At 35.6% G+C, this 72,089-nt stretch overlaps 1 protein-coding gene across 2 annotated transcripts; it reads right to left on the bottom strand.

Annotated features, from left to right (window-relative positions):
• Nucleotides 1–19,148: 19,148 nt before the first annotated feature.
• LOC131154013 (IAA-alanine resistance protein 1) lies at nt 19,149–62,182 on the bottom strand. 2 transcript variants are annotated; one of them, XM_058106464.1, is made up of 11 exons: nt 61,479–62,182; nt 58,868–58,945; nt 58,706–58,755; nt 51,577–51,628; nt 50,714–50,833; nt 29,218–29,498; nt 28,664–28,819; nt 28,311–28,418; nt 20,146–20,247; nt 20,009–20,053; nt 19,149–19,839 (listed from the first exon to the last, which is right to left on the bottom strand). In XM_058106464.1, exons 1-11 carry the CDS (start codon nt 61,825–61,827, stop codon nt 19,684–19,686), a joined length of 1,497 nt encoding a protein of 498 aa, XP_057962447.1. In that variant the 5' UTR covers nt 61,828–62,182; the 3' UTR covers nt 19,149–19,683. The 2 variants fall into 2 exon arrangements, with proteins under 2 accessions (XP_057962447.1, XP_057962448.1); XM_058106465.1 differs by lacking the exons at nt 19,149–19,839; nt 20,009–20,053; nt 20,146–20,247 and adding an exon at nt 20,639–21,265 and having other exon boundaries at nt 61,479–62,176.
• Between the last annotated feature and the right edge of the window lie 9,907 nt (nt 62,183–72,089).

Raw genomic sequence — 72,089 nt, 5'->3', positions numbered from 1 at the left:
AGATTCTGATTGATTATCGAAAGAGGCTTTTGGAAAAATTGGAGATTTGCTAACAAACAAAGAATACGAATTCGAATTGGCTACATGAGTAATGCATAGTGAGAAATTAGGTGAAATTGGTTTTCTAGAAGTTTTCACCATCAGTAATTTGATAAGCGGCATCCAGTTTGAAATTCTCTTGAATAGTTTATTTAAAGTAGCTTTGTATAAATTTCGCAATCTAAAATTATTAATTTTTCTAAATAAAATCAAGGTTATTATAAATTCGATACTTGGTAAAATTAAGACATCAATCCCTGAGAATGATCTACACATCATTATATTCTAAAACTACGATAGTGTGCACTTGTAGTTTGCACCGATCACATGCAGAGATTATTACAGACCAATATAAATTATTACATACCCAAATATAATAAATGCATTTACAAATGAAGCATAAGCAAGTCTTCTTCTTTTGCCCTTCATTTTCCCTTTGAATATGTCGGAGTATGATCTTTAAGACTTTCAGGCTTCCATCAATCCTTTTTCATGTGTATGTACTGAATTAATGACTTATTTAAGTACTAGGTATACACATTAGAAATATGCAATTTTTCATAATCAAAACCAGAGATCGAACTCAAAAAGTCAACAACATCCCCTCTGGTACGCTAGCTCGAATTCCTACATCTGATGCACACACACCCCCTTCAATGCGCCAGCTTGGATTCCTACATCTGATGCATGACATCCCCTCTAATGCACTAATTGGGATTCCTACATCCAGTGCACGACATCCCCTCTGATGTGCTAACTCAGAATCCTACATCCACAACAAACTGTCATAGAGATTCGAGTCGTTGTACCCACGTGGTTCGAATTTCTGCATCCAAAGCATGCCATTCCACACCTTTCGTGATTCCTACATCCGAAACTAATCACTAACTCCTGCTAACTACTAACTTCCATTACTAAAAAAAAAAAAAAACCTTATGCAACATTCCCACTACACCCTGTTCATCCTTCTCACATTAACATAAGTAACACCCGATTGACCAAAGTTGCGGCTTGTTTAAAATTGGTGTCTTCTATATTTGCAAACTCATTGCCTTATATGACATAGGAAAATTCCTATCATCATATTGAAGAAACGAAGCCTACAAAGAGGGGCAGCTGTGGACACCCCAATTTTAACCAAACCCCCCCTAAGAAAGCCTGGTATGATAAAACTGATCTTGAATACTGATTAAAACTCTTTGCCTTAAAATTGAGACCCCGAGTACCCCGTAATTGAGTCCTTTTGTTTTAGTTAAGTACCTTGAATTTCAAAACAATGAGAAGTTGAATTTTAAAAACAATTTCTCGAGTTTATAAATAGGTTCATAGATTAAGTTGTTTTGATTTTAATAACTTTCCCTTAGACTAAGTCCTTTTAAATTAGAGTTCTTTAGCTTTGCTTAAAAACTAATTTCCAAAGTTAGTTTCCTTTCAATAGGTTGACCAATCCACGTAGCAATCAGTCCTAGCTAAGATAGGTTTAAAATTCCAATTTATTCTATTTATTAGGTTTTTAAATATTTGGAGTCCTGTTACCACGTTGGATTTAGATGCTTTAATTTTTTTCAAGATTTGTGGAGTTTAGTTAAGTCACGTAAAACCTTTGAATTAAGTATTGAGTTGGGTTTTCTGGTTTCAAGTTTTAATTTTGAAATCAAGGGTTTCGGTAGGATTTAAAATCAATTTTAACAAAATCAGGGAACTGTTTATGCTACTAGGTCAATTTGAGCGTCAGAATAAAAAAAAAAATTGCATACATCATTTATTCAAAAAGAAAACACATGTGTACACATGCACACGTAGGTGTTTAAACATGCAAAGGAAAAGTGTTTACAAAAGGAAAAGTTGTATAAGTTACTAGAAAGCTGCATAGGGGTACATACAGAGTATACAAAAAATAAAGTGAAATACTAAGCACGGGGAAATGAAAATGAAAGTGTACAAACAGCGGTCCCGGGTGTACATCACAATAATAGCAAAACTAAAATTACAAAAAATAAAAATAAAATAGCTGATGCCAAGCCTTCCTATCCCATCATGCCATCTGGACCTCTTGGTTCACCTGCACACGAAAAAGAGCAACAAAGCAGGCAGTTAGCAATAGAAATTCAAAAATAAAAAGAAAATAAAATCACATAGGAATAAGATATTCCCTGCCAGCGCAAGGAATAAGTTGGGGAAATTGGTTGGTGGGGGATTTTTGGCACCAATTGAACTCCCTATAAATAGGGAGTCTCACTGTAGAAAAATACGGACAATTCTGAGCACAGACACACTCTGTGAGAATTGATAGAAAGAGAGAGCAACTGGGAGGAGAAAGGAAAATCTGCCAAAATACAGAAAGCAGAGAAGGAGAGGAAGAGAGAGGCAAAGGGGGAGCTCCACCCAAATTGTAGAAAGCAGAAGGTAGAGGAGCTGAATTCAAAAGCTGATTCAGAACCAACCCAACAAATAGATACAGAGAGGAGGAAGAACAAAGAGGAAGGAGAAAAGAGGAGGGTAACAATTCAAACACACTATTTCTGATTTCATTCAATTCATGTGTTTATTAGTAATTAAGAGTGTATGAGTGCAGGTATCCCTTTTCTCTCTCAGGTTTTGAACCTAAGTGAAAGTTAAGGAGTTGTCCTAAGAGGAGGTGAATTGGATTATTAAAATTTTTTTAATTCCTTTCGTGAATTCTTAACCTCTTGTTAATCTAGAAATCACACAACCAAACCTTATTTGGACAATCAATCCTCAAACAAATACTTCAATGCAACACAAACAAAATTGGCTTATAATCATAAGTCCGGCAAGAAATTAATTAAGTTATAAACCTTTATAACTAAGTGTAAGTATGGTAACTTGAACACTCTGTAGATTTTCAGAAATTCTTCCAACAATTCAATTCAACCAAAATGATCAAAACAAAATACACAAGTTAGATTGATTCCAGCAATGCTTTCAAGATTTAGCACTTTAATAACTCAAAGTAATCAATCACAAATTATTCAATCAAGATATGAAAACTAGCTCTTATACAAGTTTCAGCTTTTGTAGCCCTGTATATATGAATTAGATTCAAGCCCTATAGAGAATGAAATTGGTTTTTAAAGATGATAAGCAATATAACATCCACACACTTCCCAAAATTCAGATTTCAAATAAACCTTTAGTTAATAGGTTTTGGGTGTTGACCAATCAACGTACTCCCTTATGGTTTCCACAATTCATATTGATCAACCAACGTACTTCCTTTTGGTTTCCACAAGTCCCAAAAATAAATTAATCTTTAGTTTATTTAAAATGCAATCCACGTATTTTTTATGATTAGGAAATTTAAATCATTCACGCAGTTGATATATACTCGAAATTAAAGAGAATAGGGAAAGAGAGTGACACCACGTTTTTTATGAGGTTTAGCTTATCCCCAGCCTACGTGTCCTCTCCTTTGGCCAATACCACCAAAGGATTCCACTATATTGTTCCTTTTTGGGTGAAACAAACATTTTACAAGTGATACCCCACTCTCAAACACTCCATAAGTAGGCTAGAGCAACGCCTCTCCAAGTGATACCCCACACTTGGTCACTCCTTCAATAGGCTAGAGCAACGCCTCTCCAAGCGATACCCCACACTCGATCAACAATCCAACAACCTGAAATTGTCAAGAAATAAAAAACAATAGATGCATACAATGAAACTCTCATAAAGAGCAGATTAGTACAAATTCAATCACTATGTACTTCAATAATTAAATACCAATATAAAATACAATGAAGCTCAAGAGAATTTATCACCGAGTCCCTTCTAGATGAGAATTAGCAACTCAAAACTTAGAAGTAGGATGGATCAGCACTTCAGAAATTCAGCAATTTAGTTCTGCAAAGTGTTGAGCAAGAGAGAGCAGCAAGATATCTTTCGGCTAACAAATAGATTTCTTAATTTTTTTTTTCTTGGATTGGTGTATAATTTGATTTTCAAAACCATGTATTTACAAACTTCTAAAAGTGATTTTGTATTGCCCAAGTTTACTTAGAGTATTTCCCAAGTTTTCATTAATTTTGGGGCACAAGAAACCTTTATTTTAAATTTAAAACATTTAAAAATTATAGTTGTTAATAGTGTTTAGACGACTAAACTGAGGGTTCAGCCTTCTGAGGGTATTCTGCCTATTCTGTATCTCAACAAAAATCTTCAGTTGACTAAACTAATTCTTCAGTCTTCTAAAGAAATTCTTCAGACATTTGAAGTAAAACTTCAGTCGTCTGAGGGTGCATCTTCAGACTTCTGAGGGTACACCTCAGTCGTCTGGGCAGACCAACTTTAGAATTTTCATTTTTGGTTTCAAAAAATCTTTTTTACTCTCTTACTTTGATTTCTTATAAAACATTCTCTGGGTTTTGAAATAGGGTCTCTAAGTCCATAATTAACCCTAGAAGAGCTTGCATTATATTTCCATAAGATATTTAAATATGAAATACTTACATAAAGACTTCTTATGACTTTTGACATTCTAAACACTTAGGTCTTCATGTTTGTCTTTCTTTGAGCTCCATCTTGTCTTCAAGCTTTAATATTCTTTAAGCTCTTTAGCAAGTCCTCTTTCACATCCATGATATCATGATCTTCAAGCTTTACTAGGACATCTTTGAATGCATGTCTTGACTCTTTAAGCTTCATTTGATCATCTTTCTTTGAAGTATAAGCTTTGAATGATCCTTATGAGCATTTGAATTTGTATTCACATACTTGAGTCATGAAATATCATCACTTAACCAAATATATTAAGTTCATTTTATTTGTTATCATCAAAACAAGATTTTAAGCCTTATAAGGCCACAATCTCCCCCTTTTTTATGATGACAAATAAGGAACAAAAAATTGAGTGAGCCTTAAAAAGGCTCCCCATTTCAATAAGCATCATCTTAACAATATTTGTAATATCAAGATCAAGTTCAATATTAATTCTAATATCATGCTCATATATCAATAATCATATCATTCACATCATTCAAGATCAAATACCAATATATCATCTTAAGTATGCAGTATCATGCTTAATTTTTACCCAAAATTTCTCCCCCTTTTGACATCAATCAAAAAGAGTAAGATATCAAGAAAATGCATAAATGCTAAGGCATTGAGAAACCATAATCAAAAATTTGCATTCATCATGCATGAAAATATAGACAACAAGATCCAAAGTAGCATGAGAAAATACAACAGATTGTACATCATAATTTTCAATGATTGCCATCATAATAACATTATTTAATAAGTCTAACTCCCCCTGAATGAAATGCATCTCATATTCAATAAATTTAGATTTTCATTTGTAATACCAATTGAAAACTATGTATTCATAAAGATACCAATTGTGTTTTTAAATTAATCATGACATACTCCAAAAAAAATTTATTTTCATGTTAAGTGCTCATGGATACCAATATCAAGAATAGTACTAATACTATTTCAATATCATCTATGTCATAACATGCTTATGTTTATCCATTTGTCAATCATGCAAGAGATATATAAAGTGATTCATCATTTAGAATGTAAACCGATATGATCATGAATTAATCTCATACTCATATATCAATATCATATCAATATCATCACATGCTCATGGATACAAATATGTTGTCATGCTCAAGTATCAATCATCATATTCATAGATACCAATACTAATATCTTATCATACCAAGATTCATGCTTTATAACCATGCTCAATAATTTCATGCTCAAGTTGGCAATGTATAGTGAGCCTTAAGATCATTCATATACGTCAAGTCAATATCATTTCTTTGGCAAAATATAGATATCATATATGTCAGCATAGGAGTATGTAGCATATCAGCATGTCATATAAGCATGGAGCATATTATTGCATTGTGCTATAATTTTGTTCAAATTGTTTCTCATGTTTCTTAAATATTTTTCATTCTACCTCTCATTTTGCTCAAATATCTTTTCTTAATCAAAGTTCTTATGCAATAAGCTCAATTTTGCTTCAAATTTTCTTTCTTTTGATTTCATTTCATATTGCTTTCCAAATCTTAGAAAGTTAAGCCTTGTACAAATCATCCTATGATTTTGGCCAACAATGCCATTTTTTGTATTTGTTATAATTATTATAGTTATCAATAAGCTCTTAAAGTCATCTATGAGATTTTTAATTTCAACTAGTTTAATATCCTTGATTTGGATTAAGTAGTTTTCTTAATTTCTAAGGGGAATAACTAATCCAAATATCTTTGATGTCATTGGTTTATGAATTAGTCTTTCATCTTGGTACCCATACATTCTTGGGTCCAGATGGTTTAACAAGAGATGTTTCTTTTACTTTCCAAACTTGTTTAACTTTCACATCTTTCCTCTTTAATGGGTATTCAAACTTTATATGTCCTTTCTTTTAACATAGGTAGCATATAGTGTGAGTATAGGCATTATAAGAGTTGCTGGCATAGTCTTTGGATGCTTTTGCAAAGTACCCCATATAGAAGTTCTTTCTCCTTGTATTTTCCACTCCATTGAAACCTATGCCCTCTTTATTTAAAAACATTCTTTGTGCACCTATCATTCTTTTCCTCTTGTGAAATTGTAAATTATTTTTGCTTGATCTTCAATTTTTCCTTTAAGATAATTGATTTCTATGTCTTGAGTATTTTTATCCTTTTCTTGCACCTTTTCTTGGTTTTGAGACACCTTGCTGATTTTACTTTCTAATTCAGAAATATCTATATATTTCTTATGATTCTGAGATCTTAGGTCTTCTAGTTCTTTTATAACCTTCTCATTCTTGCTTTCTAGTTTATTGATTTTTAACTCTTTTTCTCTTTCAGCAAGTTTTAGAGATTTTGGCTCTTTCATAACACCTTCATTCTTGTTTTTCAATGATGTGTATCGTTTAGTCACATTAACTAAGATCTTATGAACCTTGAATAATCCATTTTCAGGTTCTTCATAAGAAGGCATACTTTCATCATCAAATTCATTAGATGACTCACTGCAGGAATCATTAATTGATTTGGATGAGGAGCTTTCCTCATCATCCCATGCCATATAGCAAGCAACCTCATGGTCACTTGATTCACTTTCTAAACTGCCAAAATTTATATTATCCCATATAGTGGTCTTCATTGCCTTTTTCTTTTTCTTTTCAGAATCTTTCTTAAGTTTTGGACAATCTGGTTTTAGGTGTCCAACTTTCTTGCAATTATAGCATGTAGATAGTTCTTTCTTTGTTTCTTTCTTCTTAGTTTCTTCCTTATATGAACTTGAGTTTTGGATTTTTCTTTTGAACTTATTCTTCCTTCTTAGTAACCTTGCAAGTTTCTTAGATATGAAAGCTAGTTCTTCTTCTTCATCTTCATTGCTAGAGTTTTCTTTTGATGCTTTAAAGGCTACTGATTGTTGGGCTTTAGATTTACCACTTCTTTCATTCATGGCCATCTCATAGGCGAGAAGAGATCTTATGAGTTTATTTAAGGATGTATTTTTAAGATTTCTTCCTTTCGTTATAGCTGTGGCTTTTGGTTCCCATATTGGAGGAAGTCCTCTAAGGATTTTCCAGATCATCTCATAAGTGGAGTATGTTTTTCCTAAGGCATTTAATGAGTTTATTATGTGTGTGAAGTTTCATCTAGGTTCATCTTTAAAGTCTCATACTCGCTTGTGAGCATGTCAATTCTACTATCTCTAACATTTATAGTACCTTCATAAGTTACTTCTAGTTTATCCCATATTTCTTTAGCTGATTTACATGTCATGACCCTATTAAACTCATTTATATCAAAAGCACGATGTAATGCATTCATAGCACTTAAGTTTACTTATAACATCTTATGGTCATTTTCAGTCATGTCTTTTTCTTCTTTGGGTACTTCTTTTCCATCTACAAGTTTTGTAGGAATTCAGTCACCATGTGTGACAGCCTTCTAAGCCTTCCAATCCATTGTTTGAAGATAGATTCTCATACATCGTTTCCAAAATGTGTAATTCAAACCACAAAAGATGGGAGGCCTAGTTGAGGATTGACCCTCTCCAAAGGGAGCTACTCCTATATATGTTATCTAGATCTTTATATAGCTACTAGTTAGGATTTTCTACAACCCCACTCTGTTACCAATTGAAAATTAAGGGGTTGTCCCAAGAGGGGGGATGAATTGGATTATTAAAATTTATTTTAATTCCTTTCGTGAATTCTTAACCTCTTGTTAATCTAGAAACCACACAACCAAACCTTATCTAGACAATCAATCCACAAACCAATACTTCAACACAACACAAAAAAAAATGGTTTATAATCACAAGTTCAACGGAAAATTAATTCAGTTATAAACTTTTATAACCAAGTGTAAGTATGGTAACTTGAATACTTTGTAGATTTTTAGATATTCTTCCAACAATTCAATTCAACCAAAATGATCAAAACAAAATACACAAGTTAGATTGATTCCAACAATGCTTTCAAGATTCAGCACTTTAATAACTCAAAGTAATCAATCACAAAATATTCAATCAAGACATGAAAACCAGCTCTTATACAAGTTTCAGTTTTTGTAGCCCTGTATATATGAATTTGATTCAAGCCCTGTAGAGAATGAAGTTAGTCTTTCAAGATGATAAGCAATATAACATCCATACTCTTCCCAACATTCATATTTCAAATAAACCTTCAGTTAATAGGTTTTGGGTGTTGACCAATCAACATACTCCTTTATGGTTTCCACAATTAATATTGATCAACCAATGTACTTCCTTTTAGTTTCTGCAAGTTCTAAAAACAAATTAATCTTTAGTTTATTTAAAATCCAATCCAGGTAGTTTTTATGATTAGGAAATTTAAATCATCCACACAGTTGATATATACTGGAAATTAAAGAGAATAGGGAAAGAGAGTGACACCACATTTTTTATGAGATTCAGCTTATCCCCAGCCTACGTCCTCGCCATTGGCCAATACCACCAAAGGATTCCACTATACCGTTCCTTTCCAGGTAGAAAAAAATTTTGACAAGTGATACCCCACGCTCAAAAACTCCTTAAGTAAGCTAGCGCAAAGCCTCTCCAAGTGATACCCCACACTCGGTCACTCCTTCAATAGGCTAGAGCAACGCCTTCCAAGTGATACTCCACCCTCAGTCAATGATCCAACAACCTGGAATCATCAAGAAACAAGAAACAATAGTTGCGTACAATGACACTCTCACAAAGAGCTGATTAGTAAAAATTCAATCACTATGTACTTCAATAATTAAATACCAATATGAAATACAATGAACCTTATCATCGAGTTCCTACTAGATGAGAATTAGCAACTCAAAATTTAGAAGTAGGATGGATCAGCACTTCAGAAATTTAGCAATTCAGTTGTGCAAAGTGTTAAGCAAGAGAGAGTAGCAAGATAGCTTTCAGCTAACAAACATATTTTTCAATTCTTTTGTTCTTGGATTGGTGTATAATTTGATTTGCAAAATCATGTATTTGTAGGCTTCTAAAAGTGATTACATGTTGCCTGAGTTTACTTAGTGTATTTCCCAAGTTTTCATTAATTTTGGGGCACAAGAAACTTTTATTTGAAATTTAAAACATTTAAAAATTGTAGTTGTTAACAGTGTTCGGACGACTGAACTATCGGGTTCAGTCTTTTGATGTTCCTTAAAGTACTGAAAATTATAGTCTGGACACAGGGTCAGATGACTAAACTTTAGGTTCAGTCTTTTGAAGTCTCAGCTCAGACGACTGAACTGAGGGTTTAGTATTCTGAGGGTGTTCTTCCTGTTCTGTGTTTCAACAAATAAATTTTCAATTAACTGAACTACTTCTTCAGTCTTTTAAAGAAATTCTTCAGGCATCTGAAGTAAAACTTCAGTCATCCGAGGGTACATCTTCAGACTTCTGAGGGTACAACTCAGTCGTCTAGGCAGACCAAGTTCAGAATTTTCGTTTTTGGTTTCAAAAAATCCTTTTTGCTCTCTTACTTTGATTTCTTATAAAATATTTTCCAGGTTTTGAAATAAGGTCTCTAAGTCCATAATTAACCCTAGAAGAGCTTGCATCATATTTCCATAAGATATTTAAATACGAAGTACTTACATAAAGACTTCTTATGACTTTTGACATTCTAAACACTTAAGTATTCATGTTTGTCTTTCTTTGAGCTCCATCTTGTCTTCAACCTTTAATATTCTTTAAGCTTTTTAGCAATTCCTCTTTAATATCCATGCTCTCGTGATTTTCAAGCTTTATTAGGACATTTTTGAATCCATGCCTTGACTCTTTAAGCTTCATTTGATCATCTTTCTTTGAAGTATAAGCTTTGAATGATCCTTATGAGCATTTGACTTTGTATTCACATACTTAAGTCCTGAAATATCATCACTTAACCAAATATGTTAAGTTCATCATATTTGTTATCATCAAAACAAGATTTTAAGTCTTGTAAGGCCAACACTAAGATTAGACCCTAACCGTGGATTCGAACCCGAACTCGGGTTTGGATCTATTCACACTCACCTTCCCGAACCACAGACTCTGACCATTCGTCAAGTTTGAACAACATGAATTGAGCCCATTTAAAGAACCACCAAGCCCGTTTTGTTTTAAAAAGGTAACCGGACCAAGCCTATTTGAAGAAGCCCCAAGCCCATTTTAAAAAATGACCTAGCCCACTCTGTTTAAAAAAAAAAAAAAAATGAACCCAGACCCGTTTTAAAGTCTAGCCTAGCCCACTCAGTTTAAAAAATGAGCCCACTGACCTATTTTAAAACCATATCGTAGCCCAATTTTTAAACCAAAGCCTATGTTTCAAGAAGATAACCCAAAGCCCATTTGTCCTTTTCAAAACCCCGGGCCTCCATTTTTTTAAAAAAAAAATTAGCCCGCTTGTTTTCAAAATGTAAACCCAAACCCAAGTTTCAAAAGAGAACCCCAAAGCCCAGTTTTGTTTTAAAATACCCCCGGCCCAAATCATGCTTTTAAACAAGGCCCAATCCACTTTTAAAACACCCCCAACCTCGAGCCTGTTTTTAAAACCAAACCCACTTCAACTTTTAAAGCACCCCTAGCCCATTCAAATTTCAAACCTGAGGCCTATTCAATTTTTAAATCAACCGGCCCACTTTTGTTTTAACTTAATCATACTCATTCCAGCTCAGCCCCACACGTGACCCACTCGAGTCAAAGCAAGTTCACACTCCTCACTAGGTTGACTTGCACTGTAACACCCTAAACCCTTAATCCCGGGTCCAATATGTTATACCAGATAAAATCCTGCTAATCCACAAATCAAAACATACACAGCGGAAAACATAAACATAATCTCCATAAATATAATACTAGAGTTTACTATTTCTACATATAATCCATATTAACCATTCATCCACCTGTATTCACAAATCCATATACCTCCAAAAACTCAAGCCAAAAGCTAGTATTCACAATCATTCATTTCTCAACAAACTTAAAACATAAAAATATAAAACATAAAATATTTACATCCCCAAAATATTATCAAAAATATACCCTTTCTATTTTTAATCCTCAAAAATGCTAAAAACCCTCGAGCTCTCTAAGCCCAACCTCGAGGATGTCCTAAAAAATAAATAATCATATTTGGGTGAGACACGTCTCAGTAAGGGAAGAAACAATATATTAAAAACAGCATGTGGTTAACATGAGATTTATAGATATCATTTTAATAACATTTGCAAGCATTATCATAACACTGAAATCATTGTCTAAACCTAATCAATCACATGTAAAGATTTAACCTACAAGATTACCCAAGGATAGGGGTGATTACCCGCCCATACAAGTAGCACCCCTCTGCTCTGATACTTAGGCAACCCTCAGGTCACTGCTGAAGCATACCAGGGCACTCACCTTACTTAGTAAGCCCTCAAGTATTAAATTGATCTCATACTCACACAGTTCAAACAAAGGTTTACCAGCAAAGGCCCCAAGGATAAGGAAATCTACCCACCCATACAAGTAGGTTCCCTCTGCCCTAGTATGTTATGCAGCTACTACCACATCTGAAGTTACTAGCGCACGTGCCTTTCTCAACAAGCCCTCGGGCGAAGAGTACGCCTCGCCCAATCACAACATGTTCTACGTGTATAGATACTTCTAATATCGTAATACATTATTCTTTCTATCATTATTCAATGATTCATATCTGTTCATGTTCGTAGCTTAAAAATTGCATTGCATTTCACTTTAACTGACTCTTTCCCATTTTCATCGTTCACATTTCACATTTCATTCCATTGTCATTTCATTCCATTTTCATTTCATCCATTCATACTACAACCGCTCTTTAGCCGTCATCAATTAGTCCATATAGAAATTAGTTAGAATCTGCTAACACAGCTCCTTTTAGCTGTCATCAGTTAGTCTACATAGAAATGCGTTAGAATCTGCTAACATTGCTTTCAGTTGTAATACATTTACATGGTTGCATTTAACATACACAAGCAGCATGATTCATATCATATTTTATTCTCAGTGCATTACTTACTTAACCTACATCTCATACATATAACGTATATTTGCACAAAATTTACATTTACTCATGCCACACAATATAACAGTCAAATTCATACATATTCCTATAAAATAGGCTAACCCACATTTAGCATTTAAATACTAAAAATATAATTTCCATTTCTTACATAATTTCCCATAAAATACTTTTCACTTTCATCAGTTCATTTCCACATATACATATCTAAATAAATGGTCTTAGGCTTAGAAAACATAATTTACATGGTTGACATTTTAATAATCCACACCAAAACATATACATAAATATAACATAATTTATTACCTTTAATTTCATAAAATCTAATTTAATATACAATTTCTCCTTAGCTGAATCCTTGAACTACACCGACAGGAATAACACACAGATGCCCACAGTACTCACCCGAACCCTGGTTCAAAAACCCTAGTTCCATTAAATTAATCCTAAATAAAATACTATTTTAATATTTCCTAGGGCCATAAATTTCGAATAAATAGTTATACCCTCAAATATAACCAATTTGCCTAATTTCCTAAATCTCACTCTCGCTTTGGAGTGGGGCCTAGAAAATCCCAATTGAAAATTTACTCATGACAAAATGACGACAATCGTGACTAGGACCACGTGGTGGTACCCGATCGTCGATTTAGCGGCAGATTTAAAGAGAAATAGAGAAATTAGGGAAAAGTTGTCTTACCCCAGGAATGGTGCCTACGCCGCTCCCACGATAAATTCACTCTAGTAAAAATGTCGGTGGCGGAGTTAGTAATCCAACAGAACCTTCTATTTCCCGATCTGCAGCAAATCCGTCAAGAAATTGAGAGAAAGAGAGAGACGGAGACGGAGCGAGCAGTAGGAGAATTCAGGGGGTGGGGGGGGGGGGCGCTCCTCTTTGTTTTGAAATTGAATAATTCAATCTAGATGCTTCTAAGCATCTAGATTCATATACTAATCTATAATATAATATATTATATTATAATATTATAATATTATACCTTATTATATAAACATATATATATATTATATTATAATATTATAATATTATACCTTATTATATAAATATATATATATATATATATATTCCTTCATCCTTACATACACATATATATATATATATATAAAAACATATAAATATCATATACTTAATTTAATTAATTCAATTAAATAACATTTTATTAATTTATTAATTTGATTAAATAATTAATTAATTAATAAATAATTATTCTAATTTTATTTTTTCTAATTATTTTAATCATTTTTAATTTTCCGGGTTACTACACGCACAAGTCAACCCATGCTCACTCACCCACTAACTCTTTGGGTGAAGACGAGCTGAAACCAAAACCCTAAACCTGCAGCAACACATGAGCAAACAGTATCCCTAATACTCAAATTACCCTCACAAAATTGGAATTGCAAGCAAACATATAGACACACAAACTTGAACATAACCAGACATTCAAAATCCCAAACAATCACAATAGTAAGGACACAAAACAGAAAGGAAGAAACACTTATCTGTTGGGAATGATACATCCCTCTGGGGTGGCCTTCAACCTCACTTGAGTGTCCCGTAAGTGTTTGAAACCTTCAACCTCCTGGAGAAGTTGAAGAAGTCATATGTGAGTCTTAGGGTGTAGGTCTTTGATTTTGGTTATGGAGAGGATTTGAAAAGAGAGGCAACGAGGAGGGTTATAGGCACAGCCTAAGGCTTCGAAGAAACAAATGGAAGAGAGAAGGTGGTAGGGAGCTCTTGAAATCGTAGGGTTTCAAAAGAGCTTCTGAGATAGCAGAAAAGGAAAGAAGAGAAGAGAAGAGAAAGGTTAAAGAAGATGGTGGGCTAGGGTTTTTTTCGAGAAGATGATTCACAAAGAAGAAAATAGTAAAGGGAAAGAGAGAAGGCTTCGAGCGAAATGGGAGATGAAAAAAGTGAGAAAACAAATTTTTAGGGTTTAAGTATGAGAGGCACCGGGGCCGTAGGATTAAGCCATGTGGCACGTCGCTATTGGTGCGATCAAGAAATGCACACAGTCCTCCCCTCACTGTGCGATAAGAGTATCTGGTCAACGCCTAGATCTCGCCACATCAACACTCTTGACATGCCCCCTCATTGCCATTGGATCTCTGATCCCCATCAACAGCTAAGATCCACCCTTATCAGACACCCCTTCGACTCTCGCGCTCTTCCTACATGCCTTGTGACACGTGGCTGCCCCGGACCATCACCATTAATGCTCCCCACGGCTCGCTACAAACCATCCAATCATCCTTCCCTTTGGACACCTGGGATCCTACCATGTTGACATACCATGTGCTGCTCCATTATCCACCATTTGATCTAAATGTCACCAGACAACCCAAATCACCTCCGACAGGAGTCATTATGAAGCCCCGCACGCCCCCTACACGCATCAACACGTAGCGTGCTTGTCCCCCCTCTTTTATTGCCCAGCAGCCTTCCTTGGCAGCCATTGGATTCACGCCTCAATGAACACTCCAGATCATAACACACCAGCCATCCTCACCCGTGTGCGCCCTCCTCTTATAGCACGTCACGTGGCACACTTGTCCCCCCTCCATTAATGCCTGACGCCCTTCCCTAGTAGCCGTTGGATTCACGCCTCAATGAATGCTCTAGATCATAACACACCAACCATCCTCACTAGTGTGCGCCCTCCACTCATGGCACGCCATATGGTGCTTCAGTTTCGACCAAGACCTCAAATTGGTTCCCTTTAAAACCGGTTGAGGTTTAACTCGTTCAACTTCCCCCCTGAATCGGTTTTCACCGGTTCCACTTTCCATTTTCTTATTTATTTGTTTTAATACTTAAAAACTCATTTAAAAATCCTTAAAAAATTCAGAAAAAATCCTAAAAATCAGAAAAAATACAGAAAATTTAGGAAAAATGTTCCAAAAGTGCAGAAAATTCAAAAAAAATCTAAAAAAACATTTTCTGACTCGATTTTCATGGCATTTTGCTTAATTGTCTTTTTTTTTTAAATTTAAGGAAAAATATATAAATTATAGAAAAATACAAAATACTTTTAAAGTTCATTTTCCCAAATTTTTCATCCCCAAAATAAATTCAAAACCTCCAGGACTATTATTCTTCATACTTAGAAAATCCTATAAAAATTTCGAAAATCTTGAGAGTGTATTTTTGTATCCTATTTTCTCAATTTTCCAATTCCGATGATTTTAAAGGGAGGCATGAGCTCTTCGGAGCACGATATGCCCTAACTCTGAGGGAATATCTATATGGTATTTTATTTTGTACATTTTCTTCACACCTTTTAGGGAGTAGAATAAGAAGGCTTATTATATTTGTTTTAGGATAATTTTCAATTAATCAGGTGTCGTTCGTAAGAATGGGCGCGTAGAAGTACTAATACATTCCCTTCGGGTAATCGAACTCCTGAATTCGACTCTGAAAATGTAGACCAATTCTACCCCTAATGGGGTAGTAATCAAGTGTTCTAACCATATTTCAAAAGGTTAGTGGCAACTCTATGCACCATATTTTCCTTGAAAACCATTTTAAAAATCCACCTTTTCCATTTCGGGTACCCCTGAGGCAACACACTTTTCTAGTGTTTCCGCCCTACATAGGAGAACATTGCAACAACCATTAAATGTCAACATAACTCCTGACAAATCATCTTAGGCTGCTACCTTGGCACATGAGTTGCCTTAGCACGTGTCTTGACAATGTCAAGCTAAGCAAGGGAGTGTCACTGAACCACTATAAATAGTTTGTCACTCTAAGCCCCTACTTTTTTGTCACTATATATATATATATTTTATGAGCACGTATCTTATCTCACTCTTGATTGCCTTTGGGCTAATGATTGGTATCTAAGTAAGGTCTAGACTTGCACCTTATGATTTATTCAGAAATAGAATTGAATGAAATTGGTGTTTATAATTTACATTTTTGCTGAATGAACTTTTATTCCACTTTAGTTCCACCTCATTCCATTCAACATGCTAAATATGTTAGTACATCTATGGCATCAATGTTGAACACCAATTTTGAAAAGGAAAAGTGGATAAATGACTACCACTATTTAAAAAATATATATATTACACTTGCTAAAAGGCCTAGACATCTTTAAAATATTGATGTTATTTTTTTGGGCTGCTACATGGCAACCTTATGTTCATCCACTTGGCCCGAGCGAGTTTGGAGTAGGTTTGGACTAGTAGATGGATTTAAATTAGACAAGGTTTATGTTTTATTTGATCAAATTACACATATTTTTTAGGTTAGATTCAGAATATGGTTAGGTGAATGGGTTTTTATCATTGACGAAATTTTTCTTACTTAATCAAACGTATTTTTTGACTAAAATTGGCCTGGCCAATTATGAACACATTTTTAATTTGACAAGAAAACTTGAAAGAACCTTGGAGTTGGTGTATTTAACACAACAAGCATTAGTATTAATATTTCATTTGATAAGAGGGGAAAATGAAAATGAAAAAAGGAAGATATTAAGGAAAAATATTTTTTCTTTATTTATTGGGTAGAAGGGTTTGATTAAAATCTATTTTCCAGTACAGGTATTAAAAAAAAAAAATTGATGGAAATGTTTTAATTTGTTGGTCCTCGTAAGCACCCAAGACAGAGGGTGAATTAGGTGTCTACAAAAATGAATTGGTTCGATAAATTTGATGCAGCTTGTAGCAAACACATAAGCATTATCCCAAAGCAATTATCACAATAAAGCACATCAACTAAATCATGTAAGATCATTCAATGTTAGTACACAATGAAACATAACACATTAAAATCTAAAAAGAGAATGACATTAGTTGTATAGTGGTTCAATCTTTCTAACCTACATCCACTCTTCAAGCTAATCAACTTAAGTTTTCCACTACATCGTCAATGTTTTTATACGAGAGCGTCATTTTCACTCAAGTTAACTTACTTATCCTCTTGATACATCGTCAAAGTAATCAAGTCACAGCACATTACACCTCAATCCACTTTAAAGATACACTCTTAATATTCAAATGTATATATTGATCAAGCTTCTCTATTGATCGAGCCCCCCTTATAGATTCTTCTCGCAAGTACACTTGACAGTGCACAATAGCTGCTGAGAAACATTGAATGCCCAATATTCAATTTTCCATTTGAATAGTCTTTCATATGATTCTATCTGCACGGACTTATCTTTTGAAATTTTTTATAAGATGTGAATTTGTTTGTGTAATTTCAAATCTTGGTTTAATTAACCTGATATCATACTTAATTTGAAATTCTAATGATTAAGTGACAAATTAATAGGTAATTAAGATATTTCTCAAAGATTAAAAATAATCATGATATAAACTAATCAATTGGCTCAAGAACGTTGAATGTATCCAATTTTGAATGAAAATTTATTTATTCACTTTACAATTTGTTGACCTTTTGGATGACTATTTAACTAACAAATTTTATTTTAACTTCATTTGAGATATTTGAATGAGTTGGATAATTAGCATTCATTCAATATATTGTGCGCATAAATAGTGTGACAAAATGCGTGCATAATTTTTATAAAATATGATCATGATTTTTGTTAATTTAGGATAAAAATATTAATGTGCCACTTCTTGCTTAGAAAAAATTAAAAATAAAAAATCACAAAAGTTATATAATTTTTCATTCCATTCTACTCTCAATGCATGTAATTCTCTATATCATTTACCCAATATTGAAATAGGGTACATAGTGTAATGCATATTTTAATACAAACTGTTGGCTTGTATATAAAACTAAAGTGGACAAACCCACTTAGTCCATCAACCTAATTCATTATTTAAACTACGTTACAGCTACATAATCGGTATTATAATTAATTTAGATATCTATGTACGTGATCTAATTATGGGTAGTTCGCTCCACATATTTATGTAATTACATAATTATTTGCAAATATTTGACTTGATTTACCCAAATCAATTAGTATGCATATGTATGTACATAATTAAGCAATTGTTTGATTTAATTATGTTCGTATTTGTGTGGGGTATCTAATTGTAGCATTTTTACACCTTTCGATTAAACTAAATTACATAATTACGTAATATATCACAGCTCAAAAATTAGTGTATATAATTTTATAATTGACATTTTGGTTTATGCTTTTATATATGTACGTAAGTAGTTCAACTTGGTTATTCAAACCAATTAATATGCATATATGTACATAATTACATGATTGATTCGATTTAGATATGTCCGCAATTTTATAGGTACATAATAATAGTATTAGTTGCAACTATCAGCTGATATTAAATTTCATAATTACATAATCAATATTATAAGTCGAAAACCTATATGAACGTAACTAATTGGTTGGTGTCAATTTTTCAAAATAGTTAGTATGCATGCATGCATGTAAATAACTACATATTTAATTAATTTGATTTAAATGTTTGCAATGATATAGATCCGATTAGTTGCAACTATCATTTGAAACTAAATATAATTACATAAAAGATACTATAATTCAAAAATCTATGTACATAATTTTATAATTTATACATATGCTTCGGTTCAAATACGTGTATAACTAAGTACATACACAATTGGTTTGATTGGATTATGCAAATAATTAATATATACCAAACTCATTTTCACCCTACACATCTTAATTGATGCCCACCCATTTAACATGTCTACAGTCTAAGCATAGCAACGCAATTCAACAGAAATCCAAAATTAAGTTAACATCAATCAATCCACATCTCATTAATATAAAAGAAAGACCTATTACGTATGTGAGATTCTTTGTGCATCGTCCATCTGGGAATGTAGTTCATTTTGCACCCTTCTGGTTATGGTCATAGTGCCCAGCGCAAGTTCAGAGATTTGTCAGGCAGCTGGCGCATTTTACCTCTCATCGTCTCCTAAGCCAATCAGTCCTAACCTTGTTTGGTTCCATTTTCTTCATTTCATTTTTTTCCTTTCCCACTTTTGACGTACCAAAAAACAGCAAAACAGAATAGAAATCACAAGAGATAGCTGAGTAGAAAGTGAAGAGGAGGTTGAAACTTATATCATAGCCGTACAACTGCTTTCTTTTTTTCTTTTCCTATTTTTGTTTTTCACTTTGGTGATCCTATTTTCATTCTACGAGGGAAATAGAAAGGGCAACCATCATGCCCAACATTAGTGAGGTTAACTGGACTGCTGTATTTTTCAGTGTTGACGTTTCATTGTTATTCATTTCAGCAAGAACTCCGGCAACCGCAATGTAAATAAATCCACCAGCTGTGAATCCCTGAGGAGAAAAAAATAAATAAATAAAGGAACATGTTAATAGATATCTACCCAAAAGCAAGCAATCAAACAGTTCCCTCTACGCTTCAAAATGATTCTTAGGATAGTTCTCTTAAAACATATGGTGCTCAAAAGGTAAGGGAAGTACACTCGATTAAATGTGGTTTCACCTCAATCAACGACGACTGTCCTTGGACTCGTCCTAAGAGCAAAGCCTGTGGCATCAACAGCAGTTGAAATTTATTATTTATTTTCTAATTTTTAAAGATGAAGTAGGATAGGTTCACCATCAATAGACAACGCTCACCAATGCAGTTCCAGCTAGTGCCACCAGCGCAGAAAGAAAGTTAAAGAAGAGAGCTTTGGGGATGCTAAAACCAGATCTCACCAAAATTCCAAAATCACCAACCTGCAGATAAGATTAAACGAAGCTACAGATTTTAGTGGCTGATTAAAAGAATTCTTTGCCTGTTCCTATTGGTGTTAGTTTTGTCTTTGGTTTTGTTTTGGCTTTTGTTTTTGTTTTTGTTTTTATTTATATACATATATATTTTACTAATCTAAACCTAAAAAATATAAATATTTCTTCATATAATCATATAATGCAAAAAACTGAAAATGAAAAAAACCAATCTGTTCTGAGTTTAGTTCTTGAAAATTCCAGAAAAAGATGGGTTGGGAGAGTAGAAAGAGCAAGCAGAATTAAATGAGCCCAAACAGGAGACATCATGAGTGCTGATGAAGAATGGAAGCCAATCAACCAATACGAGGCTGCTAGCCTGAATGTCAGAGCAAAGGACTTACCTACTAATGCAGTTATCATTCAGCATTTGTCAGTTGACAGCCAAATTAACTTCAGTATGGATCAGGCTAAGTGGTACATCAAACAGGAAGGATGCAAAACCAGTAGGAAGAGAGATGAGGAATAGCTTTGATTAGGTCTAGGCTCAAAAACACAAAGCCAGATGCAAATAAGTAAGAACCAAGAAAAAGACCTTACCTCAACTCTTTTAATAGATCAAACTAGAATTCCTCAAATACCCCTACCTAATAAAATAAATGCCATAACCCTCAAAATAGTAATTGAATAAAGGACAGTGATTTACTAAAGCAAGCAGGCCCACATTTGTTCTTCCACAAACAGTTTGAAGTTTAGGCTGGTCTTTGGTTGCATCAACTCCCCCTCTTGAGAAGGACTTGGCTCTGAATGGAATTCCTCAACACCTGACATAGCAGAGGATCCAGGCGCTCCTCTCTGGCATGGGCAAGAATATTCTGTTGTGGGCAAGAATATTCTGTCATAAGGTTTGTTTCACAATTTAACGAGAACTTTCTCCACTACTTGTCATCCCCAACAATATTAACTCCACAATATCTTCAATCTCATCAATCTCAAAGAGCAGGATTCATAAAATCCCCCAGACAACCTGGAAAATCATGCAAACAAACAACATCAAACACAGGAATCATGTTACAGCCCTTTGGTAGCTCCAACAAATATGCATTAGGACCCTCTCTTCAATACCTAACAAGGGCAACATTTCCGGCAAGTAGTATATAAGTACCCTGTGGACATCTACCCCTGCAAAGAAACACCACTATAGTCTCCAGCAATAAATTCTTTCATCCCCTTGTATAAATCAGCATTTTGTCCACTATGCAAAATTTTCTTTTCTTTCAAAGTATTCTTTACCTCTTCATGCAATTGATGAATGGTATCAATAAGTCTCAGCATCATAAGCAAACCCAAATAGCACTTTCCCACAGTTCAATTTACAGTTCTGTTTTATGCAAACTCTGCCCGTGGTCCAAACAAGTCATGAGCAACACCAAATAGTATTCTATGGTTCAATTTATGGTTCTGTTTTATGCAAACTGATTACGCGTCAAAGTTGCGTAACTAAGTATTTAAATGCATTAATTAAATGTCACTATTTTAATTAAATACTTAATTATGTCCCATATTTTAACTAGTGAGCTCCTTTGATAATTTTAAGATAATTATCCTATTTTTTTCAGAGATTTATGAATATTCATATTTAATTATCGCAGGATAATTTTTCAAAAATTTGAAGAAGTCATGCATTTAATGTCTCGGGCCATGCATGCAATAACAAGGAGACCGGGCCATGCAAAATGATGTAAATTGAGGCGTTGAGTGCAAAAACGAAGCTAATTGGGCGGTTATGGACAGTTTCGACACTATTTCGTAATTTGGACATAACTTTCTTATCCGAGCTCCAATTGAGACGATTCAAGATGCTACGGAATGCTAAGAAAAAGCTCTACAGCTTTCATATTTTGAGTTTTGAGAGATATGTGTTGTAAGAAAGTCAAAATCAGGCTTGAAAGTACAGGGCAGGCCATGTGCTTTTGAATTAAAAGGAAAAACCCATGTGTGAGGCCCATGATGTGACCACGTGGGAAGCCATGGGGGGGGGGGGGGGGGTTTGCTTGTTGGTGTGGAAGGCATTGAATGTAAATTTTGAAAAATCAAAAAGGGTAGGGTTTTTTTAAGGTTATCTTTCTTTTTGTATTTAAGGAGTCTTCTTTTTCTTGCTTTTGGGGCCTTGGGAGGCCAAGCGCAGCAGGGAGGCTTCTCCAATCTCTCTCCTCATGGCTTGCTCTTCTCTCTCTCTCTCTCTCTCTAGCATTTAAATATTTATTTAAGTTCATTGTTAATTTTAGTTTTTTTATTTAAAGTTTGTTGGAATTTCAATAATTGTTGGGTTATTTTCATTATTAAAGTTTGGTTATTTTTTTTATTTAAAATTATTGTTTTGAGCAATTTTTATTGTGCAATGGTTATTTTATCATTTTTTTTAAGTTTATTATTTTAATTGATATTTTTATGATAGAATAATTTGTAATCTCTGTTCAAGGTAGTACTTAAGTTTAATTTATTGTTGAAGTATTGTTTAAGTTATTTTAATATTGAAGTCTGAGTTAATTTATTTCTTTGCTTTGGTTGCATCTATGGTTGGATTCAGTCTAATTTTTGTTTACGTTATTGATTGGGTTAATTTTAATTTTTGAGTTCATGTTTGATTGGTGATTTTAAGGTTGAATGTCTTAGTTGCGTGATAAAGTTTTTGTTTTTTTTTTGCATTTGTCCAAAATCTCAACATAGGTTTTATTTCTTGTCTAAATGGTTAAACATTGGATTATATTCCGCAGTTAATTTTTTTATCGTCTATCTTATTATTTACTATTTCCTGTTTCTTGTCGTTAGTTTGATGCGTGTTAGATTCATAGTTTAGGTGTCGCATTATTTAAATTTCATCACAATCTTTCAAAAATCTCAAGAAACTGAATCTAAACCATGTTCAGTAACCTTTTTACATGAATTTGAAATTAAACTGCATTCCCTAAGAAGACGATCTGGTCCTTGAGCTAATTATTACACGACTGAACTCCTATACTTGGGATAGCTTCTGAGCTGCTCATTTTTAGAGTGAGTCACAAACTCTGCCTGTGACAGATGTTCAATTTTTTTCAATTTCTTGTTTACAAAGAATCTTATCTTAATCTTGATGAAACAAACCAATCTCTTCCTAGTTTGGCTGTCTCTTTGTTGCAAGAGTTCGAAGATGTATTTTCAGAGGAGATACCAAATGGGTTGCCGCCCATTAGAGGCATTGAACATCAAATTGATTTCGTACCTAGAGCCGTTATTCCAGACCGACCAGCCTATAGGAGTAATCTAGAAGAGACAAAGGAGCTTCAAAAGCAAGTTGTAAATTTGATGAGCAAAGGGTATGTGAGAAAGAGCATGAGCCTATGTGTAGTACCAATGCTAAGTGCCAAAGAAGGATGTGACTTGGAGGACTTGTGTTCATTGCAGAGCGGTCATCAATATTACAGTGACGATTCGAGGTTGAATCCTTTTAAGGAGAGGGGCAATGATGAGCACCATGGTGGACCAAGTCTTAAAGATCCCCTGCAAGTTCCAAATGGGCCAATCACAAGGTCAAAAGCTAAGAAGATCAAGGAAGCAATGCAGGGATTGATGCAATCCACTTGGGCCAAATTTGCAAATTTATCAAGCAAGACCCCAACATTCAAGATGAGCTTGAAAGAAGAAGAACTAGCTTTAATCCATGTGATACAAGCTACAGAGGGGGAGGGGGGCAGGGGGGCATAGCCTAGTGGGTTAGTGTAGACAATTTATTTCATTAAGCATAGGCATGTGGGCCTATTTTATATTTCTATGGTTGTAGGCTTTTGGGCCTATTTAATTTATTAGGTGGGCTTCTATTATTAGTTATAGGCGTGTAGTTTAGGGTGTTTTGGGCTTGAGATGTTCAGCCTATGTCTTTGATTGCTGTAGGCCTTAGTTGGCCCAAGGGTTTCATGGAGGGGTTTAAAAACATATTTGTAGCCGCATTCTACACAAGTTGAACGTGAATGAAGTATTCTTCATAGAGAATTTTCAGTTTTCTCTACTTGTTCTTGAATGAACTAAGAACTTATCAAAGGCCAAACCTTTGTGGCGTTCTCACCAAATCTAGGTTCTTGAAACAAGATTTCAACGGGATCTTGACTTGATTCTTGGCATTCTTGGGTAAATTTTCAATTTGTTTGTGGGTTCAAGGGATTCCAATCTCGCGGGTTCACATCAAAGTCCTAGTTAACAATATTCACCTACAAGACAGCTCAAAACATTGCCCAAAATGTGAGTTGTCATCCCTAATTTTCCATTTGTTTGTGGATGAAAAGTAGTAAAACATTTCAACAGCAGTCCTACTTCCTCCACAGTTTTTCAGAAGTAATCTAGAAACTGAGTGTCATGACTAAACATGATAGATTTAGGCACTCCACGCAGTCCAACTACTTCGATGAAGTACAGTCAGCCACCAAAGATGCATCTTCAGTTTTGATGCAAGGAATAAAGCAGGCCAGGCTTGAGGATCTGTCAACCACCACCATTACCAATGGTGAGCAAAAGACTCAGCAAATTAAGAAATATAAACATCAAATATTAAAGGGACAGCAATGGGAGCATAAGGTTTATATCCAAATACAAGATCAAAAGAGTCTTGCCCATAGACCCATTCACAAAAATATTACAACTCTATCACCAGGCAATACCAAGTCCCAAGTGACATGTTTTCTCTCACAATGCACCTAAGGAAATCCCCCAAACAATGATTAACAACCTTCACTAACAACCAAAGTGCGAGTAAAAGAAGAAAACGTCAAGCTATTGACACACAACTCCCGAAGTGTCCTCACCAAAAGAAATTTATAAACTCTGCACCTCTATCGAACACACTGAAGCTAGGCAAACCACGTAGGTTGACAACTTTCTCAAAGAATAACATGGCAACATGTGAGACATCAAATTTCCTACTCCAAGGAATAGAATCTACCCTCAAGGAGAAACTATCAACTACCACAAAAATGTAATCATGACCTCAGGTTCTTTTAAGCAATCCTAGGATAAAGTTAATACTTAAGTCTTTCCAAGGTATGCATGACAAAGGAAGAAATGTATGGAATCCATCGTTTTGTTTCCTATTTTTTCCCTAATGGACAAGTTCTACACAAGAATACTACAAAATATCTCTTTTAGGAGGGCCAATAAAATCCCACAACAGGGGTAAAAGCCTTATCTCTACCTAAATGACCACTTGAATGACTAGTCACCTCCTATCCCAAATTCAAGACAAGTCAAATACTAAACAGACTCTTAAATCCTTCAACATCAACACTCATCACATAAAGGATACTTACTAATAAGCTAAGGCCATGAACAACCTCATTCTCAACACATGAAAGACGTTTGAGAACAAAGGTTGTGTATTCATTGAAGAACTCTACCCACCTAGCATGCCCAGAACTTAATTTCTTCTGTGAACTTAAATGTCATAGTGCCTGGTGCTTAGACTATGGTACAAATTCCTGGGGTAATAAACACACTCTCCAATGGTGGAGGGATCTAAACACAGCATAAAACCTTCTAACATAAGTTTCTATTTCTATTTAGCCTCGGAGATTTACTAACTAAATGATGCTACCACATGTCCATCATACCTAAAGACACGTATACATACCCTAGAGGCATCAGAAGCAACTTCAAAGACTACTAAAATTATGACACCCGAGTACTTCTGTCATTTTCTCCTTAATATCAACAAAAGCCATGATCGGTTCAGATTCCAATGAAACTCTCCCTTCTTAAGATATTTAGGGAGAGGGGCAAGATGGTAGCAAACTCCTAATGAAATGCCCATAGCTAGGGCCATGAAAACTACAGACTTCTAAGACAATCCTAAAGCCCATCCACACTCTATTGGCTTTGATCTTTGCGTAGGTCCTATATCCTGTGAGTGACACTGGACCATGAAAATATACAACTTCTTAAAAGTAAAAATATAACTTGGCTTCTTGTGAGGATCAAAGACCTTATGGTGATGACCTTGATGCTCCTCCCTAGACCTACAATAGATGGAGATATTATTAAAGTAAACCACTGAGAATTTTTCCAATGAATGATAACACAACATATTATCTATGCACATTATTCTTCGAAGTACGAAGTGTAGCATTCAAGAGAAATTGAGATTATGCTACACAAATCCCCTCTCTATGAGGCTTCCCAAATGCCTATTCAACTCAGAACACTTCTTTGGATTCATCCTATAGTGAGGAAGGTTAAGTTAGGAAATTGTGAAGTAGGAACTAAATTTACAACAGGTTGAATGCCTGTCATTGTGGTAGTTAGTCTATAATTTCCACAAAATTAAGATTTCTATCAAAATTCTTGCTTTCCTAGCAATCAATTTTGAGTTTTATAAATTTTTGCAAATTTCTACAAATTATCCAAAAGTTTTCGAAATATCAAAATTTCAGCAGATAAAAGTTTGACTATGGAACAAAATTCCCTTGAAAATGAAATTTTAAATTCAACGCAAAATTGAAATATCGATATTAATAATATATGAATTACTTTTGAAATTTTATGCAAAACTGAACTTTGATTTTTTCTATGGCATTTTTTCAACATTTTACGTCTAAATACTTCTATTAGCATAGTAATTAATATTCAACTAATTAATGAATTTTACTTATAGTTGTTGAGCCTAATGTACCACACATGATGTATCTCTTTTTGTTATATGTTATTTTGAAATTTTTAATGATTATGCCTATTAACATTCTTTTGGAGTTCCATAAAAAAATTCCTCTCTTTACTAGCAATTTCCATCATATTTTAAAAATTGAAAATCGAGATTTAAATTTCTGCACTTTTGAAACCTCAAAATTTTAGTCAAAATCGAAATTGAGAACCTTGTTGCTGAGATTTTCTGTGAATATCACAAGTTTACAACGCGATTTTTTTTCATCCTATTTTCCCTGTACTTCTGCAATTCTGCTCTCATCATTGCAATAAACAGAACAATGAATTTTTATTTTTTTTTTGGGTTGCTGCTACTTCATCTTCCTTGGTTTGTTGCAGCACTATCTTTTGTTCTTCTTTTTTTGTTTTTCTTTTTTTAATTTCTTTTTGTTCAAGGCTTGAACTTCGGATTAAAGGGGGCTCTGCAATGGTAGATGAGATGGTCTAGGATTGGTACTGGACCGGATGGGAACAGATTTGTGGCTGGAACAAAGTTGGTTCTGTTATAAATTTGATGTAGGAGTAGGACAGTGGAGAGAAAGAAAGAAAGAGAAAAAGGGAGAGGAGTAGAAGATAACAGAGAGAGGAACTAGTTAGCGATGAGCCGAGGGGAGGAGAAAGAAGAAAAGAGCACACATGAGGATGAGAGAGAGTCAGATGTAAAGAGAGACTTTGAAAGAGAGATAGACATCACTCATGTGAGACACGGACATAGGCAACTCAATTAATTCAAATCATTAATCTCTTGCATCCATAAGCCTATATTTATGGGCAAGTAGAAACTAAAAAACTCTGAAGGATAAGTAAATCAAAAATTACAAAAATAACTCCAAAGTAATAGCGTATCAAAATAATCCCAACAATAACTAAATATCCTAAAATAAGCTAATGTCCCAAACTAACATTTTGGATTTCAAACCCTCAAATTCATCACACATGTACTCAATAGAGAGAGGGACAACCGCAGGAAAGCATCTATCTCTCCTAACACAACTAGGCTGACATCAGCACAATGACTGATGATATCAGCATGTTGTCTTAAATTTCTGGTATATCAGTTTCCAGTTTGTGATTGTGATTGAGAAGAAGAAAAAGAAGAAACATCAATTCTCTGATATACCATGTAGGCAAAATCAGAGACAGAGAGAGAGAGATGGTCATAAAAAAAGTCAAAACATTCAAATTTTCTCCCCTCAAATGTATTTAAATTAACATACATGGAATTTACATTCCAAATCCTCCCCACCCCTGGTACACTAATAGCTTTTTCACTACAATATTCAAGGAAAAAACCAGAAATAGGTCAAAATTATCAACAAAATGAAGGTTTAAAAACGAAGAATTGTAACCTCTTGAGGAAGCTCATGTGCTAGCAGAAATACAGTTCTGGACCACCCGCCAACAGATCCATAAAGCAAGAAAGCACTTCCTAGTGCCATCCCATCGGTGAAATTGTGCTGCAATATTCATATGAAGTATTTTGATACAATGACAATTACACGGCTAAATCATTGTGTAAAGTAAAAGAACTCAAATTTGTTAATGTAATAATCATAAACCTTTCTTTTCTTTTTTTTGCAAAAAAAAGCACATATGTTATTTATTTAAAAAAAAAACACATACTATTATCTAAAATAGGAACAGAAATGCAAAAGCTTGATTATCAAATTACCAATAATCAATATTACGGAAACAAACTTACAACACCATCAGAGAAAAGGTTGAGATAGCCAAACACAAGACTTGAGGGAGACTGAGCAGCAGGTTCTTTTTCATTCAGGGATTTGGAATTATTGGCGGAATCATTTGCAACATCTAAACCAGGTTTATCATCTCCTCCACCAGCATTTATGTTTCTCTGTAGAAAGCAAGCATGTCTAGTAAGGTTCAGTGAGCAATAGCAATAGTTACATTAAAATCAATCAATGAGCAGCCTTCTATCTTCTTTAGTGCTGACAAAAGAAGTAGGGAGATTAGAGTCTATCTGTCTTCAATATTTGCACTGAAGAACACAAACTTTTTCAAAATTTTCCTTTGACCTTTAATCAAAAAAATGAGTACACATGACACACATAAATTTTTCGATTGCATACATTGTGTGCATGCGGCTAGGCCCAGTCATTTGCTTATACCATATCTTGTTGAAGCACACCTTTGACCTTGGACCGTGCTATGCCACATGTACTAGGGAGATACACCCAACAGCACAGCATAAACATGGGGTGAATTGAACATAACGCAAACTAGTCATATTACCTTCCGAAGAAGTTCATACTGAGTTTTTTTTTCTCCATTTAAAGAATCATCAGATGCTTCATCCAACACTTTTTCTTTAGGTGACATTCCCAATGCACCTCTATTCTCATCATTAAGAGACTCTGCCTCATTACCATGATCATCCTGATCATTCTTCAACCTTTTACCATTTTTATTATGATGATGGTGATGATGACTATGACCCCGCATATTAGTTCCTCCAGATACATCTTCAACATATCTCACAACCTTCTCCACAATTAGAAATAGTACAATTCCAGCTGCAACAATCAATACATCACAATATTAATTCAATTTTTAAAGGAAAAAAAAAAAAACCAACAAAACCACTAATTGAAAAGTGCAGAGAGTAGGTTAATCTTCCCATATCTTGGGGGAGATGACAAGCAAGATGCATAATGCGGGATAAAAAATGAAAGGCTACAACTAGAACATCAAAGTCAAACACATCCAATCTCTTTTACTTGTATATCACCACAAAAATGGAGGATACAAGTACAGCCAAACAGCCAGATGCATGAATTACAGGAATCAAATTGGAATTTTATTGGAAGTTGCAATTTATTTTTAATTAGATTTACTAAGGCATTTTTATTTCAGTTTTTTTATTTAGGAAAATCTTGTCTAGGATTTTTGACTGAACCCCAAGGTTATTAGTCACGGAACATTTGTTTCATGGGCCGAGGATTCACAAGGCTTGACATGTCTAAATTGTATTGGACCACAATGGCTAGGAGAACTATCCTTTCTTATGTTAGGTCTTCCATCAATAAGGAAGAATAAGGACATGAGTGATATTTCTTTTCCTTCTTTTTAAATATTTTTTATACCTAAAAGATGCCTAAGTTTTAGCTAGTTAGTGGGAAGGAACCAGCTAGCCCTCTTACACGGGTTAAGGAACCCCCTAGCTTGACCACCAAACATGGACTATAAAGAGCTTAGCCAAGCCTAGTGTCATGGATTGATCACTTACACCTTGTGAAGGAATGTGCCACACTAGTTGTTGCACACACTCTCAACTAGTCAGACAAAAGTTTACCACAAATACACCACATAAATGTGTTCGCCAGAATGCAGCAAAAAGTGAGCATGAAGTAAACAAAGAAGACATACAGTGAAACAAAGCAATGTAACTCATCTCATTACACCTTCATAGGAATGTATGTTTAGTGAGGGAGGGAAGTTAGTTAAACACAATTACAATAGCAAGTGAGTAATAAAATGAATAGTTGATTAACACCAACCTTTCCTAAAGAGCTCTATGCAAATCTCACTCTAGCATATGTAACATAGGTGAACATAATAGGCAAGCTTGGCTCATGACATTCTCTTCTACTTATGTAGTTGTTGAACTTTGTCCACAAAGGCACAAAACTTATCCAATTCTACCGGTGACTCCCAGCTGATTCTTCATCTCTGAGGCTCTCCTGTTTCACCTTGAACTCTTGTCTCTTTGTTTGCTAGGATCTCTACAAATTCTCTTTGGTTAGCTTGCTTGGACTTTAGTGGTGCTCTAGTTTGACTGGAGCATCACTCAATGTCAACACAGAATAGGCACACTGGTGCACTTCCATTCAACCTGAAGGATTAAACTTGCAAGAGAACCTCCCAACTTTGGCCAAGATGGGGACTGTTTTGGAAAGTAGTCTCTCATCCCAACCTTGTAATAATCTGATTTGTTCTAGATGGAGCTTAACAAGCACCAGCTCTCCTATGTTGAAGTGCATCAGTCTTCTCCTTTGATCCGCCCATTTCTTCATCCACTTGATGGCTTTTCTTCAGGTAGTATTAGGCAATCTCTGCATAATGTCTTCAATCTTTGATGAAGGTGTACACTCTCAAACTCTTTCCTCTTTTATACACTATGTGAGGTAACAACGATTATTGACTGTAACAAGCTTAAGGAGAATCATATTGGTGGCTGAACTCTTTTGAGCATTAATTTAGATTTAGCCGATATCAAGTAGTGGCATCAAATTCTTGTGGTTGGCATTGATGAAATGATTCAAGTACTCCTCTGGCCATCAATCTGCGTCTGTGAGCGATAGCTTGAGAAGATGTCCAGCTACAAGCCAAGAATTTTGAAACCTCTAACCAAAAATTTCTATTGAATTATGAGTTTCAATAACTAATAATATGTTAGGAAACACACAAATACTTCACGATGTGTTTGAAAACAATTGCATTGTCTCTTCTGCTAAGCCATATTGTAGTGCCAATACCAAAGTGTCCTACTTTGAAAAAAATTTTATAAGCACAAGTATAGACCTCATTTCCGCCACTTTGGTAGGTTGCTTATGAATTCAAGTGAGAGACATTTTCCCTTAATATAGTTGGCAGTGGACAGGTCTCCAACATCGCTACAATCTTCTTTCACTTAACCTTGTCTTGTTGGCAAGTGAGACAAGTTCAAGTATTCTCAACCACCTCGACTCATTTCCGCCACTTTGGTAGGTTGCTTATGAATTCAAGTGAGAGACATTTTCCCTTAATATAGTTGGCAGTGGACAGGTCTCCAACATCGCTACAATCTTCTTTCACTTAACCTTGTCTTGTTGGCAAGTGAGACAAGTTCAAGTATTCTCAACCACCTCGACTCATGTGTGGCCGATAGCACACTTGCTTCAACAATGCAAAAGTCTAGAGCCATCCAAGGTGGCCTGCCAACATGGGGTACCATGACACTCCCACAACAAGGTCCCCTTGAGGTCACCAACTCAAGCAGCAAAGAGTCGATTTCATATGTCCTCAATAAACCATCCTATGTCCAGAACTGGTTAGCATTGCCCTTTTCCACCAATTTAATGACTGTCAACACTAGACTCAAATGGCCCATTTTGATTGTCAACATATTTGGTGACCAAAATAAAACCATGAAAAGAAGAACAAAACCATTGATTCCCTCACCATTTTTGTTTAAAAAACGGGTCGCCACTTCATTTTAGTTTCGAAAAGGTAAAACAAAGGAAAATATTTTAAAAGAGATTTAAGTCTGGGCGCACTATCGTGAATAGGGAAGGTAGACCTTTAAGCCTTCTTAGAATAAGGTTCAAAAGCCTAGCACCCTAAAACACCCATTCTAGGAATGGTAACCATACTTACCTTATGTGAGTGTCTATATCTCCCATTTTGAAGTTCATTTTCTAAGGAGAAATATTGAAAAATAGGGAAAAAACCAGGTTGCAGCAGTTGTTGGTTGACCACCTACTGCAACTTTCTCTCTCTTTTTTTTTTTTTTTTTTTTTGTTGTAAAAAAAATTGTTGACCCGTAACCCCTCTTGGAAAGGCTTTCGTAGAATTCTTACAGAGGACTTAACCCCATGGAAACTCTACCACTTTATGCCTTTTCAAAAGCCATAAACATTCACACAACATTAAAAAAGTAAAATGTAGAGAACAGAGGAAAAGAAGTCATGTTTTTCAAAGTTATGGCTAAATCTACAAATGTAGGTTGCCTACATATTCTCCATGAAGGAATAAAGCCACCTATAGTTTATCGAAACATTTTCAAAAATAAGTTTTAGAAAAAATTTTGATGAAATTTTGAAAACCACTTGAAATCACTTGAAACCACTTCTTGTTTGAATTGAAAAACCTTTCATTTTGATTGGAACTTTTTTTCCAATGAATAATTTGTAAAACAGAGATTTAAAATCAAGTTTAAGTTAAGAAAACTCATTTTTCCACCCTCAAGCTAGTTCATTGGTGACTACTTTGAAAAATGATGTTTACTTGTTTGAAAATGAAGAAAATGTGGTTTTTTGGTGGGAGAACCACAAACCTACCTTGAAATCTTGTTTTTTGAAATCATGAAGGTTCCAAAGAACATACAAAAGCGACTTCATGGGTGTTAACTCCATATTTTTTGTTAAGAAATTTGTAAATGTTTCAAGAGAACGTCTTAGAATCTTTTTGAAAATGAAATTTTGGTTTTTTTATGGTAAAGTCATGAAAACCTTTGGAATTTCAGCAATCAGACTCAATCAACACATCTAAAGAGTGTTTAGACTCAAAAACAACATGAAATCCTGAAGAAAATCCAAGAAAATGGCCAAAGAATATAGCCTTAAAAAATTTTTGGTCAACCACGACAACCACCTGCAGAGGCCGATTGACCGTCTTTTATAGCCTAAGGACTATTTTTTTTTTATACAGAAGGGGGCAGTCTACCGTGCCTGCAGACCAATTGGCCGTCTGTCTGCCAATTTGAGAAGAAAAAAGGCAATTTTCAATTTTTTTTGTCAAAATCATTTCACGAAATCTTAAATACTAACACATTCTAACATCCCTAACACACATGATCTACTTAGGGAAATGTTAAAAACAAGCATGAAATAAACTTTAATACCACATTCATGCAAACATGCTTCACATGCAAAATACAAACTAAAACTTGAAAATAAATGAAACAGAAGGGTTAGGAGACTAACCCTATATCACAGAAAACATTGTAGACCAAGTGGAGGGTACACTAATGATTGCACACTCCCCGAAGAAGAAATGAATAAGAATGAGAGAAAAGGGATTCTCTTCAATCTAAATTCAAAGTACCCCTTTTTCTAACCCTCTAAGAATGCACAAACACTTAATATTCCTCTCCTTACCCCCACTTGGATGTGCCCCAAACTTTCTCCCAAAGGATCTATTTATAGACCTTTCATGGGATGGAGGCAATTACCATTGGAATTTAAATTTCAAAAATTCAAATTCAAGCTATCAACCATAAACCACCAATTGTCCAAGTCGTTGCCTAACATGTGGCAGCTCTTAGGACATTTGGCATGCCAAGATACTTCGCAAATCAAATGGAAACAACTCAATTTTTTAAATTTTCAATGGGCCAGTCGATTGCCTGAAGAGATTGGTTGACCGCTATCAGGTGCATCTAATTGAAGAAGGGAAAAGGGGCTAGTCGACTACCAAATTGTGTAGTCTTTTCCTTTGTAGTTTTTGCATAATTTTTCATATGCTCAACTTGGTCTCTTTGTTTTATTGGATAAAAAATTACTACGACAATGATGTCTTGTGTGATTCATTCTTTGATAAAGTTCTATTTAGCGTGCTTCCGCATTGTTGTAGTAACCTTACTTGTCGCCAGGTGCGCTACCATTTAAAGGGCCACAAGATCTATGTTCCTACTCATTGCATTCACGACTTGATTTATTCACCCCACCTTGTGCTCAAAGAAGAAATCAAATTCCATAGGGAATTCTTGCCAAAAAGCCTCCTTAGGAGGTAACTTAGGTCGAGTAATGAAGGGGCTAATTGCCATTCGTCTTCATTGTGAAATTTGACCCAAACAAGTAATGCTGCCATACTTGAAGGCAATGGATCAGCACTAACATTTCCTTCTCTTGAGTTATGTACTTCCATTCAGATTCACTAAGCGCATGGCTCTCATACATAATGAGATGACCCTCTTGTAACAAGACGCCTTTGGGTGCATAGTATGCATACTTCGAATAGGCTTCATGATATCTAAAAGAGCAAGTAACAAATCTTTTACCATGGCCACCTTCAAGTTGTCAAAGGCTCCCTAACACTCTAGCGTCCAATCCCACCCGTGACTTCTTCAACAATTTTATTAACAAGAAGATCCTCCTTGAGTACCCTTCAACAAAATTTGTAATAGTAACTAATGAGACCAATAAAGGACCGCAATTCTTCTACAACCATTGGGATTTTCTAGTCTTAGAAAACCCTCATCTTCTCCAAGTCCATCCTCATTCAATCATGTGGCCAAGGAACATGATATGCTTTTGTGCATAGGAGCATTTCTCCTTCTTCACATGGCTATTCTCCTTTAGCCTAACAAGCACCTTCCATAGATGCTCTTCCAAGAGTTGTATACAACAATGTCGTTGGATATACCACTATCAAGGTAATCATGAAACAATTTATTCATTAGCAAGCACAAGTTGCTAATGCAATAGTCAACCAAAAGTGCATACCAAGAAATCAAAAGCCTTGCACTACATCACTTAAGTAGTCTTTAGTTGATCACCATCTGCTACTCCCACTAGATAGTAGCCTGATTGCATGTCAAGTTTGGTGAAGTAATAGGCATGATTGAGCTGATCAAACAAATCAATAATTACAACAGTTTTCGCACCCAATAACTTTCATAAGTGCACGATAATCCACACAGCCTCACGCTCCCATCATGTTTCTTTTGAAGCAACAATAATGCTTTGGGAGGTATTTTAGAGGGTCCTATGTAGCTTGTTTCCAACAAGTCATCAAGTTGGTTTTGAAGCTTGGTTAGCTAGGGTGGCACCATCTATAATGGCCCTTTAGCAAGAGATTTCACCCCAAGAAACAACTCAATCTCATGCTTAATACCTTGTCATAAAGGCATGTTGTTTAATAAATTATCCATCATCGCAACTTGGAACTCCTCCAACACATCATAGATGGCAATAGGCACCAACTATCGTCCTATGTCTTCATACACCACCAAAGAGACAATATTTGTTGGTTCAACCTCAAACCCTTCTTTGGTTTCATCCTAGAAAGGAACTTCTTGTCATTGCCTTTCTTCTCCATAGATTGAACCATGCAAATGTGATCACCCATTAAGCAAATGGATCCAATGAAAGGCATATGAACCACCTTAGTCTCTTATGAACCCAATCTAAAGTATCACTTAAAAATCATCCATCCATGAATGAAATTTGCACGTCCCTCTTGCAAACCAAGCTTCACAAGCACATGTTTATACTGCTTCCATGCGTTATGGGTATTAATCAAGCTTCAAGTTGAACCTCTGCACTTTTCCTTGCGTGTAATGTTGTGGTTAGCCCTAATGTCAATCATAGCACTTGTACTCTTCCCATTGATCTCCAAATCCACAAACATCAAGCCCTTAGCTTAAGAAACCTTTGGTTCGTTTGCCTACCTCTGCAATGCATTAAGTAATCAGATTACACCCATCCTCAAGGTTTCCTCGTCCTCTTATCCTTGTGACTTATCAATAGTGGAAGCATGCAAAGCATTGAATAATGACTTATGAGGACAATCGGCAACTCAATGAGGCCTCAACATAACAAACACACAATCTTGCTCTTATCACATAATATACTAAGACATGACACAAGCACAGATCCTTTAAAGATGTTCCCTGGTATCAACTCCTCCACTTTTGGATTTGCCCTTCTTGGAAGTCTTTTCTTTGTTTCCACCTAACTAACCACTCTCCTTAGGCATGGAAGGAATTTCTCCAATGTAAGCAATCAAGTGTTACATGGTTTTCTATGTGGTAGCAAGTCTTGAACTTTTGTCTTTTTGTCAATGAAGTACATCCCTTGCCCATAGTTTCAAACCTTAAATTAAAATAGTCTATCCTCAAATATGTCACAAAAATCCAATATCAAAATACAGAGCTACTTCTCTTCACATATTCTCTAACTCTTCTTGTGTGCAAGAGATCTCATTAGTAGTGCCAAGCATTGTACTCAACATTCTCAGGAAAGAATTGGGCCTTAAGCTCTCTTCTCAAGTCTTCCCAAGTCGGCCTTCTAAATTTCATTGTACTTGGTCTACCACCACATCTCAATGTTCCCAGTCCCCACACAAGTACTTTATCACCATGGATAATTTTTCTTCCTCAAATTCAGCCCTAAACACACATAAGTATTGCTCCATCTCAAAAAGACAGTTCTCCAACTTCTAAGCATCATGGGGGAACCATTGAATGCTCATTGTTCAATACTCTCACCCTACGATATTCCACACCTATAGAATTGGTTTTTCCACAACATGAGCAAAAACTTTAAGTTTCACAAGCTCCCCCATCTGATATTGAAAAGATTCTACAATACCACAAAAATCATATGCCAACTCAACTGAATCCTATCGCCTTTGAGACTTTCAAGACAACAACGCATTCCGCAAGTTAGGCCATCACTAAAACCACCTCATTGACATTCTTGACTTGTGAGTCTAGCGCATCAAGTCTCTATGTATTAGTGTGCAATATGGTTCTCCCATTGATGCTTCACATGACGAACATGCAATTTGAAAGCAATTGAATCAGGGTGATCAACTAAGCCTATCCTTATGCCCTAAGCATTGACTTGTGAGGACAATTAGTAACTCTATAAGGGTTTCAACATAAGAAGCACGCAATCTACCCTTACCACCAAATGTGTTTGGAAAACCAAGACTAGGATTCTTCTTTCAAAGTTAAGCATTGGTGCTGGCTCCCCCACTTTTGGGTTTGCGCTTTTAAAAGATTTTCGAGCCACTCTCTTTAGGTATACTTATGAGGGAACCCCCCCCCCCCCCTCTGCAGTCAATTAAGTGCTCTACGGTAGACCGTGTAGTACACAATTGCTGAGCTCTTTGTTGAAGTTCAGCCCATGCCTATGGTTTCAATCCTTTGACGAGTTAGAATAGCTTGTCTTTCTCTGACATGCCCCAATTATCCAACATCAAAGGAAAGAATTCTTTCACATATTCTCTTAATAGACCCATATGCTTGAGAAGTTGCAAGTCGCAATGAGCATTATACTCTACATTGTTAGGAAAGAATTGGCTCCTAAGCATTTTGAATCTTATCGTACTCAATATGCCACCATAGCTTAGAATCTCCTAAAGTACAAAATGCAATCATGGATCTCTTCCAAGCATAGTAACTAAAAGTGCGTCTGTATGAGGCACAGAAAGGCGATGGGGCTAGTGCCTCAATAGGCTTGAGGAGTGGTGACCTATATGAAGCACAAGTAGGCACAGTGAGGCATCTGTAGGCACAAGGTGCAATAAGTCGCATCTTGACAAATCTGACATTTACCCTTATTTTATTTTTATGTTTTATGGAAAGATTTGGCTCTCGTATTTTTTACTTCGAGCCCTGCCATCTTCGAGCCTTCCAACCAACAAGAGAGCCTTCGCCAGAGCCTCTGAACAAGTGAGTGGCTTCGAACCAGAAAATGTCTTCATCTTCGTGAGTTGTCTACACCAAAGCCTTTGACTTCGTAAGCCAAAGCCTTTGCTTCGTTTTTGTGAGCCAAAGCATTCACTTCGTCTTCCTGAGTTGAACAAGCGAGTGGTTTCGAACTAGAAAACACCTTCAACTTCGTGAGTTGTCTATGCCAAAGCCTTTTACTTCGTGAGCCAAAGCCTTTGCTTCGTTTTCGTGAGCCAAAGCATTCACTTCGTCTTCGTGAGTTGTCAAGCTTCTCGAAGTAAGTCATTTGCTTCGTTTTCGTGAGCCAAAGCATTCACTTCGTCTTTGTGAGTTGCCTTCTTCTTCTAGCTCTTGGTCAATTAAATGCAAGTTAATATATACATTTTTTACTAAATTTAATAGTTGTTTTGTTTGGGAATATAGTATACATTTAGTTGCTACTATTGGACTGTGAAGATATTTCAGGTTACCTATGCACTTCTTTTGCATATAGGATAATAGGGCTTAAATCTTAAATGGATTCTGAAAGCTCTCAATTTGCAAAGAAAGATCCTACTTGGTAGTATGCACATTTAGAAGATAAAAAAAAAAATAGAAATAATTTGACTTGCAATTTTTTTGGTAAAGCATAACGAGAGGAATATTTCGAGAAAAACAACATATTGTTGGAGGATTTTGAAATGTTAAAAAGAATGCTCTAAGTGCCTTGCTCATGTTTTTGAGGAGATTAGAGAGTATTTCTTGAAGAAAGATACAAAAAAGGAAAATGAGTTATTGCCGGACTTTAATGACATAGATTGTTATGGTGAAGATGAAGAGGATGAAGTTTAGGAAATTAACCCTTGTGGCAAGAGAGTGTTTAGTAGTGAAGTTGAAGTTCATACCAATCGACCTTGAAGAAACAAAACAAAAGCGGCCTATAGACTTGTTTTTTACTCCTAATCCAAAGAAAGTGGTTCAAGCTAGGAAAGAAGGGAAGATGAAGAAAACATCAATTAATGAGGCATGCAAGAAGGAATTAAGTTAAAAGGCAATGGAAAATTTTTCTAGGTGGGTGTAGGACATTGGAATACTATTTAACGTGGTACGTTTGGAGAGCTTTGCAGTGGTACTTGAGTCGATTGGGCAATATCCTAAAATAACACTTAGCTATCATAAAGTGAAAGCTCCTTTCCTAAAGAAGGAAGTTAGTCAAATGAAAGAGTTGATGAAGGTCCATAGGGGGGAATGGGCAAAATATGGATGCTCGATTATGTGGGGATTCAGTTACTAATAAGGACATAATAAACTTCTTAGTGAACTCTCCAAAGGATCAGTGTTCATCAAGTCTATTGATACTTATGATATTGTCAATAATGCAAATAAAATGTACAAATTACTTTTGAGATGGTGGAGGAAATTGGAGAATCAAATGTGATTCAAGTGGTGACTGATAACGCCTCAAACTATGTTGCAGCAGGTAAGAACTTACTCCTAGAACTACATTCTATAATGTACATATTTTTAATTTTAATATTTTAATGGCTTCTCTCCTTGATTTTTGAATAAGGAGATTGTTTAAAGCAAAGAGGTCACATTCATATTGGGCACCATGTGCTGCCCATTGCCATGATTTGATATTGGAGGATATTGGGAAGATGCCTACAATTCATATAACTTTGAAAAGGGCAATATTTTTGAATGGTTATATTTATAACAGTGTTGGTGTTGTAAACTTGATAAGGTAATTCACATAAGGCAATCCATCCTTCTAAAGGACATTGATGACAGTAATGAGTGGATGATTAGTGGGATGGATGGCGATTTCGATGAGGACAATGAACTTGTGTTTGTAGATGATCTTTTGACATAGGGTGTTATTGCCAAAGCAGTTGAAGTAAATGGCCCCCTGCATCGCACTAGATCAAGAATAAGTATGAATGTGTCATCATCTTCTAAAGGAAAAGCTTCATCTAGAAATGCTAGGTGTCGAGACTACAATTTTGCAACTTGTAGACGAGAATGAGATCCAAGTTGGTAGCGCAAAGGAAACAAAAGTGAAAGAAGATGTTGGGGAAGAAAATTATAATGATGAAGAGGAAGATGATGATATCTTCACAGAATTAGATGATGATGATTGAGGAGAATTTTTAGATTTTAGACTTTGAATCTTTTATTGTACTCTTTTCTTTTGATATTGAGCTATGTTGACGCTTTTGGACCTTGGGCTTCGCAATTTCATTTCCTTTGCAATTTGAAGCTTGAAATCTTGCATGCTTAACTGCCTATGGTGAACTAATTCTTGTTATGCTTGGAACTTGGTACTTGATAGTCATAATTTCTATGCATTTATTGATTGGTATTGAATATTTTTTGGCATTTTAAATTCTAATATTACTGCTAATGTGTTCATAGATCAATTACCCATTTATTATTATGTGTTAGAGTTTTGTTAGTAATAAGTGAGTTAGTAAGGGTATTATGGTCATTCCTCGTGTACTTGGGATTTGGTACTTCCTCCTCCTAATAAGTATGTGGTTGGTTGTCACTGGGTGTACAATGTGAAAGTCAATCCTAATGGTTCTGTGCCTTGTCTGAAGGCCCACCTTGTTGTTAAGGCGCATACTCAGGTGTATGGTTTGGATTATTTAGACACATTCTCCTCAATTTCTAAACTTGCCTCAGTACATTTGTTCATTTCTTTAGCCACCACTTGTCATTGGCCTCTACATCAATTATATGTGAAGAATGTTTTCCTACATGGTGATCTTCATGAGGAGGTATATATGGAGCAACCCCCTAGGTTTGTTCTCGGGGGGAGTCAAGCTTAGTATGTGGGCTCAAGAAGTCATTGTATGAATTAAAACAATCTCCAAGAGCATGGTTTGGCTGTTTTAGTGTTATATTACTTCAGTTTGGCCTTCATCGATGTGTAGTAGATCACTCTATATTTTATTGTCACTCCACCAGGTAGTATTTTGCTTATTGTATGTGTGGATAACATTGTGATCACTAGTGATGATAATTGTGGCATCTAAGACCAAAAGCTTTTTCTACAGAGTAAGTTTCAGACCAAAGACTTGGGACCATTGAAGTACTTCTTGGGTATAGAAGTATCGAGATCTCGTGCGGAAATTGTCTTGTCACAAAGGAATTATGTTCTTTATCTTTAGATGAGACGGGGTCGTTGGGAACCAAACTTGTTGATGCACCCATGGATCCCAATAGTAAGTTAAAGCTAGATATGGGTTATTTGTTGCCTAACCCAGGTCGGCACTGGAGACATCTTGGAAAGTTGAATTATCTCGGAGTCACTCAACCAAATATATCCTTCACAATAAGTGTTGTGAGTCACTTTCTTGATTCCCCAAGAACAAGTCACTAGGATGTAGTAATTCGCATTTTGAGATATCTCAAAGGTGTACCAGGGAGAGGTCTCTAATATCAAGATCGGGGTCACGCTCATATTCAGGGATGTACAGATGTAGATTGGACTGAATCACCTTCTGATTGAAGATCCACAACCGGGTATTGTATCTTTGTCAGTGATAATTTGGTGTCTTGGAAAAGTAAGAAACAAACTGTTGTTGCCAAGTCGAGTGCTAAATCAGAGTATAGGGCTATGCCACACACGACATGTGAACTTGTTTGGCCGAAGAACATGTTGAAAGAACTAGGTTTTCCACATTCTCAGCCTATGGAGTTTATGTGTGATAATCGAGTTGCTATCCATATTGCCTCCAACCCTGTGTTCCATGAACGAACAAAGCACATTAAAGTTGATTTTCATCTTATTCGAGAGAAACTTGTACATAAGATCATTACAACCATTTATGTGAAGTTTGAGTTTTAGCTTGCTAATTAGCTCACCAAAGCCTTGGGAGGTGCTCATGTGAAATTCATTTGTAACAAGTTAGGAGCATATGATATGTATGCTCCAGCTTGAGGGGGGTGTTAATGGTTATTTAGTCTTTCAGCATTATTATTATGAGTTAGAGTTTTGTTAGTAATCAGTGTGAGTTAGTAAAGGTATTATGGTCATTCCTATTGTACTTACATATATTATAAATAAAGGGAGAGACCTATCATTGAGTTTAGGTCTTCCATTTTACCCAATTACTCAACAGTACACAATTTAAATAATTGTGTGCCTTACCTTCATAAACCTGGGCTCCAAGTATCCTTTGCGCCTTGATGCGCCTTGCACCTTTGACTACTAAGCATCTAAGTCAACTCTAATCTAACCACTAGAAAGTATTGCTCCATGTCAAATAAGAAGTTCTCTCAGCATCACAAGAACCACCGTACACTCTCAATTCCAAAACCCTAACTCTCCCATGTCTGGTAGGTGTTGCAACATTTCCATAATACCATGGAAATCTCCCGCAAATTCATCAATAGAATCACTTTTCGGGATCCCTCCAATAAGTCAACACATTCTATAAGTTGGTACATTTCTACAGCCACATGGACGATAGTCTCAACATGGGGCTCTATTGCATCAATTCTTTCTGTATTAGTGCAAGAGATGGTTCTCCCACCGATGCTTTACATAATCTCACTATTTCACAAAGCAATTGTTGAACACAGCACACCATGTGAAGGGACATTCAACAATTTTGTAGCACACAAGCTTATCTAGTCAGCCAAAAATAAACCGCAAGTTCACCACAAGAACAAATTCACATACAAAATAAGCAGAGGCAGTAATCAAGCATGAATGTAAACATGTGTCATGCAATAAACTTGTAAAGCAATGCAATTTTTATAATCATACTGTTGTTGGCATGCGTCTAACATGCAATAAACTTGTAAAGCAATGCAATTTTTATAATCATACTGTTGTTGGCATGCGTCTAACAAGAGAGACCAAGGACACTAAACACAATTAGAAAAACTACTGGATTTTACAAGATTGGCGAACACTGCACCCTCCCCTAAAGAGCTTACTATTCACACTTTGGCACTAGGAAAAATCAATGCGACCAAGGGGCCATACTCCTCTTAGTCACTAATGCATTATCCTACTCAAAGAATATAACCAACAGTAGTATTTACATTGTGGTTAGCCACCAAATGGGTACAACACAAGCAGTCACAGGTGAGCATAATACCCTAAACAAGCTTGGCTTGTGACACAACCAAACGCTCACCCAACTAGTCCACTTTGGTTTTCTTATCAAGCTTGGTTTTCTTTCTTTAACTCCAGTTTTCTTCTTGTCTTCTTCAACGACAGAAAAGAGAGGTGCAAAATAGGAACTCCAACAAACTTCCTTCTTCTCTTTTGGAGAAGAAAACTCATTTAAATAGCAAGCAGAAGGCCATAGTGCAAAAGAAAAAAAAAATTAAAAATTAAAAGAAATCGAGTTTAAAAGGCTTTAGGTTGGGTTAAGAGTAGTCTGATGCGAACAGATCTAAGATGTTTCAGAATCACATGATTCATGTCATTCGATTTGATTCATCAATTCACTAGGTGAATCGTACAATTCACCCCCAATTCACAGCCTTCTGTGATTCTCCCATGCAGTCCAAACTAATTTATGCTCTTCTTAAAAGAATTGTACGGTTCGAAACAAGGACCATATGATTCTAACAACTGCAGTTACACTTTGTTTCTGAATTCTTTGATTTTGTGTCAGTTACATTTTGTTTCCGTCGTTTATTTCTAGAACAAATGAAAGGGTAGATCCCCCCTCTCCCACAAAGGAAAACAAAACACAGTAATATGCATTTGTGCTTGGAAGATTGGTACAGTTCCTGATCAAGCCTTAACAAAAAATGCTTGGAGTCCCAACCATGGAAGATGCTATTGGTCCGGATATTGTCCTAGATGTTATTGGAGTCCAACCAATAAAGGCATCACATTGAATAAGATAAACCAATGGAAGCTTACTATAATCAACCCATAATTTACCGCAACCAGTCTTGTCTCCTGCAGCTATAATTGAGGAAATTCACCAATCGATTCAAGATTTACGTAAGCAGATTCTTGGATATAGAAGCACAAATGAGAAGAAAGGATATGACAAGAAAGATTAGAAATTTAAGCGAAATAAGGATCCTTGTGCTTGCAAACCAGTTGCAAAGAGAGACTTCAAATCTAAGAAGGCAGACAAGACGCCCATAGGAGCTAAAATGATTATGGAAACCAAAATTGTACATGAACTCAAAAAAATATAAAGAGATTGCCAATGTTAAAATATGAACCAGAACAAGTTGATTTTGGTAGTGTCTTACGGAAATTGTGAAGGATAAGCCAACAAATTCATTGGGCTTGCAATCAAAGACATGATCAAGTTCAAGATTGCATATGTGGAATTTATTATTCCCAGATTTCCCTCTAAAGATTATTTGTACATGCAATCCTATTTAGTTTTGAAGCCACAGTGTGCACATTGTATTGCTAATCTATAAACCTAGTTCATTCCTCAGTTCTTAATCTTTCAAATTTTTAAAATATGAGGCAGGACTTAGGAGAAATAGAATGATGAAGGATAAAAGTACAGCCTAACAGTGCAGGTCATGAATTGTGGGAAGCATTTGAAATTTGGAATTTTATTGGAAGTTATAGTAATTTTTTTATTTACTACAGTATCCTTTAATTTAGGAGACGCTGGTGTAGGGTTTTTGCTTGAATTTCAAGCCCATTAGTCCCATAAATATCTGATTGTAAGGTGAAGAGGAGAGCTTTTAATAGGTTTGATGAGAATGAATTGAATTGGGTTTCTCTCTTGTTTATAAGGGTGTGATGCCACACAAAATGCTCAGCATACAGTAGTCATATAAGTTGCTAACAATGATGTACATTCAATATGTCACAAAGCTGAGTCACACCATGTACATGATTTGGCATTTCTAGTTTCTTTCCTATAACAGACCTAAAAGAGGTTATCAGCTGCAGTTATTTAACTAGTTACTTATTAAAGCAACGTACTTGATACACCACACTGTAAGTTAGTACTACAATCGCAAGAGACTCAAAACCCATTTACAACACACCAACTCTCCAATATAAATATGGTGACACCACTCACACCCTGCCAAGCTGCATGATGAGGCAATGACATCTGCATGAAACTCCATTGCACGTATCATGACATACCATGTTCTGTTCCAAGAGTCAAAAATTCAACAAATACAAGAATTTTCTGGCTTAAGATAACATACATTCTAGTCACTACTTATTGGCTCAAACTTTCTCTTCCGGTTCTGTTTCATTTGAATGTTCTTCACAAATTTTTTCGCCAATTCATACTACATATACACATACATATAAAATTAAAACAAGTCACTAAAACACCAACATGCACACAATATTCGAATACCAATATCACCCTAAAACTACAAGCCATAGCAAGCTAGAATAATGTCAAGTATTACGACTTGGAAAAAAAAAAATTACATTACACATTAGTATGAACACGCACCAGCCATAAGCGCAAGAACAGAACCTTTGGAGGAGACTTAAACTACTCAAAGAAGACAAAACCATATTTCATTATGGTCTTCAAGTGAAAATTTTCTTGATGACAGTAAAATCCTTACAAGCACTTTCTTTTAAATTTAATCGCCCGAGTGTCCCTAAAAAGATTGAACAATCAATATGGTTTGTGGATCCACCCTATATGATATGCATCTATTCATTTTTCCAATTCATTTTTTCAAATTTTTGAGCTTCCTAACCATTGTTGCTTCAATTCCCAACCTCAGTTTCCAATTTATATCCTCCTCCTTGACCCTTTCTATATGTGTTCGCAATGCAATATATAAAGAACTTTGCCAACAAAAATTATAGCAGGTTGGCAATCCAATGCATGCTAAAATATAATGAACTTGAATTTTTTTTTGGTTGCCCAAATACTTTTTTACTTAAAATACTTCCCATGAAAAGATAAGTTGGACATTATGGTGTAAAAGCATTGGATTCATAGGGTCTTCAGATTTAAAGTTGGGGTCATTTGATGCATTCGAATAAGGAACTCATCTATCCTGAAGATTTTTCCAAGAATGAAGCTTCTTTCTCCAAATTTGTGTGGGCAAGTTGTTATTTATGGAAGCACTTGATTAGAGATTAATGGTTGATTGGTTAGCTAGAATCCATGCAAGGTGCTCTTTAGTTAGCCTTTTTTTTTTTTTTTTTGGGTTAAAGGGTATCACTCATGTTTGTGTCTAATTTGGCTTACTGATAATAGAATCTCTCATTTTAATCTCTTGAATTATTTGATGCTGGTTATGAGTTCTTGTATACTGAACTTCAAAGAAATACTCCTCTTCATCTGTTATGGTGCGAACTCGTTTATATTATTTATATCATGTAATGTTTTTTAGAGAAAAATGAATAAATATTGATTAGGTATCGAGTAAGGAGAAAAAATTTTACGCGCACTTTAAAGAAAATCTTTTACTTTTTCCTTTGTAGTGCAGCAACAACTTACAATTATTTCATGCAGGAGAAAGATTCATTTTATTTGGCTTCATGTTATGAACTGCTGGGTCTAGAAATGCCTCTAAAAGATGGATTTCAAGAATCTTTCCTCCCCCTACAACAGGTGTGGATTATAAAATATCATTTTCTCTGTTCTCACTTTCCCTTCTCATAGATTTTATGCATTTTAACTGGGTTGAGCACGTAATAATATGTTTCTGGACAGCTGAGAAGATTTGCTTCCATTCTGAAATTTAGTACATGGTTCAGTTTCTTTGCTAGGATTTCTCAGTCAACGTTTCCTTCATGAATTGTATCCATAGAGCATGATACATTCACAGTATGGAATAAATTTATTTCTTGATTGCTTTTTAATGATCTTTTTGTCCACTTAACATTAAGTATATATTACAAACATGCACCCTCAGCACATATAAAAAAAATTACTTATTCCTTTAAATATGTCATTTGACAATGTGAGTGAAGTAGATTTACAAATATATAATTTAGGTTCACAGATTGAATTACTGCAACAAAGTGAAAGCTGAGATTTTGCTAGGGGATGGATGGATTGGGTATTCTAAGGGCTGCAGCATCAGACAGGGTTGGGTAATTTTACTCAATGGGTCGGGTAATTTTTAAATATGGGTCAGGAGGTGGTGCAAACAGTTTGTGCCTGAATCAAAACTGGGAGGATCTGACGCAGAACCAGATTAATGTTAATCTAGAAATTGAAACAATTTGACTCAAGAGCATCTAGAAACGAAAGAGGGAATCAGGTAACGGACTAGAAAATGCAAGGGATTCAGGGGTTTCAAGAATGGCCAGATCAGAAATCAGGGGAATCCATGGAACACGTGAAAGTTTGGATGATGCTGATACTTAAGGGAATTCTGCTGTACAATGCTTACAAAATATCACCCCAGTTCAGCAAGCAATGTCTTCTTTATTATCAGCTGAAAAAATCTGGCATTCATGAGGAGGCTTCATATGGTGAGCTGGAGTGCCTAGGTAAAAATGACAGGGGCTTTTTACCTGCTCAATTGATGGCAGAAAATGGGATAGTTAATGAAGGTGAGTAGTTAAGCTCGGGAAATTGAGGGGTCTACTGAAGGTTTATTGTCAGTAAGAAGGTAATCTTTAGAAATGAGGAGTTGAAGGCAGAAAATGAAATTTAAGTGTATTAGGGAGGGTAATTGTAACACTTTTTCTTCCATAAAAGTAATTTTCAGAAATGAGGAGTTGAAGCCAGAAAATGAAATTTAAGTAAATTAGGAAGGGTAAATGTGACACTTAATTCTTCCATACCTTGGGTTATGGAAAGAGGATAAAAAGTGTCATTAGGAAGTTGGAAGTGAGGGAGGGAGAGTTTACTTCTGATCCTGTTGCGATAGCAAGGGAGATTGCTAATTTTTTTTGCAGGATCTTTTTTAAGAGGAAGTTGAGGATAGGCCGATGGCAGAGGGGATGGAGTGGAACCCCATTTCTGTGAATCAGCAGGCCTTGATTGGAGAAACCTTTTGAGAGCAGTGCGGTTAGGCAGGTAGTGTTTGGGATTAGATAGGGATAAGGCTTTGAGTCCTAATGGTTTTAATGTGACTTTTTTTTAAGGACTGTTTGGATGTTGTCAGAATGGGTTCAATGAATATTTCTTTAAGTAAATTTTCTTTAATGAAGTTTTAAGTAAGAGTATTAACTCAAATTTCAATACTTTGGCACCAAAGACAAGTAGATATATATTAATGTTGCTGATATTCAACCTATTAGTTTGCTAATTAGTGTCTAAGATTATTGCGAAAATGATTGTAAATCGGCTGGATTTGGTAATAAGCAATACAATTTCTCATGCAAAAAGTTCTTTTGTTGGGGGAAGGTAGATTGTGGATGCCATTTTAGTTGCTAGGAGGTTGTGGGTGATGTGAGGAGTAAAGGGAGGGGTATTGCATTCAAATAGGACTTTAAAAAGGCAGGTTAGTTTGAAGTTTTCAGATAAGGTTTACAGGAAAAGGTTTGCGTCAGGCGGATTTAGGTGGAGGACTTGGATGAGGGTTTTGTCTAATGCTTCATTTTCTATTATCAATGGGGAGTTTAAATTTTGGTTAAGGCTTCAAGGGGTGGTAGGCAAGGAAATCGATTGTCCCCGTCTTGTTTGTCTCGTTATTTGATTGTTTAAGAAGAATGACAGATATGGCACTAGATAGAGGGTTCAGGAGAGGCATTGGGGTAGGAAGTGAAAGAGAGGAACTAACTTCTTTAGTGGGGTGTGCTACTTTATATTGGCCTTGCCACTAGGTGGTAATCCTAGGTATGTGGATTTTTCAACTCCTGTCACAGAGAAGGTGGCTAAACATCTAGAGGAGTGGAAGGGTTATCTTTTTTCTTTAGGTGGTCATATTACCCTTATTCACTCTCATTTTCTAGAATTACGCTTTATTTTTGTCCATTTTTAAAGTTTCCATGGCAATACCTAGGTCCATAGAGAGAATCATTAGAGGTTTTTCTTGGTCTAGGGTAGGAAAGAAGAATCATTTAATTAGGTGGAGGGTGGTATGTAGGTCAATGAAGGAAGGGGGTCTGGGTTTTAGGAAATTGGTTTCTGAAAACATTGCCTTGGTAAGTAAATGGTTATTGAGGTTTCCTTTAGAGGAGAATCTCTTTGCATCAAGTAATTAAAAGTAACTTTGGTTTACAAGAAAATGGGCAGGATACTAATGTGGAGAATTTAGATATTCTTTTGAAATCATAACTTTATCAACATTTTATTTCTTAACACTAAATATGGGGTGGGTGATGGGCTCCACATTCATTTCTGGGAAAACCCATGGGGGACATTCAGCTCTTTTCCTGTTGTTTCCTTGTGTACATCAACTTTCTTGGTTACATAAAGGATTTGATTATATTTTTTGATTTCTAATAGGGATATTTTACTTGGAATTTCCATTTGGGTATGAATGATAGAGAGACGGTGGAACTAGAAACTTTGTTGAGGTTGTTGGAGTTATCCTTCCAATAGGAAGTATGTGAGAAGTCTTCATACATTTCTATAATAAATCTTTCTTCTGAGTTTTTAATCTGTGAGTAACTTGTCTTTTTATTTTTCTCATAGTATTTGGAAGATCAAAGTTCCATCTAAAATTAAGGCTTTTATTTGGTTAATTGTTCTTAATAGAGTTAACAATAACAATATGTTGCAGAGTAGGTCTTTAAGGCCTAATCCCCAGATGTACGTGTTCTTTATAGTTCTGAATGTGCCTCTCATTTATTTCTGCATTGTTCTTTCTACCGGAAGATTTGGAATTGACCCTTCAGTTTTAGTGGGGAAATTTGGGTTTGTCCAGGGTAGGTGGAATATATGTTTGCTATTTCTTTTTAGAGTTTGAAAGCAGAAAAGACAAAACAATTCTTTGGAGATGTGTGATGTATGTTGTAAAGTTGAGTGTTTGGATGGGAAGGAACACTCATATAGGGGAAGAAGTTTTCAGTCTTTGGTTTGGGATAAGATTCAATGTCTTCATTATGGACTGTTGCTGCTTGCTGTTTCAAGGGATTATCTTTTTGAGTATGTTCAGCATGATTGGTTTGCTCTTACTAATTTTTTGTTTTCCAGATTTTGTTCATTTGTTCTTAGAGGATGTTTTCTTATCCTCCATTCTTGTACATTCTTTCTCTATTAATAATATGTTTTTATATAAAACAAAACAAATCTATAAATGAAAATAAATAAGTATAACGGAAGGACAAAAAGAAAGAAAGCAGAATAGACAAAAACAAAGTGAAAGCTGCTGCTGTCTCTATTAAGGAAGGAGCTCAACTGTTCTAGCGCCAGGCTGAATATATTATTTACCATTACCATTAGCAGAATTATAGTAAATTGTATTTAAAAAACTTTATGTATAGTTACACTTTACAAATAAGCAAGTTTATTTACCTTCTGTCACAATTAGTATGTTGCTTGTGCAACACATCTGGGGTTTAACTAGCACTACGGAAAGAGCCATTGAGCAGAAGTGACTATAATGTCCTATCTAAAATATGTTCTTTTCGCCCAATGTTAAAATTTATGCAAACTGTAAACCCAACTTGCACATGAGTCATGTAAATGAAATCTGATTACAAATTGAGATATCACTGGATAATAAAAATTAGCATCATCAATTACCTACCCAAAATTGACAATCCAACAGATAGATCTTTCAAAGAATGCGAATGAGAATGCTCATGTCCAAGATGAAGATGATCCACATGCTCCTGGTGATGATCGTGTGAGTGGTAGTGTTCACCACCTGGTAGATGGAGAAGATTATTTATTTATAAATTTATTAGAAACATAAAAAGGCCTCACAAATCATTACTGGATACCTAATTAACTTAAAAATAGAAAATTCAAAAAGCACTGTAAAGCTTTGTTGTGCCCTACATGTAGAAGCTTCACAGCAGAATTAAAGTAATAATAATAATAATAATATTGTTATTAGTATTAATGATTAACGTTATTACTTGCTTCCATTTATCATGATTAACTGTTGTTTGGAAAAAATGTTGAGAAAAATCATTACAATTATTATTATCATTGTTTATAGATATTACACGAATGTGCATAATATTATTATCATTACACACTAGGGGTTTTGGGTAATCTTATTGGAGTAACATTAGAATACCCGTGTTAAGCTAATCACTATCATCCCATATTCTCATAATCTTAATGAGCAAATTAAACCAAAATATTCCTGTGAGATAGTAATTCTATTCCTAGACGGGGCATTCGAGGTTAACTAGAGGCCAATGCGCCCCCTCCCTTCTTCGTCCTCCTCCCCTCCCCCACCAAAAAAAAAAATGATGTATTAAATCCTCTTGTCAACTTCTACAATCATCTATTTTCCAATTTATTGCAACCATCATTTACCAACCTTAGTCCACTAGGCTGTTTAGAGAAAATATTAGTTGAATCAAAGAAATAGAACTGAAACTATGACACAGTTTAAGAATTGCAAAAAATCAAAAAATAAGAGGATTTCTTTCTTACCAAAAGCATGTGGCAATTGGTGAAGAAAAGCATCCCCCAACATAGCTCCAGCCTGTCATTCAAAATTAAGATAGCCAATTAAACCAGCAATTATACATGGGACAATTTCATCCAACAGAAAACTTCATTTAATTCCATGGTCCTCAATTTACAAAAGTGAGAATCATTAGAAACTAAACTAAAAACAAAACTAGTATGTCAACATATGTTTGTATTTACATAAGCTGGTTTAGGTATTTTTGGCTTCAAGTCTTGTAAATGAAGTTGGGATACAACTCTTTTATGCCTTTAAATGAATTTTTCTCTATAACAATCAAGAAGTAAATAAAATATAAGTGAAACAAAGAGAATGAAGTCCCATTTGTTTATAAAAGAAACAATCAATGGGCAGTAAAATAATAAAAAAAAAAATGTCTCTTAGACACAGAGCCCACTTTCACCAAGCTGTAAATACAACAGCTAGCGCACACAGCTCCCATGCCATAGCAAGGGGTCCAGAGAGGGCATGATATGCATAGTCTTACCTCCAATTTTGAGGAGGTTTTTTCCATGTCTTGAATGAGGACCTTTAGGTGTAACAACATTATTGTTGGGCCAAGTCTTACCCTCACCAAGTGAGTTTTTTATATAATAAAGTTTGATAACAAGAAAAAAGAATGACATCCTACTAAACAAAATAGAAGAGGGTAAAAAATAAATTAAATACAAACTAGACATAGCAAACAAAATCAAGCAAATAGAGCCAACAAATCTCGCTGTATGTCAAAAAAACCCACACTCCCAAAGCAACCAGATGAAGAACTACAATCCTGTCCTACATCAAATCTATAGACAAAACCTGATCACAAAAAATATAGCATTTCTCTCAACCTAAAGCACCACAAGACAGCAAATACAGTAGACCATCAAAGTTCCCTCACATCCTTATGCCTCCCAAACCCTCTGAAAGTAGTAAAAAAAATGTCCTTCGTACAAGCAGGGCATACCCAACCCTCTCCAGGACAAGACAAAAAGCTTGTCCCATAAAGACCAAGCCACAGAACAACAAAGAGAAGAAATCATCTCATCACTAGCATAACACATCACAAACTCATCAGGAGGTTGTTTCCGTGACTTGGACCTATGACTTTAGATTTGACTACAAAAGGCTTACTGTTGAGTCAAGGCGTGACCTCACCTAGTGAGTTGTAATCAAATAATATTTTCTTATTAAGGAAACCTTTCAAAAATTTCCCCTCAAACACACATTAAAGCATTACGTTATTTTTTATTTTTTTCTTTTTTGATAATACAGCATTATGTTAAAGTTTAATCCATATAATTTCAAGCTAAGCTAAAAGCACAAGACAGCATGCACAAGACTCCAATGCCAAACTGAAGGTTCGGGGAGCAGATGCTGTAGGCCAAATTTTAAGAGGAACCCATGACCTTCAAGTTTGAGGCTAACCCTTACCATTGGGACAACAACAACAAAACCAAGCCTAGTCCCACTAAGTTGGGTTGGCTATATGAATCCTCGTCCTAAATCAAAAAAAAGAAATAACATTAACTTTAACAAATAGTAACTCAAAAATGACAGAAACCAATAAATGGCAAGATATATAATCTACGCAGCAACATTTGGTACAGTTTTCAGCAACTCTTTCAAGTTCAAGCCAAATTGTTAGTCTTTGTAAACCAAATGGATACATTCAGCACTAAAATTTAGATCAGTATGGGTGTGTTTTTTTCAGAGGCAAAGTTTTCCAGGATTTGGCAGGATTGAACGGTATTGGCCTGGATTGGCTATGATAACTATCCTATTGAATATTTGGTCCACCATCTATTATGGACTGGATAAGAACATGAGAGGAATTTTTTTTCTTTTTTGTGTTTATGCTTTTTGTCTGCCGCCAGTGACAGAGGTGCACCTCTATCCCATGTGACAGAGGGGCACCTATATCCCATGTCCATGGGCAAATGTTTTCCCCTCAGGCTATCCTAGCAACTACTTTTATTGCACCAAACATGGGCTCAAATTGGCTCAGCCCATGAAACAAATGCATCCCTATATGCATAATTAAAAGAGCATGCAATCTAATATCAAATATAAACCAACAATAACAATAACAACCCTCTATTTGTAATATATCAAGTTCATACCAATGACCATAATGCCCTCACTAACTCTTAATAATCATAATAATAATAATAATAATTAGGCATAATTTCTGTTTCATGAAGAATTGAGTAAACTGGAAGACTTAACACAATGATAGACCTCTCCCTCTATTTTTAATCTATCAAGTTTATACCAATGACCTTATGCCCTCACTAACTTTTAATAATAATAATAATAATTTAGGTGTAATTTCTGCTTCATGAAGTACTGATTAAAATGGAAGACTTAACACAATGATAGACCTCTCCCTCTATTTGTAATATATCAACCATAATGCCCTCACTAACGCTCACCCACTAGCATACACTAACTAATAATGCTAAATGACGAAACTAACCATTAACACTCCCCCTCAAGCTGCAGCATAGATATCACATGCTCCTAGCTAATTTAACAAAAGCATCCCCTAAGGTAAACAAGTCAGCAAGCTGCATATCAGATTTCACATAAGCGATTGTAATGAGCTTCTACACAAGCTTCTCCGGAACAAAGTAGCAAACAACTTCAATGTGTTTTGCCTACTCATGGAAGGTCAAGTTGGTGACAAAATGAATAGCAATTTGGTTATCACACATCAACTCTATCAATGGAAAATATAGAAAATCCATTTCTTCCAACATCTATTTCACTCAAACAAGCTCACATGTAGTGTGAGCCATGGCCCTATACTCTGATTCATCACTTAACCTAGCTACTACAATTTGTTTCTTACTCTCAAATTGCCACCAATAAAAATACGGTACCTAGTTCTGAATCTTCTATTCAAAGGTGACCTAACCCAATCTGCATATGTATATCCCTAAATATAAAGTGACCTTAATCTCGATACAAGAGATCCCTCCCATGTGCACCTTTGAGATAATCCAAAAGATCAAGAACATACTGTTGGCCTAACAAGGCTTGATCTCATTTCGATAATGACAAACCAAGACATCTAATTGTGCTATCAAGTATATTTACAGGTATTACTATATAAAAGCACAATAAAAGATGAATTATGAAATGTCATGAAGCACTCAAGTAAATCAAAGATGGCTATTGAAGAAAAGCTTGGATGAAGACCAAGCTTAAGTATATGAAGACCTAGTTAGCTTCTCATGTGTATTTTAAAATAGGTCTCATGTAAGTACTTTTCAATTGGTTTTTGTTATGAAGCTCTTAGGATAATTACTTGGACCTAGATACCTTTTCAATTCTTGGAAAATATTTTTATAAAGTTCAAATGTCATTTCAAAAGGTTAAAAATCATTTTTTGGAATCAAAATATAAAAGAATATTGAATTTCAGCATGTTCGGGCACCTGAGGCTAATGCTCAGTCGACTGAATGCAGGAGTCTAAACAAACTAGTCTAGCATCAGGGAGTTCAGGCGACCAAACCATAGGTTCAGTCAACCGAATAACTACTGTCATTGTTAAACTTCCAAGTAGAATTAGTTCAGCTGACCGAACGTAGAGTTTAGTCGACCGAATGGCTACTTCTAGTTTTGAAATTCAAAGTTAATTGGGTCGGAAGACCGAACTACCAGCTCAGTCGACCAAAGCGCTACGATAAGTTTCACAAACGGCAAGAAATCTTTTCGATTTTCGAATATAATGTTACCAAAACACGCACAAACGGCTATAATTCAAATCTACCTATATATAGCCAACCCTAATCGTGTTAGGGAAACTAGAACACATCAATTTACATTGAAAAATCATCTCTTGCGCCGTTCTTACTGAAACTGTTTTTCTGAGTTGTTCTTTCATGTTCAAACCTTTTAAAACCTAGAAAACTTAGCCAATCTCTTTGAGCTTCTTAGCAAATATCTACTGAGAGTATTGTAGTTCTTATTGTGTACAAATCCACTCTGTTAAGAAAGTTATTATTGTACAACTCATGTTCTTGATTATTTCTTTGTAACAAGTGGAAGGATTGTTTTCGCTTGAGAGGTAACTCCTCCTAAGGAAATGAGAGTGGCAACTCTGCCTAGTGAAGGAGTGGGGTTCTCTGCCCAAGCAAAGGAGAGAGGTAACTCCACCTATGTAAAGGAGAGAGGCGACTCCACCTATTGAAGGAGGGTTTGTAAAAGCCATCTCCACCTACTAAAAGAGAGAGGCTTCTCCGCCTATTGAAGGAGGGATAGTAAAATTCTCATAACGGATTGCTTGAGGTAAGGGCGTAGGCACGGTTGCCGAACCTTGTGAAAAATCTGGTTTCACTCTTTTCTCTTATCTCTTTATATTTCTAAGCATATTTATCTTGAAATATATCTACTGTATATGTTAAGAATATTTTACTTTGATGTGTGAATGTTGTGAATGATTTGAATATTCTTATTGATTAACATCTGCAGTAGTTACTAAGATTATATTGATTTAATCTGCTGGGAATGTTATTGTAATTGGTATATATCTGCTGGGAATGATATTGTGATTGGTATATCACTTATTCAAGATATAATATAAACTATCTCGTGGATTGAGAATATTTTGAGTGATATTGATTTCTTGTAAATATTGTTAATATTGAGTAGTTGATCACTTGTTGAAATCAGTGAATAAAATATTTCATAGTTAAAGATATCTACATTGATAGATTTAATTGCTGGTAATACTGTTGAAGTACTTGTGAAAATCATAATACTTAAAATTGATTAAGTTTCCGCGCATAAAATGTTAACTTTATGAAACATGGAAGGGTAATTGAGATTCTGAAGAAGGCAGCACTGTCCAGGAAGTTCCCAACAACTATTTTCGACAACTTATGAGCATATTTCTAACCCCCTAAGGAACAAATGATGCTCCTACAACGGCAGATTTGCATAGGACAATCACGTTTAGGGTTTGATTTGGCAGTAAGGTTTAGGTCAGATCTTGCTCTGATATTATGTTCAAGTGTTGAGTAAAATGGAGGACCTAACACAATGGTAGGTCTATGCCTCTATTGATAACATATGTCAAGTACATACCAATGGCCATAATACCCTCACTAACTCTCATTTATTAACACAACACTAACACACTAAAAAAACTAATTGACAAAAATAACCATTAACACTGTTAATATCATTAAGAAGTAGTATTTTAGAAGTGAAATACCATAAGTAAAAACTTGCAAACTTATCAATTTTCATACTTCAACATATTAGAACCAACCCCCAAATGTACATATTTGACACAAAGTAGCAAGAACATAAAAGCATCAAGCCCATGGAAGTTTTTCTTTCCTAGGGAGTTTTTTCTTTCCTCTACATGTCTTAAAAGTGGGTAATGGTGACAAATTCCATCTCTAGAAGGATACTTGGGTGGGGATGAGACATCAATAGAGCTGTTGGTACCATGTTTGTTTAAACTTTCTTCTGTTCATAATGAACCAATGTTCTAAAAGGTGAAGGCATAAGGCGAGGTGTTTTAACAATTAAGAGGTAAGGCATAAGCCTTAAGGCAGTGGGGCGTAAGCCTTGACAATTTTATTTTTAGATCAAAATATGTAAATAAATTACAAATTTTAAAAAAAATAAAGAAAAATTAAGAAAATCAGAAATATAATGTAAAAAAAAATAGAAATACATTGCAAATTACTTGCTGGCCTGCTAACTTGAATTCATAACATAAATCATGACAAGAGATAGCTATACCATTACAAAGTTCAAGATATTTTCATGACATAATGTACAACTCTCAGTTATTTTGGAAAGGTTGAGGTTCAAGAGTTAGAAATCATTCCTTGTATATAAACACAGTTAAAAAATTTTCACCAATTTTAACTTGAGAATCACACATTCAAAATGCATAAGCCTCAACTAAAAAGGCAAAAAAAGGTGTGTCTTTTTGTATAAATGTATAAGCCTCAAGAGGTAATCCATTAGCCTTTTTGGAATTTGGTATTTTAGATTGGGCCTCAAGGTGATTTAGCCATGCAGGCCTTGAGGTGAGCCTCAATTGAGCCTTTTAAAACATTGTAATGAACCAATTTCAGCTATCTATTCTTTACAGGGGCTCTCTTTCTTGGCATTTCCATTTCTTTAGAAGTCATGATGAAAGCAAGTTTGATGAGATTACTTGCCTTTTGGGTGTGCTGAAGTCTTTTTTCCCTACCTCGAGGGGGGATGCCAAACTTTGGGTTGGGGATTATTTGAGGTCATTCTCCTCAAAGTCCCTTTTTACTTATCTAAGAAAATCTTCAAAACCTAGTCCTTTCCAATTGAACAAAGTTGTATGGAAAGCAAAATTTTCTCTTAAGATCTGGGCAATCATCATGACTCTTGTTCTAAAAAAGAATACAAACAATTTTCAACAGACAAGGAGACCTTATAAAGCACTCAGCCCAGATGTTTCTATGCTATGCAGTGAGGCAAATGAGACTATTGGCCATCTTTTCCTTCATTCTCAGCTGGTGAGGTATCTGTGGAACAAATTGTTTCCTTGTTATGGTGAGGAGTGGATAGCCCCACAAAATGTTCATGATTTCTTGTTGAGTTGTAGGTGAATTTCTGGGGTTCAGGAAGAATAGTTGAGGAAAGACTTTCTGGAACTGACCAATGTATGCTATTTTGTGGATTCTTTGGCTTGAAAGGAATGATAAAATATTCAAAGACCAGAAGGATTTCTCTGAGTTTGTTCTAGGAGGAAGTAATAATAATAACAATAATAATAATAATAATAATAATAATAATAATTATTATTATTATTATTATTATTATTATTATTATTTTGCTTAATTTTGGGCCCATCTTTTTGGGGTTTGGGGCTCGTTTGCTATACGATATTCAAAGGGATTGGAACACAGCTTTGATGCAATTTGTTTTCTTTTTGGAGGATGTCTTATCAACACACCCACCCCCCAAGGTAACTCTTTCTTTTCTTAATAGATTTATCATTGTAAGAAAAAACACATGACCTGCATCTTGAAATAGATGTTAAAAAAAATTAGAACATAAAGGAGCAAACGAAATCATAAACCAAACAAACTGAAAGAATCTGACCCCAAATGTAGCCAATGAATCAACAACTGCCTTGGATGGTTTCCCTTGTACTGCAAAACTCAAAATTTTCAGTATTTGTTCATCAGATAGGCATTTTTCAAAGAATGCAACATCAAAATACTTTACTATTAAATTTTGTGCCATGAAAAACAAGCTACTTACTAAGTGGCAAAATAATCAGGCAAATAAGGGAAGCCAAGCTAACCAACAGTGAGCAGCCCATTGCATGAACCCACAAGCCTATTAAATGCCGAATAAATGTTAAATCAGGGACAGTCAAATAACCTCAAATCTTAGCCAAAGGTTAAATTACTATTAAGAGAAGTCTGCATTATTTTTCCTTCATCAAGCACATAGAATAATCACAATACATCGACACTTAATCAAGTCATTTTTACTGAAAAAAGAATACCAATCTGTCAATGAAACATGAAATGTAATAAAGCCCAGCGAGCTCAAACATATAGAAGCAAGCTGTTAAGGCGACTTACAATGCATAAATGGTACATTCTAAAAAAATCCATTAAATCATATCCATAGCCTATCTGAAACAAGGTAAACATGCAACAAAATGCACAAAGAAAAAGATAACAATCGCCTAATGCAACCTTTAAAGCCTTGAAACAGTATTTCCTATTGAAGAGCTCATGATGGAATTTATGCAGGAAAGGATGAGATAAATCTCAAAGAAGACAAAAATCACCTATCCATCTCATAGTTAGGACTCAAATTAACTGATGTACAATACCATAAGATTGAGGTAGCAAGTTGCACTAAAAAACATAATTCAAACCCCAAGAAAAATTGAGGCGTAACTGTATAAGCCAAGGTTGTCAGGATCGAGATCCTACATAAGATTGTTGGGGGAGGTCCGCAGGATTCGATTGTAGAATCAGATAAAGAATTGCAAGATCCTATTTACAATGTAAAATAAAAATTAAAAATCAATGTATATGGAATTTCATGACAATTCTTAAGACTATAAGCTTAGTTAATAAGTAAAACAAGTCAAAAACATATTTTATGAATGTAGCTCAAGCGGTAGAGCCCTTGCACAATGGCTTTGGAAGCTAAGATTCTCTAGTTTTCCAATAACAAGAACATCACCTCTCATATTAAGGAGATTCATCAACCTGGACAAGTTCGAAGTAGTCAAGAGATAGGTATGATCCTGTCCAAAATGTTTAGGAGAGGATTCAACTTGTTGATAAGTGCAACATTGTTTTTCAAGTCCTCACATGAATTATTGCATGGTTGAGTACCATGATTATGCCAAATACTGCGTGTTGTTTATCATCCCAACTGGACATAAGTCACAGTCTTCATTCCAGGAAAAGTTCCTACAATTGTCTTGAGTGACCTTAGACACAATTGAGGCCTCTTCTAGGCTAGACACAAACCTTGGCTTGTACATATACTTAGTCATTAGGGCTTACAGTGAAATTCAAAATGAGTAGCCAACTACATCAATTGCCCTCCCTAGGGCAACTGCAATGTTTGGTTCAAACCAATTTAACCAACTGAACTGAATTCGGTTCACTTTGGTTTTTGGTTTTGGTAGTCCAAAAATGAACGAACCGAAAACCGAAATCTTTTAAAAAGGATTATATATGGAACTAATTATAACATGTATAGTTTTATGAGTTTCCATAATAATATAGGATTCTTGTAGTCGTAATTATTTTATAATCGGGAATTTTTTAAGGAAAAATGAATAAAATAAAAAGAATAACATTAATTTCAGTCAGTTCACTTTTTATCATTGTCGAACAAACTAGTCTAGTCAGTTCAATGATCATTTTATAATGAATTTTGGTTTGGTTTTATATTGTACAAGACTGAAAACTTTTGGCTCTCAATACTTTATCCCCAAACCAACCAATTGCACAGCCCCCACCATTCCATTGGTATGATATAGGCATATGACTTGTCTCTTTGTTGCCTTTTATATTATTATTTTATTGTTTCTAATTCTAAGTTGCCTCATTGGAGTGAAGAAGCAGTGAGGGAGAAATTCAGAGTTTAGATTAATTAATTGTAAGCATCTAAACTCTTGCATATAGTTTACCTCTGATTATGTATAGCAACTATATAACACATTAAACAATATTAGAGTTGTTTGAATGATCTCATGTTTTAAAAGACTGTTATTCAATTCATGATTTCAATTTGCCAATTCAGTTGTCATGATTTTGAAAGCTTGAACAAAAAAAAAAGTAAAATTTGGAAGTATAACTCTTCAATAGAAAAAAATTTCTACTATGATTATTTAAACAAAAAAAAAAAATCAACGAATCATAACATCATTATTTGAGAGAAAAACCAACATGATGCAAAGATTTAAGAGAAAAATAATAGAGAAAAGGGCAAAATACTCCAGCCTCCGGTGACGTTTGACACATCAATATATACGTTTGATAGGACAAAATTATCCCCAAAATTTATTTTGAACGGATCAGCAAAGTTCCATCATTTTGATTGACGGTCAAATAGTAGGGGCCGATGCAATTTGTTTAAGTCAGGGAAGGCCCGAATCTTTTTTTTCACTAAACCCTGGGCAGGCAGGTGTATTTCGCCCAAAACAAAAAGTAACACACCCCCACCTCGGTATAGGTTTCTAATCCAATGGCATAAAGTCTGAGAGGACATAAATTGGCTACTTCCGAGTGAAAATTCTCAAACATCGATAAAAAAGACGGTGTAAACGAACGCTCAATGCAACCAAAGACAATGTCTAAGAAGAACTAATTATAGCATAATTCAGCAAAATTACCTACACCGGACAGCTCGGGCTCAGACACATGACCATGACTATGATCATGATCATGATCATGATCATTGCGGAACCCGAGTCCATACAATTTCAAATCTTCCTCCTCGGCTAGTTCCTCCGGAAGCTTGAACCCAATCAGCCCCTCACGCTGACGTTGACCATGCGCATGATATTCATGATTATGAGTATCATGAATGTGATCGTGCTCGTGATCACAGTGGTGATGAGCTTGAGCGTCGGGGACCCCAGCTGCACATGACCCAGAATGGAGATGCTCGTTCCCTGTACACATACCCAACATCATAGCCACAATCAGCACTGCCAAGATCTGGCTTTTGGGAGACCACATTCTTCCTGTTTCCCCTTTCTGTCAAGACGAGTGAGGAATGAGGAGGAGTGAGGAGCAGGCGAGGTTCAGGGTTTAAAGACTTCTTAGAAGTGTGTTAAGAATCAAGTAGAACGGCGCTTGCAGACGCCTTCCCAGGTGATGCATAAGACAGCCCCGAAGAAAAGCACGATTATAGCGACTATGATTCCGAAAGTTAATACATCCATTTTCCTTTCTTTTCCGCCCTTTATTTTTGCATTTGGAGGCGCTTCAATCGCTCGAAATAATGAAATCAGAGAAGGAATATCTGACAGGGCAGATGCCTCCCACCAAAACCCCCAAAAAAACCAAAAAAAAAAATCATCCTGGTTATTATGAATATGCAAATATTTTCTGTTACAACTAGCAACCTCCAGAATAATTTTCTGTTGCATACGTGTCATATTTCTTTTCTGAAATTTATTACAAAGCATATTCCTTTTTTATGTATATAAATACCATGTTTGTACCAAATATTGAATGTATGAGAATGATATAATTCATCTAAATATTATTTTATTTTCTCTGTTTTTGTTTTCTTTGTTCTTGTTATGGTATCATAGCTTACTAGGATTCGCGTCTATCATTCCAAATTTTTCAGTCTAAAGCTCATAAAGTTTTTCCCCCATGACCGAAATTCCTAAACAACCAAAAATTCCTGAACAAATGATTCCCTCACCCCCCAAACCTCTAATGTCTTTCTTTCCTCCCCCACAAACTTCATCACTCTCAAATTAAACCATGAAAACTATCTTCTGTGGAAGGCACAAATCGTGCCCTACCTCATAGGACAGAACTTGTTCGGATATGTTGATGCAACCATTATTCCCCCCAAAATGTTTGATGAAAGTTCACAGCAAATAAATTTCACCTTCTTATCTTGGCGACAACAGGATCAAGCCATCATAAGTGTTCTCATTTCCTCCCTATCTGAACCTTTGATTGCACATGTTCTAGGGGCATCCTCTTCTCGCAAAATATGAGATATCCTTGAAGAACTCTTTGTCGCAAAATCCCAAGCTCGCATTATGCAAGTGCAACTGCAGCTCACAACTCTTTTCCACTTTAGCTTCCCTGACCATGGCTAGAAAATATCTGTCAAAAAATAACTCTTAAATCGGTCCCAAGTCATGGCTATCGGCATTGTCCTCTACTGCTTTAGAAGCCTTACTGTAGTCCACCACATCTCAGCCTCTCCTGCCAGTTTATAAGCGGTGAAAAGGATCCTATGTTCTTATGTACAATGCAACACAGTTAAGATCTTCTCAATCTCTTGCATCCAATTCTTAGTGGCAGCAGGATTGACCCCTCCTGAAAAATTCCGGAGGATTCATCTTCGTAAACTTTTCTATAGTGCACCCATGCCTTGCAGACGAATCTCCCTGCTCTCTAGAGCTTCTAGCGATCTCAGTCATAACCTGCTGAGCCATGCTGCATAAAACTGTGCCAAAATTAGCCCCGCTTACAGTCGAGGGCCCTACTCCATCACTACCACTTGCGTGGGCACTACCTCCTCTAAAGTCCATCTTGAAAAACAATAAACATGATTTAGATACCTATTCCTCATATTTCACTCACCCTACATAGTCCCTTATCTTAATAACTCCATCATATTCCTAAATCCAGTTCTACATTCTAGGAACACAACCCGATAATAGCTTACTATGGTTTTCCTAAAATCGTCACTCCAGGAAAAACACAAAAACTACCACGGAAGTCTTGTCTCCAAACTGTAGAACAAAACCTCAAATCATTTTCCTATGCTCTAGTATTGTTTCCGCTGCATTCTAAAGTCTACAGAACCTAACAACCTAGGCTTTGATACCAAACTGTAATGACTTGCTTAATTTCCACATTTTTTCCATAATATAATAAAACAATATCACAAAACTCAACAAATCATAATCCACCTGTACTCGTGGGTACCAGGGACATATCAAAAATACAATGCGGAAGCCTAGGCAGTAGGAAAACATAAAATCATATATATCCTAGAATATCATTAAATACAAAACCAGAGTTTACTATATCCATAATACAACTCCCAAAATCTCCAAAGACCAGTCCTAAGGTCGTTTCCCACAACATCCATTTGACCCTACCAAAAAGACTTATCCTTCAGAAAAGGTAGACCAGCGATATCTATCTCAACGGAGCTTTATCTGCTCTCCTATACGGGACTCCTGAAATAATCAAATAATTTGGAGTGAGACACCTCTCAGTAAGGGAAAATAAGCTAATACAGTATGTGACAACATGAGTATACCGTGTTATACATAAGAGCATACATAAACATATTTAGTAAAACTATCAATATTATTTCTGGGAAAACATGTATAATTATAGCATAACCGAACATACTGAGTTTCCATAAACATAACCCGTCTTTTATAATGATAATAATATGGAAACAACCCATGTAGATTAGCTGGCTAATGTCATGTATTACCCTCACATGACTAGGTTGTGTGGCCTGAAGGCAGAACCTGACAATGGCTGGGCGACCACTACTAAGTCAAAATAAATGTCTGTAAGTACGATGGATCTATCAGACTGGTCCGTACACTAGGGTGCCAACACTTCAATAACCACATTGACTATCCATCCTCACGTTGCCTCGTATGACAGCGATAACACAAATATCACGATCAACGTGACCACATAGCTACGGTACCGTATTTAGTGTATGCCTAAACCAAGCCAACCAGGTTCCAAACCATAATACATCATTATTCCATAGTAATAATTGTCAATTCACTATCATCATATCACATTTCATTTACAAAGTGAAAAATCATTGGCCCGTACGCCGACATTTCATATTTTATCAATCACAGCCCGTACACCGCTTTACATAACAAATAAGAGACTCGGCCCGTACGCCGGCTCGATCACCTCAATAGCTCGGCCCGTACACCAGCATATCATATCAGTAGCTCAGCCCGTACACCGGCATATCATATAAAAATATTCTCAAAAAATAGTATTTTACAATAAATCTTACTAATGCCACATAGAATAGGTATTAGATATATTTAAAACACATCGTCATTTATCACAGTATTTCCCAACATAAAATATATATATTCATGTTCCTAAAGCCACATAGTGTAAGATTATATATACATTTTCATAGAATTACTGGCTTAGTTTATCTCTTTACCTGATTCCTGAAAAAGCCCCCAAAACAATCAACTCAACCCCTGCTAGGTTCCCTGGTCAACACCCTGAAAACAACATTTTTCAAAACTAAACTTCAATATTTCTACACATACTATGCTTTCTACAACTGTCAAAAAGTCAAATAATGAGTAGAAAGTCTTACCCTAGATCTGGGATAAATTCCGAACCCGACCCACCGACGATCCACTCTGGCAGATATGCAGAGAACTTCACCAAGAGCATCGTGGTGGCCTCAGATCGTCGAACTGGCGACAGATCGGCCCGAGATCTTAGAGAGAAGGGAGGAGGGGCATAGAGGAGAGAGAGGGAGGAGTATTTGCGCCAGAAATAGCCAAAAAAATGAAGGGTGACTCTATTTATACATTGGACTTCGTCGACGAACCACGTCATCTTGTCAACGAGACCAAGAAGGAGACTCGTCGATGAACTCTCTCATCATCGACGAAATTCAAAATCATCCAAAACCCTCTCTCGGTATTTTCTCGTCAACGAGACACATCCTCGTCGACGAGCCCAATTGTAACTTCGTCGACAAACGCGACCTACTGCCCCTTTCTTTTCCCTTCCAACTTCTATTTTCCCCCTCTTTATCATTATTTAAAATACCATAATTCGTTTGGGTCATTACACAAGTTCTAGAGGTTCGATCGACCGGGAGTAAAATGAACGGTGAGTTCGATCGATCGAACTTGTAAATTCAAAGCCTTTTTGTGAGATTTGGTCGACCGAGACTAAAATGAACTGCATGTTTGGTCGATCGAACTTATAATTCCAAAGGCGATTTTTCCTTCTTGCGAGGTTCGGTCGACTAGGCTGATTTTGAACTAAGCCGGTTGGTCGACCAGGCCGTTAAGTTCCCACATATGGGAACTCAGTTGACTAGGTTGGTGCAATGTAATTTTCTCTCAGTCGACCAGGAAGTCAATAAAGTTTACTTCAAGCATGTTCGGTCGACCAGGGTCAAATGAACTGAAATAGTTCGGTCGATCGGGCTGTGGTCAACCAGTTGACCTGATCCCTAGTTGATCGACCGGGGGCAAAATGAACATGAATGGTCGGTCGACCGAGTGTGCACACTTTGTGTATTTCAGTCCTATTTCATCCAATAAACACCCTATTCAAATGACTAACGCATACAAGTGAGTGATTGAGTGTCCTTGGTTCATTTTAGGCCTTTTTGAGTGTACCGAAAAAATTTGGTATCGGTCGACCTTCCCTAAGGTCTTTTTATGGTCCGTGTAGGTACCTAAAGTCCAACTAGGGTCGATTTGAGCATACCTACCTACCATGCATGATGCAAATTATTCCAAACCATAGGAGTGCATAGTCCATAATTAATTTACATCCCAGAATGAAGAAATGAAATAATGAATATAAATACAACGCATAATTCTTCATTCTTCAACATGAACGTGGCACGCCATCATGATATGTCTTTTAGTCCAAATACTCGTGCACAGTGAACCTACATGCAAGTCTTAGTACAACCATCAGTACCAAGAGTATTTGTCATAATCAAAACTAAGTGTGACCTATCAAGTCAACAATTAGCATGTAATACATAAGTCATTGCATTAGCCATGCAGTTGGCCTTATAGACAAATATACAATCCAGGATATTTAAGCGATTCATTATAGTCCAATATAGTTCATGTCAAAATATAAACTATCCATCAAAGAGATATAATTATTTAATACAATATGGATAGTAGGTTGTAGGGCTGCTCTCATAAGGCATATAGGACCAGAAAGTCATAATGAATATCTCTTTAGGTTTACTTCAAACCATTCAGAGGAATGATATGAAACATGTGCAGACTAACGTCTCATTCTTAATTAGTATGCCAAAGGTGTATAGTGAATGCATATACCAAGATTTGTTAGTTTTGGCACAAACCACTTCCTAAGCCTTTAGTCATCACTACCCCTAATCATAAGAACTAAGGAAGGATTAAGCAATTATGTAATTCCAATCGGAATCCATTCCTCCTTACGTCTTAAGGGATTTGCTTTCATGATTACCCATATCAATTTCTTATTCTTGCCTCTAGTACCTCTAAATGAACAAGTGAATTTGATGTGCCCTTACATCAAGGTCTTTCCATATTCAAATGAGTGAATACTATGAATTCCAATATCTTGTTTGTATTGGTGGGTTAACGACATCCACAAAAATGTCGGCTCTAATACAAAATGATAAGACCCTGGGGTTTTATCATGGATAAATTAATGAAATTTAAAGAATGGAAAATATTAAGAGAAAATAGGTTTTATCACTTCAAGGGGATCTGCCTCCAAATTGGCCAAAGGCTGCGAATTTTGTTATTGCTTCATGGCTTGCTTTAATGCCAAAAGCCCCATAGGGGTTACATATATATAAGGTAAACAAATTGACTTCTATTAGAGATGTAAAATATCCCCTCGAATCCTAACTAATTTGGGAATCCTAACAAACACTAAATAATCCTAACATTAAATAGAATCCTAATTGATTTATGACTTATATTAATTATAAATCCTAATTGATTTGGGAATCCAAACTAACAAACATTAAAAAAATCCTAACATTAAATAGAATGGCCATGTACAATAGTAATATCAAAAACCCTAATGAATAATATATATATATATATATATATATATACCAGAAATATTTTTTCAAAAATACGAAAACAAAAACGTTAGCTAGATTTATACAACTCAAGTAAACAAATTAATATAATTACAAGTTAACATCGGTTTTTGATTCAAAAACCACTAAAAGTGAAAAAGCCATACAACCACTGAAAACTTAGATACCAAAACATCTCCACAGATTAACACCAAAACATGAAACTTCAGAACAATAGAATATTCAGAGGAGCAAACACATACAAATAATGCCAAAGTAAATGCAAAAAAAGTTCGGAATATTATCAAAATCCTCCATTTTGAGTTTCGTAAATCATAGACCCATTTACCAAACTTGAGCATAATAAACAATCTCACAAAAACCCACACACACACACACACACACACACACACACACACATGAACACACACATGAACACATATAGGCACACACACATGCAAACACACACTCACACACGCTTAAACCCTCATGATTTGCACACACACAAACACACACACGGACACACACACACACACACACACTCACACTTACACACGCTGAACTATCACAATTTGTAGAAGACCAAGAAGAAGAAGAAGAAGAAGAAGAAGAAGAACTTGAGGAGCTTCAGTTGGACAACCCATCCAGGATAGGCGAGTGGTGGCAACAATGACGGTGGGACAACCTCAGGTGAGCGATGGCGGCAGCGGTGGCGAGAAGAGCTCCCACGAGCAATGACGGTGGTGGCGGCAGGACGCATAGGGAAAGGAATTTGAGAGGAGGGAAAAGGGGGGAGGGAGGAGAAAAGGAGGGAGGGAGGGAAATGAGGGGTCATCAACGCAGGCATAGGGTTATTATAGGGTTAGAGTATTAGTGACGGTTTTAAAACCGTCACTAATATGTAAGTAAATTGTTTTTATATTTGTTAAATAAAAGAAATATTAGTGACTGTTTTTCTAAACCGTCACTAAAAACATACTATTAGTGACGGTTTTTCTAAACCATCATTAATAACAGACTATTACAATTACTAAAATTCTATGTGTAATATATATAATATAATATTAAATATTTTTTAAGGGGATGCTTAAAAGTTATAACTTGGCACATTTATTTAGCATTAATTAATTTAGATTAAATTTTTTGTTTGAGGAAAAAAAGAAAAAAAGTAACAAGGAAATTAATGCCAGGTACGTGTATATATATATAGGTGGCATGCAGCACGGCATATAGTTCTTTCCTTCAGATTTCAAAGATCGAGGTTGCTTCTATTAGGAAAAGTGATAAAAGATCTTCAGGACCTAATTCATCGAAGAAGCTAAAAATGAATAATGCTTCTGTGAAGCCTTTGCACAATACTACAAAGTCTGTCTCAAAGAAATTAGAAAAATCTATCTTTCGCAGATCATGATGCATGAAAGTGGGACTTTCTTGGGGAAAAGCTATATAATATGATGTGTAACGGCTCTTGTCCCATTAACCCTATGATCGACATGCTCTTCTAGCTCATTGTCTCATATGCTTCAACTCATCCAGATTTTTATTTGGTTTAAATTGATAATTGTAGGATGTCAGAGTTTTACCTCCCCTACTACTGACCAAGTGTGTATTTGCTGGCCTCGCTTGTCGACATCTTTGGTCTTAAGGCGCTGCTTTGGAAAGTAAAATGATTTTAGGTGATGACACCTGGTAAGATAAATTTTTGAATCTATTTGGATACCTTATCACATCCTAGTTTGAATCATGTAGTACTTGTCTCTTAAATTGCTCATTCAAAATGTACATGATTTTAGGTAGCATTGGTTTTTTTTTTTTTGTTTTCATCTTCGTCACTACTAGGTGACCTAGAATAGTACTAATGGGGCTGGCACGTTTGTCTAGCACGGCGAGCTGAGGTAATTCCTTGGCCATCTCTATCTCTGTGAGAAGGCCTTACCTTTAGGTTTTAATGATCTGTAAGCTAAACTATTTGTTTTAATTATTAGTGACGGTTCCAAAAACTATTACTAATATGATCTGTCACTGTTCATTTGTTTTTATTTTAGTTTTTTTTTTTCGTCCAGTACTATATATGTTAAGAACAATCTCAGTCCATATATGGCCAGACATATAGATTGATCTTTCCCTTCAGATAGATTTGAAAGAGCTAGCTAGGTTGCTTCTATTAGGAAAAGTGAGAAAAGATCGACCTTCAGGACCTGATTCATTGAATAAGTTAAAAATGAGTAATGCTTCCGTGAAACCTTTGCACAATATTACAAAGTCTGTCTAAAAAAAGTTGAAAAAATCTTCTGCAAATGATGAAAGTGGAACTTCCTTGGGAGAAAACTTATATAATATGATATGTAACAACTCTAGTCCCATTAAACAGGGAAGACTATTACTAACGGTTTACAAAATTCGTCACTAATAATAGACTATTAGTGACGGTTTATAAAAACTGTCACTAATAAAAGACTACTAGTGACAATTTCAATAAACCGTCACTAATAAATCTTAATAGTGACGGTTATCTAACCATCACTAATAAGTGCCTTTTAGTGACACTTTAATCTCGTAAATAATACTCCAAAAAACGTCGCTAATATTTTATCGGGTTAGTTTCCGCGCGAAATATGGTTTCCTGCGATGGATTGGCGAGAAAATTTTGGATTTTAGTGACAAATGTATTAGTGACAATTACTATTTCATCACTAATACTACCTGTTCAGTGACAATTTTACAAACCGTTTCTAATTCTTACACTAGTAGCGACGATTTTTAAAAACCGTCACTGAAAAATCACTTTTAGTGACGAAATTGAAACCGTCACTAATAATTTCGTCACTAAAAACCAGTTTTTTTGTAGGGTAAAAATTCATCTACAGCCAATAATATTCTGAGTAGAGGTAGGGGAATCAAAGACCATGTGTTAGTGGACTTGGTGGGATCAAATTCGAGTTGCATCACGTGTCTTCATTTAGGAAATTTTGAAGCTTCAGTAATAGAGGTGGGTTCATCTGGAATAGCAATGGAAGTGACATAGGCTCAAGGTAGAGGCCAAAAAATGGTGTCATCAATTCTGATTTTGGGACAATGTTTATTGGATTTAGCTCTAGTTTACATGGGATGAACAGACGAGGGAGGTGGCTCGATGGGGGAAGTCGATTCTAAGGAAGATGAGATAGAGTGTGCCTAGAGGGTTCACTAGGTGGGCTTGGGTCTAAAAATTATTCGAGTGGAGATGTAAGTGTAATTGGGCTAGGACTATGAGGTGTTGAAGTGGGTGAGTGTGAGATAGATGGATTAATGATGTCAGGATTTGCTGATGAGCTGGGTCAAGTAGAATGGAAATTAAGATGTTGGGAAGGGCCATGAGTGTGAGAAGAGGAAATAAGTGGTGAGTGAACATGCTAGGAATTAGACTGAGAGGGAGGAGATGGGCTCGGGTTAGAAGAAGAAAAGGGAAAGTTATTTTCATCAAACAACACATTGTGGGAGATGTACATTTTTGCTGTGGGAACATGAAAGCACATATATCCATGGTGAGTAAAGCTGTATCCATGGAAGACACATAGGAGTGACCGAAAGCTCATTTTGTGATTATTATACGGCCTAAGGTTAGGCCAGCATTGACAACCTAATGTTTTTAAAAACACGCAGTCTGTATTTTTTTGGAACATAACTTCAAATGTTGATTTTTTTTAATGCAAAAAGGAAGTATGGAGTCTATTAATTAAAAAAACAATAGTGGCAAAAGCATCAAACTAGTAAGAATGAGCAAGAAATGCAAGTCCAGTCTCAACAATGTGTCAGTGTTTTCTTTCGATCGAACCATTTTGAGAGTGAGCATAGGGGCAAGAAATGCAATAAGAAATACTGAAAGATTGTAACACATTATTGAGAGATCTAAATTCTCCACCTTAATCAGATTGTAATGCTCAAAATTTTGAATTAAAGGGAGTTTTTACGTGAAGTTTAAAGATAGAAAGATTGTGGCTACATCGAATTTACATTTTAATGGAAAAATCTAGGTAAACCTATTGTAGTCATCTATAAGGGAAAGATACTATCTAAAACCACCATGAGATAACATTGGTGCATGTCCCCACACGTTTGAAAATAGAAGTTGAAGAGGAGCTGTAGATCTAGATGAGGATCGACCATATGGTAGTTGGTAGAGTTTAGCTTTGCAACACAAGGAGCATAAACCAGATGAAGAAGATGACTTGACATGAAGAGAAACTTGAGAGATTATTTTATCAACTAGTTGCGTGGATAGATGGCCTAGCCAAATATGCCATTGGAAGGAAGAGACACGTTCACCAATATTAGCTTGAGGAGATGGATGTGTTGGTGGAAAAGCATACATGGCATATTTAGTAGGACCTTGGAGGAGGACTTTCTTGGTTCGAGAACAGTTTACATAGAAAAAGGAAGAGTGAAATTCAAAAAATACTCACTTATCTTC

Source organism: Malania oleifera, chromosome 4, assembly GCF_029873635.1.
Source record: "Malania oleifera isolate guangnan ecotype guangnan chromosome 4, ASM2987363v1, whole genome shotgun sequence".
Taxonomy (NCBI): Eukaryota; Viridiplantae; Streptophyta; class Magnoliopsida; order Santalales; family Ximeniaceae; genus Malania; species Malania oleifera.
Note: the sequence above shows the minus strand (reverse complement) of the source record. Positions and strands in the feature narration are given on the sequence as shown.

What these genes read in the sequence shown, in the direction of transcription:
- LOC131154013 (XM_058106464.1), bottom strand. Translation starts at nt 61,827, where the DNA reads ATGTGGTCTCCCAAAAGCCAGATCTTGGCAGTGCTGATTGTGGCTATG. An exon ending in GCCCGAGCTGTCCGGTGTAG is followed by an intron (nt 58,946 to 61,478) that starts GTAATTTTGCTG and finishes GGCATTTAATAG; the next exon opens with GCTTGTGGGTTCATGCAATG. An exon ending in ACCTTTTCTCTGATGGTGTT is followed by an intron (nt 28,419 to 28,663) that starts GTAAGTTTGTTT and finishes TGAATATTGCAG; the next exon opens with CACAATTTCACCGATGGGAT.